Source organism: Scomber scombrus, chromosome 7, assembly GCF_963691925.1.
Source record: "Scomber scombrus chromosome 7, fScoSco1.1, whole genome shotgun sequence".
NCBI classification, from domain to species: domain Eukaryota; kingdom Metazoa; phylum Chordata; class Actinopteri; order Scombriformes; family Scombridae; genus Scomber; species Scomber scombrus.
This window is the reverse complement of record NC_084976.1, coordinates 7,542,577-7,614,197: the sequence shown is the minus strand read 5'-3', so window position 1 is coordinate 7,614,197 and position 71,621 is coordinate 7,542,577. Positions and strand designations below refer to the sequence as shown.

At 40.3% G+C, this 71,621-nt stretch overlaps 4 protein-coding genes and 1 long non-coding RNA gene across 5 annotated transcripts; 3 read left to right on the top strand and 2 right to left on the bottom strand.

Moving 5' to 3' along the window:
• Positions 1-19,483: 19,483 nt before the first annotated feature.
• Positions 19,484-25,505, bottom strand: gdf6a (growth differentiation factor 6a). Its single transcript, XM_062422750.1, has 2 exons — positions 25,145-25,505; positions 19,484-20,487 (listed from the first exon to the last, which is right to left on the bottom strand). The coding sequence occupies exons 1-2, from the start codon at positions 25,503-25,505 to the stop codon at positions 19,484-19,486; spliced, it is 1,365 nt and encodes a 454-aa protein (XP_062278734.1).
• A 1,684-nt stretch (positions 25,506-27,189) lies between these two features.
• On the top strand, positions 27,190-28,385 carry LOC133983866 (uncharacterized). The gene is made up of 3 exons (XR_009925387.1): positions 27,190-27,276; positions 27,685-27,813; positions 28,038-28,385. It is a non-coding gene; the product is annotated as an uncharacterized LOC133983866 (long non-coding RNA).
• A 10,033-nt stretch (positions 28,386-38,418) lies between these two features.
• On the top strand, positions 38,419-45,846 carry sybu (syntabulin (syntaxin-interacting)). Its single transcript, XM_062423308.1, has 7 exons — positions 38,419-38,509; positions 38,697-38,883; positions 39,491-39,637; positions 41,038-41,137; positions 41,253-41,408; positions 42,850-43,005; positions 44,012-45,846. The coding sequence occupies exons 1-7, from the start codon at positions 38,486-38,488 to the stop codon at positions 45,216-45,218; spliced, it is 1,977 nt and encodes a 658-aa protein (XP_062279292.1). The 5' UTR covers positions 38,419-38,485; the 3' UTR covers positions 45,219-45,846.
• A 2,562-nt stretch (positions 45,847-48,408) lies between these two features.
• ebag9 (estrogen receptor binding site associated antigen 9) lies at positions 48,409-55,887 on the bottom strand. Its single transcript, XM_062423249.1, has 7 exons — positions 55,602-55,887; positions 54,967-55,061; positions 54,501-54,582; positions 54,141-54,296; positions 53,200-53,310; positions 50,909-51,000; positions 48,409-50,708 (listed from the first exon to the last, which is right to left on the bottom strand). Exons 2-7 carry the CDS (start codon positions 55,047-55,049, stop codon positions 50,591-50,593), a joined length of 642 nt encoding a protein of 213 aa, XP_062279233.1. The 5' UTR covers positions 55,050-55,061; positions 55,602-55,887; the 3' UTR covers positions 48,409-50,590.
• A 1,787-nt stretch (positions 55,888-57,674) lies between these two features.
• ttk (ttk protein kinase) lies at positions 57,675-71,376 on the top strand. Its single transcript, XM_062422606.1, has 25 exons — positions 57,675-57,737; positions 61,229-61,322; positions 61,403-61,625; positions 62,057-62,163; positions 62,250-62,393; positions 62,530-62,644; positions 62,736-62,817; positions 62,957-63,072; positions 63,668-63,749; positions 63,899-64,004; positions 64,110-64,332; positions 65,114-65,220; positions 66,457-66,600; positions 66,697-66,851; positions 67,177-67,322; positions 67,839-67,965; positions 68,102-68,194; positions 68,308-68,465; positions 68,722-68,873; positions 68,992-69,116; positions 69,525-69,599; positions 69,700-69,876; positions 70,564-70,660; positions 70,754-70,833; positions 70,912-71,376. Exons 2-25 carry the CDS (start codon positions 61,229-61,231, stop codon positions 70,987-70,989), a joined length of 3,006 nt encoding a protein of 1,001 aa, XP_062278590.1. The 5' UTR covers positions 57,675-57,737; the 3' UTR covers positions 70,990-71,376.
• The last annotated feature ends 245 nt before the right edge of the window (positions 71,377-71,621 follow it).

Sequence of the window (71,621 nt, the reverse complement as noted above, 5' to 3'; positions counted from 1 at the left end):
GTATGACCTGGAAAGAAAAGAGGATAAAGGAGGATATTCAGGGTCTCTGCCTCACATCACTTGCCCAGACATCTGGGGACAAACTGGTAAAAGCAGCAGCCAGCTTGGCAGCAGCGGTTATTGTTTGGCTCATGTTACTTTTGTAGAATGACATCGGCATGTAAAGACCGCTCTGTTTTTGTATGGAAATAACAGGCACACATTGAAAATTGCCGTCATCTCTTCATTTCTCTGGTGATATTTTGGTTTCTTCAGACTTTGGTCATTTTTGGGTCATGGGTAAAAAATCTTGAAAACTTGTGCCAAAAATACATTTAAAGAGGGAAACATCACTCATAGAAGAAAACTAGTAGATTTTTTTTTTTTTAAACCACCAACTCTAGATTTGAACTTTGCTTTTAGCTGACCGAGGTGTCAAAAACAAACAACTCCACGGTGAAAACAACTTTATTGGGTGCATCTCCACCTTTTCCTCTCATTCAGTCAAGCGGCTGTTTCCTCATGTCCCCTGACCCCACAACTCCTTCACCCACCACCCAGCAGTTTGCTTATCAATCCTCCCTCAGCTCCTCGTCATCAATCTCTCAGCGAAAATCTCCTTGTTTCTGCCAGTTGTTTCCTCGACTGCCAGCATGTTTGCTAAGACCCTGCAACAGCTCCCCCTTTTTCCTGCCGGGTTGGTCGTAGGCTAATAAAACTGTCCTGGTCAGTCATAAGACACCCTGAGAGAGAGAGAAAGGGAGGGTGGGTTTGGTGGTAAGGGGGCGTGGCGGAGGGTTGCGGGGTCACGACTCAGAACAGGCTCAGTTGGACCTGACTGGCTTAGCCGAGGGGAGGGTCTCGCTTTTCGGACCTCCAAAACCGGAGGATGATAAATGGCATTTAAAGGAGACAGTAAAACACAACTATTGCATAAAGTCATCAGTTAAAGTTAATTACAAAATATATGGGGGTTTGATTGAATGGGTCTCCGGGGAGTGATCAGGGAGAGAAGCTGCAGGCGAGCCGTAGACAGTCGTCCGATGAGCGCCAGTGACTCACACACATTCCTTGAAATGGGACCTGGTCTGTGTAAAGGACTTCAGTGAGCGGGGATGAATAAAATTCAAAAGCAATGAGCGAATGAATGTTGGTCACTAACATACCCAGAACCTTGATGAGGAACCTGGAAATATGCAGGCAATGCATCAAAAGTAAGGTTGTTTTATATTCAAAACTGCACCAGGAAGGATTTTTATGTGAATTACAAGAGAAATATTTTACACTTGTTCCTAAGCAGCAGTGAGTAAAAATGTGCCTACTTTATCACCAGCCCAACCAGGAACATAGAATAGGAAACTGACTCTACACTTTACAGGCGTAAAACATTCTATGAGATTCCCAGCATGAGCAAGTTAGCCTTTACTTCCTTTTATGCCTCATTCGTAGATAAGAGGCATAAGAGGTTATTGCCTCTCACAAGCCTGAATCTCACAGGCATGTTTGTGTTGAGCATGTAATTTACATACTGAGCCTCAGTTCGGCAGTTATTTGCATTGTTTGCCGCTATATTCAGTTTCTGAATATGTTTCCATGCATCGTTTTCAATAATCAATAGCTTAATCATCAGTTATATCGCAAACAGTTAGGAAACCAATTACCATGACAACCAGCTTTTCTAAATACCAAGTCAAGTTGAGAACAACTTACTTCTGTTTCCACATGAGAATCAAAATGAGGTTGATTGTTTGTCATCAGGCTGTCACTCCCCAATCCCATTGGGACAAAGAACGTCAGGATTGGTCAATTCTAAGGTCAGGGAAATTTAATGGTCGTAGCTAAAAAGAATGTGGACGTTAACTACAGGTCTTTTACTTGAACTCCAGTCTTCTGCTTCAAAGTCAGACGTGCTACAGACCCATCCAACCCTCAATGTCTCTCCGCATAAAGGACGCTTTACTTCCAGCTGCCAGTATTGGCATTGGACGTAAATTGTGTTACATGGAATTGTCCAAATGGGTTACACTCTACACGTCACAAGTATGACCTTTCTCAACATCCCCACAGGGCACCATTGAGCACCTTTTGAAACTTTGTGTGGTGGCAGCAGGTTTGTTGAGGTTCAGTTTACAATAAATAGCATGCTGTCACATTTCCAGTGTTTGACTACAACGACATATGAAATCATATGAATGGTCAAACAGGTTTTGCCTTACAGCAGCAAATTATCCTCACAATGCATTCATGGCCAGCATAAGAAGAACTTAATTAATTAATTAATTAATTGAAATTCTAGCGATGATTGACCCAAAAAAGGTACAATTCTCATGTGAAAGGGTCATCGATTTATTGCGATGAGTCAAATAGCAGTAGGCTAAACCTAAAATATTATCCGTTGGAAGTCATACAACAGAAACATACTGAAAACATGGTAACAATGGTATAGCGGTTTGTATGCATGCATGTCTGTGTTTGCGTGTAAATGTGTGTGTGTGTGTGTGTGTGTGTGTGTGTGTGTGTGTGTGTGTGTGTGTGTGTGTGTGTGTGTGTGTGTGTGTGTGTGTGTGTGTGTGTTCAGGGGGATCTGTTACGTTTCAGACAGAGGGCTTTGTTACTGCCTCTGAGTGTTGGGGTGCAGCCGTGCATGCAATCAGTCTGTGTTTCTTTATAATTTTCAATAAGTCTGTTTTTGGGCCTCTTATAACTCAGCGCCAACTCACCAACACAATCACACATTCACAAATACACACTCACATAGATACAAAGACAAACACAAAAAAAACTTTTGTACTCCTTTCCAAGCCAAATGATTTAAACCAGTTCCTCATTCAACCAGCAGACAGCATGTGTTTCTCATGTTGCCCTTACAGTCCCTTTTCATGAGATCTTCATGTTTTATATCAGAGTAAAAAGGACAGAAAGTCTAATCTTTGTGTATCATGTTATAAAGTACAAATCACAATGAGGGAAAAAGTTAGAAAGGAGAAGAATGAAAGGTGGGGGGAGCAGGCTTGGTGGTGGTGCTGGTGTATAAATCTTCATGGGGTTTGCAGGGAAGGAAACTCTTATGCTGAGGAACAAGAAGCACATGTAGCGAGCAAGCTACCAGGAAATTGGTATAGTCTTGTATGATTTTATAGGGATCTTGGGCATGCCCTTCACATTAATTAGGATGTGGAGTGCGGAGGTATTTTTTACAGGAAACTAAGTATGGAACCCCTGCTGTCTGCCTCAGGGCTCCAGCTCCTGAGTCAAAAAACCTAGAGGACTCTGTAACCAAAGTAAAGCAGGATAATGCAGGTCATATGCACACAAACACGCTGACACACACCAACAGGCACGAACACACACATACACAGAAACATACTGTACACACGCATGAGGGAAACATTATTTGTTTGGGGACAGCTGAATGAGAAAATGAGTTTTGGGAGGTTTAAGCAGCCGGTGCAGGTTTTTTGTTTTTTTTTATGTGGAATTTTTTTGGTCAGCAAATGACTTATATGTCTTATATTTTTTGTGGTTGACTCTGACAGTCTATTCCTCTGTGGCAGATATTTGGGTTTACTCTGTGTGTCAGTGTGTAAAGTTGTTTTTTGTTTCATTTTTACATTGTAGTAATGAAAATAGGTTTGCATGGTTACGCTATGGGGACTCATCTAACTTTGGAGGACAAAAATCAGGTCCCCAAGGTAAACCATAACATTTTTATTGTTAAGACTTGGTTATTGGTTAAGATTAGGCATAGGTTTAGCTTAAGGTTAGGGTAAGTCCCCAGGGAATTGATGTAAGATATTTCAATGTCCTCTTAAGTGACACAAACAAGTATGTGTGTTTTATGTGTGTAATGATGCTGGCTTTTAAAGCTGAAACTGTTGCACTCTTAGCTCAAAAATGCTTTCCCACCCAGTTTCCCCCTCTCCTGTTGCGTGTGCGTATGTGTTGACTGCTCACTTGCTAACTTCTCTCCTCTGTTGCCCACCCAGGTAGTTCTTTAAAAGCCCACAATGGTAACTTCATCATGTGCCTAATTAAATATGGTCTGTGTTAAGCCACAACCTAAACAGAGCCCAAATGAAACGTGTTATCCAAAAAATATTTAACATCTTATTTCAGCATGTGAATGTGTATTTCTGTATGTACATGTAAATCTTCATTTGATTACTTTTTTTTTCTTTAGATGACTTCTCTAAGTCATCTTTTCTTTTCAAACTTACTGTGCAGTAAGATTATGTCAACCTGTTTTCAATAAAAAATCAACCTGTTTTAAATATTTCAAGAATTTGAGATTGTAGAACATGGGATATTTGGAAAAAGTTGCTAAATGGTTAACAAAAAATCCCCTCTTTGCTTTGTGGAAGACTTCTTCAAGGCTTTTAAAAACTATTCACAGCAAAGAAAATCCATTTTTGGTTGTAATAGTAAAAAGAAAAAAGCTGGTAGAAATTTGATGGCAAGGGGTTGCAAATAGTCAATGTCTGAACCACTGTGGTGCAAGATGGAGCAGTGATGAGTTGGTTTTCATTTGATGATAAAGCGCAGGGTAAATCCCCTAATATTTATTCCTGACCCTCTGCACTCCCTCACAGAGAAAACCTGAGGGTTGATCTGCAGTTGTAGAGGAGGAAGAACCATCGGTGTGTGTAGCACAGTGTCAGGACAAGCTGTGTCTAACGTCTCGATGTATGTTTACACAATCTAATGCACAAGTTCAAAGGTGAAGGGGAAAAGGGCTTTTAATGTTTCCGGGTTTATTTATTCAGCCTAGTGTCTGGCTAAGAACTAACTCCCACTCCTCGCTACCCCCGCACCCCACCCCACCCACCCACCCTCACTTCAGGCCCTCCTACAAGGGTTCCCACCTCAAATGACATCGCAAAGGCCATAATATGATTGGTGAAGAGCACAATGTGGTCTGTGTAAGAAGAAAAAAAGAAAAAAAAGGAGCTGTAACTTCTATCCACATGTTTTCCGAGGCAAGTTAAGTACACACAGTAGTATATAAGGGCAATAAATCAGCAAAGAGCCGACCACAACAGTCCCGCTCATTTCTACGGAGGGGCGCTGGGGGGAAGGCGGCGGTGGTGGCGGGGGGCTCTGTTATCGATTTCAAATAGCTCATGTAATTTTCTTTACAAGCACAGATCACGGGGTTTAATGATAAGTTGTTTCATTTTGAAAAGAGAAGTGAAATGTGAATTATGTGTGGAAATGTGTGCATCTGTATCGCATATGTGTAAAATGTGTGTGTTGCTCTCATTCCGAGCAGATGTTCAAAATAGTCTTAAATGTGCGCAAACACACGTACACACGCACGCACTATAAAAATTGCTTTAGGTAGGCAGACGCAGTACGCCAAACTTTAACTGTTGTTCCTGTGAGCACAGTCAATCATAAACAGTTGAGCCATTTTATTTGGCCAACTCGCTGTTAGTGGATAGTGTTGGCACTCCGGCCAGAGGCTCATAAAATTGACATGTCTGTAAATTCATGCATTTATTGACACAAATTAATAGATGTAATGCCTTTCTCTGCTATTTCATTCTGCGTCTTTCTCTACATTCTCAACCAGTTGGACAGTTTTTGGATGAGGTTCCAAGTCTAAGGGAAGTGCTTTTTTCTTTCTTTCTTTCTTTTTTTTTTAAAGAGGCAAGTTTCAAAATCTTTTAGTATAATGTTGCAGCCAGACTAAACAGAAAACAGAAAAGTTTACTGTGCACAGATGCACTCAAGTTCAGTTTGAGTCCAGGAACTGAAGCCAAAGAGTCATGGCTGACTGTATATTATGGCTATCAAGGGGCTCTGTTCTTCAGACAAGGACAAACCATTACATTATGCAGTGGAGAGAATATTTTTTGAAGGGACAGTTTGAAACTCAGCGCTGGTGCTTTTATGTGCATGTGTTGTCCGTGTTAGCACTGGTATCCTCTGGGTGATCCCGTTTCTTCCCACAGTCCAGAGACACGCATTCATCAACTTTGCTACATGTAAGCTGCGATTTGCTACATGAGATCATTTCCTCTCGCATCGATTTTGACACATTTCACTAATCCAAACAAACACAATACTTGTGACTGATGCATGAGCATGCGAGAATCCCCCCCCTAGGACTTGCAAGTGCATCTGCAATTTGCAGGTGACAGTCATTTGTTAAATAGGATGCTGCCTCCACCTGCTATCTGGGTGTAATCAGTGCTTGCACATTTGTGAAACAGGCCCTTGTTTCGCTTAATTTTGCACAATGAATCACACACTACTGTTTGACTACTGTATTTACTGTCGTGGGCTGCTTTTTACAACAGTTCAAAAAACATACTTTTTCTTTTATAAACTTTTTTCACCTCCATACTTGACATTTCCTACTTTTATGAGACTTGCTTCTAAACATGATTTTGAACTGATGACATGTTTCAGTCTCGCTCTAAAATGACACATTACTTTTTAGAGACCCTGACTGTAAAACATGTCCTGGTATATAAACAAATATAATGGATTTGTATACGCTGTATATCTGTGATTGGTGTTGACAGGACTTTGAATGCAGCACTACCCCTCTAAAATCCCAAAGTGGTCTATTGGAATTTCTGTTATTGGAGTTCTATAAAAGTTTGTTCACAAGAGATACATGTAGAAAAACATGCTGTACATTTCTTTCTAAATTAATTTTGGCAAACAAATGAAATGCAGTGTATTTGTTTGTTTATGTTCGCGTGTTTTAGATGGTTCCCTCTTCCAACACCCCTGATTCAAATGAATAGAACAGGGAAACACTGTCATAGAACATATGAAATGAAATGAAGATGATGATGTGCTGTAATAATAATGCATCGTGCTGATTTCTGTATTTGGTTACATCATCAAATATGCAAACTGCCAAAAAAAAGATTTTGAAAGAAAAAAATTGCAAAGAATTTTCAATTATCATTTTTTATCTTACACATCCTACAGTGGGGTCTGTGTCACCCCAAACAATGAGGAATTAAAGTCAATGTCAACAAAAAAAAAGAGTTTTTAAAAAGTGGATAAAAGAGTGGTTTACCTATCTACCCATCTTTGATTTATTCAGCCATACGTGAATGCAGATATGAACAATACCTTCCTCACAATCTACTTTCTGATCCACCCTTGATCCCACCCAGCAACAGGAAGTACTGTACATTACGGGTTAAATGTGCCATGAATTATGAGTTAAGGTTTTACCCCGGAAGAAAATCCTTTCATGTCCCAAACTGCTAAGCGGTGAAGGAAGGAATGGCTCTCACGTGGCTTTTGTTGATGAGTTATGGTTGTTTAGTCATTTAGCTGCATTAGATGTGTTGAAGCGATGCATTTCTGCACCATATTCCCTGATTTAAATCAAAGAAAACAGGCCGCAGGCTTGAGAACAAACTAACTTTGCTTTCCCAATCTCATTTTCTCAATTTCACCCTGGCTCGTCCCCTCCTCCCCACGCTAACGAGATGTGCCAGTCACAGGACACCCTGCTGGCTGCAGAGAGCATTGCCTCTGTGGGACAGATGAGGAGCAGGCTATTGCCGATCAGCCTGGCTGGAAATCAGGAATGCCCTCCTTCTCCACCTCCTCATCCTCTGCCACTACCTCCTCCTCCTCCTCCTCCTCCTCCTCCTTCCTTTCCTAATGGCTCATACCAAACTCACCAGGAGATCTGTGACCGCACCATCCTCAGACCATGAGAAGACTGCCACCAACTTCCCCAGAGGTGGAGGATTATGAGCGTAAATGCTTTGCATCTGTGCACTTTCTATCTGTGCATGCCAGAGTGCTATTTGTACATCAGCTAAATGTAATGGGAGGCAGTCTTGTATCCCCAGAGGTTAAAGTTTCACGCAGGAAATACTAAGCAAGAAAAGACAAGATATCAACAAAGTTTATTCATATTTTATATCAGCTCAGGAGTTTGAAGTCATAAACTATTGATTATAGCCTGCAGGGAGGCAGTGGAGCAATTTAAATGCAGTCATAGACAAGTGAATGGCACTCTGTCATGAAACTGTATCCATCAATGCTGACGCTTGTTAAGAGGTTTTATTAAAAAATGCTGAAAAGATGTTTCACTACTGTTCTGGTATTTTTATTATTTTATTTTTATGAGAACATAATTTTTTCCCTCCTTTCCGTTTTTGTTTCTTTGACTCAGTTTACATTCTCTTTACTGCCCCTTCTGCCGAGTTCAGTTGGAAGTGCTCTGTTTTCTCCACAAGAATTGTATTACTCTCTAACAGAGTGTTGAGACACAAAACACGTAAGCACGGCTGGAAAAGACGGCAGGACGGGACTGACAAACAGGGACACAAAGCCTTGGAGGAATACGGAGGAGAGAGATGGAGACAGACAGGAAGAGAGTGTGTGCATGTATGTGTGTGTGTGCACACGGCCAAAATACTTCGGCATGATGACCAAGCATTTCTTTTTCTACTTGTTATTTAAAATCATTTCCAAGTCTCACAGGAAGTGTGTATTTGGCTTCCAGAGGAAATATGGTGTTAAATGTACCTGCTCTGCCCAGTTCTGGGCTCTGCTCCGATTTGACGGTGATGAGCTACATCTCACATGCTTAATGGTTCACAGCAGCCCCGCAGCATCTGTTCAATGTCTGTCTGAGGGTGGATATGCATTTTTAGGGCCAATAAGTGCAGAAGTGACAGGGGTGGATGGAATAGTTTGCCCCAGATTAATCAGATTCAGTGCAATAACCCTGCAATCCTAGAAGTCTGAAGAGCGACCCCGGATCTTAATTCAGACTTGCGTTTCGAACTTCTCTGAAGTAGACAAAGAGGTAATTTGCGAAAGCATCTGGATCCGGTGGCAAAGCAGGCCGAGTGAGTTCCCATCCACAGCCCTCTGCCAAAGCCCCTCCACCCGACCCCCTTTCCCCTCCAACCACCACCCTCGTCTGTTTATCATAGGATCTCCAACACACAATCAAACATGAAAGGATGAGTGCTCGCAAGAGCCTTTTTAGATTTTGTGGAAATGTGACATCTCTGGAAACATTTAGCCTGTCATAGCTGCTGCTGCTCTTCAAAGAGCGCCGAGAGGAATAGATTAATGTTGCTTCTGTAACAAACCTTCTTCCTGTCTGTCCTCCTTTCCTACTAAACACACTGGCTCCCTATATCTACTGTAACCATACACAGAGATTACTGACTGTATAGTAATAAGGCAGCAAATCATTTTAAGATGTGTGCATGTGTATCAACATTGTACTGGCCATGATTTCAAACTGATAAGACATTTGTGTATAATGTTCATATCATCAAATGTTTGCTTCCGACTCCCATCATGTCATTTACATTTAAACTAATATATCTGTCCTTGAGTAATGGCGATTACATAGAAAGGGCATGTGAACACGATAGTGTGTCATGATATAAAGGGACAGATAGGCTTTGCATGTAATACTCTATGCTCTCTGCATCAGTACAGGTCGATAAGAATTGCGGAATTTATGTGAAATCATTATTCATTTCTTGCAGTGTGGGTGACTCTCAAATAAATGACACCAATGACACCAGCCACACAAATATTCTATCACAGTTTAACTTACCTTTAATGGTTAACTTTTCATTAAATCACCTCCATGTCAGTACACTGAAGATTAAAGTGTTACTATTTAAATGGTGTGACAAGCTTTTCCTCATCGTATCCACAATGTGTTCATTCGATTTACGTGCTTTTGAAAGGGATGCACTTCAATTTAGTATTGCACTTCCATGAAGTTGGGGTACTTAGGATAGACAGATTTTTAAAAGACTCGTAAAAATTGATAGAATTGTTTGCCAAAATTGGCCCTGAGGCAGCATGAAGTTTGAAAATGTTTTAACTTGAACAAAAAGTTTATACTTATCCCACTGCTTTATGAATCTAGTGATGAAAAGTCTAGTGTGCAGAGGCAAAGAAAAGGTAGAGCGATTGGAGAGAAAGAACTACAGTTCATGGTGACCTCTGAGTTCCTTATACACACACATGTAACTAGCTACAATTAACCTCTGCACAGTTGGTACAGTAGCTGTTTGAGGCAAAGAGAAACTGCACAAAGGGTCCAGCGGTCAAATTCAGGCAAATAATGCAAAGTGAGAATTTGCTTTGCTTTGTGCCTGAATACACCTTTAGTCCCTAGTATGGGTCAAGCTTCAAAAATGTCCCTTTCTAATGAAATTAAACTCTATTTTGAAACTATTTATGGTTGGCCTTTTTCACCAACAGCCATAAAACCTTTTAAACATTCTCTTATTACCTCTTTATATATATACATGGAAACTGCCCACCTAAGCACGAAGGATAACGATACAGAATAATAACCAGGGTTACAATTTTAAATTTTATGTCAGCCTTACTGTTTACTGTTCACTCTCCAAACGCTGTGTCAGAGTTGTGATAAAATTACTGCTAATGCAAACCAAACATGTCCTACTGCTGCTGTGTGAGAAAATCATATGACTGGTGAAACTGTCCTAGGAAACTAAATGTATTTGTCGCTGAGGTTAGCCTGACTGTGCTGCTTCATAAAAGAAGAGTAGCAGCAGTGAGCTGCAGGCAACAAGCTGCACACCTCCAACTTCACAACGTCCAGGTGGAGCTGCTCGATGAAAGTTTGCCATTACACTTGCTTTTACCACCAGTAACCACGGGTGTGCCAGATCAATCAGGACTGAAATCTTTGAGATTATAATTTATAACTAACCCTAACCCCAACCCCAACCCCAACCCTGGCAGCAAATTCCAAAACTGTATAAACCCAGTTCAGCACCATTCATCTGCAAAATTATAGACCCTTCTAAGATGTGTGACACATGCTGAAGTATCTTCGAGCAAGGCACTTAATCACTACCAGCTCTTAGTCTGCTGTTGTGTAGCTGTTCCTGACCTCTGACCTGTGGTGTGAACTTTACTTACAGTGATGAGTAAATAATAGTAGAGAAGACAAATAAAGTGGATATATGGTGTCAATACTAACTTTTCTCTGTGGCGCCCCACTATTTTTGGACAAGGACATTTGTTACTCAAATAAGTAAAAAATAAGCACAAATAAATCGCTTGCCGAAACTTTGCCACAGATTATTTAAGTCATCACACGTTGTTTTCCCCCTAATATGTACCTATAATAGGAGCCGAGTTGTTAATTTCATAATATGGAAAATGTGGTGAGTTAGCGGTCAGAGGAAAAGTGGCCGAAACTGTGCATAAGATATAAGCGGATAGTGACTGGGAGGTGAGGTGCTTCTGCTAATATAGACAGACAATAATCAAGTAAAGAGAGAGAGAGAGAGAGAGAGAGAGAGAGAGAGAGAGAGAGAGAGAGAGAGAGAGAGAGAGAGAGAGAGAGAGAGAGAGAGAGAGAGAAATAGGAGGCAGACAGGGTCAGACAGAGAGAAAGGAATGCTGTTTACTCATTGCACTCATCCATAAGAGGGCTCCATCTCAACAGTCAGTCAGCTGGACATTGCCTTGAGTTCAGCACTACATCCAGCCAACACCCCCCACCCCCCCCTCCCTCTCTTCTCCTCCCCAAACCCCCCCCCCCCCCCTTAACAACCCTAAACCGCCACCACTTTACCAACACAAAAAGATGCAGCTTTCCTTTTCACCCTAGCATGCAGCCCCCCCTCGACACACACACACACACACACACACACACCCCTGGCCTCCCCCCTTTTCCCACCTTTGTATCAGTTGAAAGGCATATGGTTACTGCCATCCGATTCCCCCCGGCTGAAAGTGCCTTTCACTTTACCGCAGTTCACAAAGAGGTCAGACTACGGCAAACAGAAATATTGTGTGAGAGCTCACTTTTTGTGCCTGAACTAAGAGATGTGAGAGACACAAGAATAGCAGGGGGAGAGAGAGACTCCCTGATAAAGTTACATCTGGTCAAACAAACCTCACTCCATTTCTCATGCCAGAGCGGGAGAATTTATGTTGTAGTGAATAAAGAGCGGTATTTGAGAGAATTGACAGTAACTAAACTGGGACGTGGTCAGTCATACATCATTCATTCAACTCCACATCCATGCACACAAGTTTTCGAGCCAGGTCGGATTTCCTGATCTAGCTCAAACAGCTACCATAGAAATTTTCAGCAAAGGCATTTAAGATATGGGGAAGGGGAGAAGTCAAACAGTGATGGATTCAGGAATGAGAAGGACAAGGGCGTCCTGTCTGAGGTGGCTGTCACAATGAGAAAATCGATCAACGACGGGCAGGTACGCTTGATAGGAGCAAGGTGTCCGAAATATCACAGTGGCTGTTGTGTGTAACACGATGAGGCAGTGTTTCAGTCTCAAACCCCTGGGTCCTCTGGGCTATCTGGTCTCTCTAGCTCTCTTTGTGCTACTCTGGTAAATGATTCATAACAAGTGTTCCTCTGCTGACCTTGTTTGTTAAAAGACTTGTACCTGACAACTTTCCACAGTTTGTGCTCTAAAGGAAAACTATTTCTGACACAGACAGGGACCTACTCCTATTTCAGAACGTCTCCCCGTGCCAGTTAAACGACTCATAAAATAAGTTGAGTTCTTTGAAGCTTTGAGATCTCTACCCCAGTGTCCCTATTGTTAACCTTAATAATTGTAGCCATAAGTTGCAGGGTAAATTTTCAGTACGCAGCCCTATAATTAGACTGCCTATTCAGGCACCAATTTATGACCAATATTTTTCTTGGCATAAAAGCTACTGAACTAAAGATTTGATTTCCAAATGGGAACTCTGGGGAACCACACCAAAACAGCCTCTGGAAAGAAACCACGCAGCCAAAGAGTCTTCAGCACTTCAAACACTACTCTGCAAGCGAGAAGAGATTAATTCTGAAAAGCTAACTGGTGTTTACTTTGCCCTTTATGATGGTTACTTTTAGTAGGATAACATTTGGTGAGAAAGTGTCAGACTTGGTTTTACTCGAGGCCTGCTGCTTCCCCGCAGACCAGGGACTCTTCGAGGAGGTCTCCATCCCCCCCCCCTCACTCTTGGGGAATAGACTGACGACCGGCCTGGAAGTGTGCCTTGTTCCACGAGGCCATCAAACATTTATTCATCTCATAAGCTGCTGCCAACAACCTCACTCACAGCCGTGGGCACTGCAGTGAGCTGGGCGCTGAGAGGGCAAGTCAGGCTCACAGTTATGACAGTCATATAAAAGATAATGCAGTGACTTTATATGAATTTCTGTTGTGTGTGTGTGTGTGTGTGTGTGTGTGTGTGTGTGTGTGTGTGTGTGTGTGTGTGTGTGTGTGTGTGTGTGTGTGTGTGTGTGTGTGTGTGTCTTTGTGTGCATGTGCGTAAACACAGGCGAGTGTGCAAGTGTGTGTGTTTGTGTATTAGGGAATGCAGTGATGGGGTTTTACCCCTGAATGGGGGACTGCCTTGCACCATAAATCTGTCCCTCATTGGGAAGACAAAATGAAAATGGCCCCGTCATAAAACATCTGTAATGGCTCCATCCACCACCAACACATAATGGGGCAATTACCAGGAAGGGGGCTGGGACAGCATGAAGCCTTTAGCTCTCTTTGGTACACCACACAACGCTTTGGTGTATGTGTTCATGTCTTATAGGAACATATCTGCGCGTATGCATATGTTTGTACTTCATTCCAGCTGAGGACGACTATGTGAAGAGACATAGATTGAACGATATTGCAAAAAAAACGTACCTGTTCCCTGACCCTGGATGTCTAACTCTATCAAAAGATCACATTTATTCCCCAAGAAACCATTTGATCCACTCTGCACACTGACAGACAGGTACATCTAATCTGAAATTGCATTATTGATGCCTGATCTTTTGCCGCGGCCAAGCCCGGGCCCTGCATCTTCCACACCTCGTAATCAAGCATAATTGAGGTTAACTGTACGGCACGGCTGAAACGCTAGACAGGTAAGCCGCAGCCTCTCATGATTAATGTAGTGTGTTAGTGTTCTGGGCTCTGACCTTTTGAGATAGGCCAGGCACCATTTTTAAGTGAAAGCTCTGCCTCTGCCGAGTTGCTGAGTTGTCCATCAAGTCCTCCTGCGCCCCCTTCACCACCCGCCACCCTCCACCTTCCACCCCACCTTCATCCCCCCTTTCAAAGTCAGATCCTTGTCTTGCTGCCTCATTGCCCCTGACCCATGTTTGTTTGCCTACATGTCTCGTTTTACAATGCAGAACCGAAACCTTCTTTTTACCACCCAGATCCCCTTTTTTAAAATTAGGGTATGTCTCATGTATAGAAGGTAAAATGTTAATAGACACAGACTGAGCTAAATTTAGATGAGAAAGAGTTGTGTTTGTTTGTTTTTTATCTCTGAGACTCTTTTTCTTATCTAACTCTATTATTTAGTTCTCTCTATCCCTTCAAACATTGCAACTGAAAGCATGCATGGTAGGCCTAATTTGTCCTCCAGTGGGCCGAGCGTCCAGACCAGTGAATGCCATTGTCCGGCCCCTGTTGGTCAAAGACTCTCCCTCCCTCTCTCTCTCCCTCCCTCCCTCCTGTCTCCTTCTCCACAAGCCTCCTCGGATGTGAATTGGCAGCGAGGTCATGTCCTTGCCTTGCTCCCAAACATACGCATTGTCACAGTTAACTGAGTAAATTTACTTTTGACTCAAGCTCATTCAGAGCCTCGCACAAACACACAGAGACACTCCACAAAAAAGAAAAAAAGATGGACTACGAGCACACAAAAAGACACTCTTCCTTTCTGCTGGGAACGGACGGAGAATCTGAAGGTGTGCTTGTTAATCAGGGATGGTGAGGACCCAGGTCACCATCTGTAACATAGAACAGGGGTAGTAAATGGATGAGGGGAGGTGAAAGGGCATCCTGAGACATTCCTTTAGAAAATAAACAGAACGAAAACGGGCTTCTCCGGACAGGTATGCCGAGCAGATCTATCAGCTTGAGACTTTTTTTTGTTTTCAGTTTTTAATTATACTTAATTGCACATCTGTAATATTACCCACATATATAAATAGAAATATGAATGCGAGTTAAAGCAAAGTCTCCTCCACAGATGAATCGAGCGACGCTACCATTCATCCTCACATTTCCAAAAGCCCAGTTGGGAGTGAGTTTAATGCAATTAGCAGGTTATCTGTAGTGAAGTGGAGGTGTCTGCTGTCTTCCTGTTACCATATGGCCTGACAGGAGGGAGGGATGAGTTTCTTGTAGGACCACAGAGGAAGAGGCAGAAGAAGAGACGGGCAGATGCCCTGTTAGAGGTATCTTTTGTTACACTGTGGCTGCTCTGTCTCGGTTTATTATCCGTTTCTACTTTAACCAGCAGCTGCCAAGAGCGACCACCATCACACTCTTTCACCTCAAATTCAGTGATTTCAAAAAATGTTCCTTCCTTGTTTCCTGTTTTCTGACAAAACGTGTTTTTTGTTAAAGGCGACCTTTGGTATTAAAGCACATGCAAGTGTATGTAATGTTTGGGGCCGCCCTTGCCTTTGTGTTGAAGCCAGTAGTTCAATGAAAGGCGGCAGGAGGGGTCACTTCAGGCATCTGCTGCTCTCCTGCACCACTCATCTGTCCATCTGTGTGTGCTGCTACCCTTCTGTCTGCTGACACACACTCACATACACACACAAATATACACAAAAACACACTCCATGGATACTGTTGCGTGTAAATGCACACTTACTGTAGAGCCGTGTGTCTGTAAGAGTTTTATTCTGCATGTGTTTAGCCCAGAGAAGCACCACCTTGCATTGGCCTGTATGTGTTCTTGGCTGGAGAAAGGTGTCAAACTTTATTATAGAGGGAACCACAGTATCTGCAAAGCATAATGGTGGGAACTAGAGGAAACCAGAGAAGGAGGGACCCCTCTAGAGGCAAGGAAAGAATCAGTGAGGAGAGAAACAGTCCCTGAAAAATAAATACGTTTGTGCTGGATTTTATCAGTAGCTGTTTTAAAAGTCAGGCCTTGGCAGCGACCGAGCTCCTCTTTTTTCCTCTTCCCTTCCCACATTTAAATTGTATCCATTCAGCAAATCAAAGCCCGAAATCTGAGTCCTCACAATAAATTTTCTAATGCTCCTTAATGCCCGTTTAACAAATTTCTGCTCGCTTAGAGGTCCTCGCTGTCTGGAAGATCACAGTGATTTATGCCTTTCCTGTCGCTGATGAGGACATCACTGATAACGGAGAGGTTAAGTATGAGGAACATTTACGTCTCCAATACGAGCCAAGACGTTTCTTTTTCTTTTTTTTTCTTTTTTTTTTTTATCTTGGAGAGACTCCCGGGCTTTCAACTCAGAGCAACACCTAGTAGATCTTCACTTTTTCAGCCTACCAGTGCATTACAGATCTCTAAAGAGGAGCCTCCGCGCACAGATGTGGGGTGTCAAGACTATTTGTGTTATACATTCTCCACATTTCTGATGAAAAGGACCCCGTCTCTTTGCCAATTTCAGTTTGCTTAGACTAATATATTCAGACCAAGTTTCAAATAAACACAAGTCTCTTTTGGCTCTCTCAGCCTCAGCGTGGAGTGGAGGGACAATAAGGCGGTTGTGATGAAGAACTTTATAGGAACATTTAACTTAAGAGTGAGGGATTGAAGCGGGTAAACAAAGCATTCCTTTCCCTTTCATCACAATTTAACTGTTCCCTTCACATTCAGTCTCACCTCCAGGCCAGTGCCCACCAGACCGGGGGAACTTGTCAAATAAATATAAATCAAAACGTAAAGGTTTATCCCGAGAGTTAACACACAGCTGCTTTTTGTGTCTTTGCTCATTTTTATACGCTTCTAATCCAGAATCTCATCTCTGAGGCTAAGGAGAGACTCGTGGTCAGGCACGGTATCTCCCCCCAAAGTGCACTTGCGAGCAGGAGAGGATAGCATGACTTGTAGTAGCACCCCGGCGGTGGCGTTCCAGACGTATAGCCTGGAGGGGCCATTTGGTTATACTCAAGGGGATGGTTGTTGTGTCAGTCATTTGCAGCGACTGCTAAAGAGTGCACTTAGCATCCTCTGTTTCCCCCTAGCAAACATGTGGGGAGTGACATGATACTGTACAAGAGCCTGGACAACATATAACATTTCAAAGCAATTTCCTAATTGTTTCCAGGCCAAGGTCGATAGCCTATATGGAAGCAATCCCTTTCTTTCAAACTTTTTTTTTTTTTGTCATCCACAGATTGGGAAACATTAAAGTGTTAAGTAAACTTGACCCAGGCGGGCTAATTCATTTGGAAATAGCCGGGGTGCGTACATTCAGTGCCATATCAGTGACAGTCAGTCAGTGGATTTCCTTCTACTTGAATGGTCACCATATGTTTATATGATTTTTTTTTTGTGTGGTGCAACCCAGAGCCAGCAAGTCACTGAGTAATGACATTTGTTGGCTGTGATGAGGGAGGAAGAATAGATTAGCCAAGATACCTGAAGGCAAAGGTATATGTGCTCTATACACATCTTATAAAGGGATTCATTGATTCTAGTGTTGATTTTGATCAAACCTTAAGCGTAGAAAGTGTCTATAAAACATGGAGTTGTCCAAAATTGTCACAATATGGTGATTTTCTTACATTTTTCTTAAAGTGTGATTCAGTATCAGTTTGTTCTGATGGTAAATAAAGAATATGATCACCGTAAACCAACATGTCATTTACACATATATTTTAATAATGGAGGAAGAAGCAACTATAATGAATTTTGTTAAGTATGCATGGTTGTAAGTTCAAGAACCAAACCATAAAAAGCAATTCAGTTCAGGTCTACATGAAAAATGCAATCGCAATCACTTCTTTCATATAATTCATACATGAAAAGAAAATTCTTGCCTTCCTTTTTAGGTTATTTAAAGAAAAATGGCCCACAATGTTCTTATTGGATTTTGGAGGGGGGGGGGGGGGTTTAAGCAGAGTCAACCCCTCTTAAAGCACTTTGACATAAAATGAAAAGAATAGAGATGAGGGTGGAATTAATCATCAGAGGTACAAATCTGGTGGACTTGGTTTTGAATTTTATTTGTACAGTAATGTTGTGGAATATTATCCAGTAATATATGTATATAAATGATCTTATATATCATTGTAAAAGCTCTTTACACTCTAACTGAATGCACCTCAAAACTCAGATCCTATATGCAATTATGAGGTAGACATTAATAATGGTATTTTCCACCCTCTGCAAAAAAAATATTGAATACACCTTAAATTACTCTTATCAATGTAAGAAATATATGATTATCATGAAACTCTGTACATCACAAATAATAAAATAATTATAGAATAAAAATTATACCGATTTGAGTGCATTTTGTATATTTACAAAGAAATGCAGCATTCTCATTTCTTCATTTGTTGCACTTTGTAAAGTTTTCGACTGTACAAATATTTACAGCTCAAAACAAAAAAAGGAAAAAAAAGAACAGCAGTGCATTCAAAGCTAATGTGCATTTAAATATCGTCTCGTTTGCGAGTCCTTTTTAGATTTTTTTCGTCGTCAGAGAAGACAAACTCTCTCTCTCCGCTGACCGCACGTCCTTGGGCGCAGTCAGTTGTGGAAGTGCATTTCGTAAAGATGCAGACTTTTGAGCAAAAAGTTCGCCTCAGTAATGTGTGCTTTTTTATTTTTTAACAACAACAACAACAACAGAAGGGCCCCAGTCAGGAACAGGCACAAGTCTGGTTTTGTGTCCTTTCTGTCCACAAAAGCGCACGATGCCTCTCCAAGCGCCTCTCAACCAGTCTCCAGTAAGGCAAAAAAAATAAAAAAAAATCTCTTGAAGGCATCACCACCATCATCTTATCTCCTCTCCTCAGACCAGTGTGCGTCTCTCTGTGTGTGTGTGTGTGTGTGTGTGTGTGTGTGTGTGTGTGTGTGTGTGTGTGTGTGTGTGTGTGTGTGTGTGTGTGTGTGTGTGTGTGTGTGTGTGTGTGAGTGAGTGTGTGTGTTTGGTAGATTAGACATTCGCCCCCTTTTTTTCTTTTCTTTTCTTTCTTTTTTTTTGTTGTTGCGGGAAAAAAACAGGCACTTGCTCGGGCCTGTAATGACTCCAGCTGGACAGTGGCATTTACGGCCTGGATGCACATACCCAAAAGAGTCCGCCAGGCTGGCAGGATCACACGGCAGAGCTGCAACAAAGCGCTGACAGGCAAACCCCACTGTCCTCTGGCCTCGGCACGAACAGGTGCACAGTTGGACTCAATAGGCCCCCATCTCGCCTTGGTGATCCGTCAGATCACACATACACACACACCATGTACCCATCACTTGTGCCATATGGAACGATTAATGGGTGGAAGGAGAAAAAAAGCCTGTTTGATGAGTGGTAACTTGGTGCATGGATGGGAAATAAGGCGTAACACTTTAAGGCAGAGAGTGTAAATTATTGTGAGTCTTGAATAAATAGCAGATAACGCCTCTTGTGTGCATCCCTTATGAATAAAGACAAGGCGCCATGCCTATGAGGACTTTCATCAATCTGGGACCCATCATTTTCTCTGTCTTTAAAAAAAAAAAAGTTTAATTATTGAATAGATAAGGGCCGCTACCTGCACCCACACTGCTCCACCACCATGTCCTCGTACTGTTTGTACACTACGTTATTGCCTGAGTCTATATACAGGATGCTGATGGGACTGAGTTTGGTGGGGACGCAGCAGCTGGGCGGGGTGCTGTTGGGGTCCATGGAGTTCATGAGCGTCTGTATGATGGCGTGGTTGGTCGGCTCGAGGTGCGACCTCAGGGGGAAGTCGCACACCCCTTCGCAGTGGTACGCCTCGTAATCCAGGGGCGCAATGATCCAGTCGTCCCATCCCAACTCTTTGAAATTCACATGCAGCGCCTTTTTGCTGCACCTGGATTTCGATTTCTTCCCGTGTCTCTTCCCGTGCCGGTTGCTCAGCGCTGTCCTCCGCCGCCGCCGGGGCCCCTCTCCTTTAACCCCCCGCAGCGACGCCCCCCCGACCCCATCCTCCTCCTCCGCCGCCGCCCTCACCACCGCCTCCTCCACCTCGCCGACGGACCTCCGCGATTTGATCTTCTCCTTCATCTCGTTGAACAGGTTCTCCCTCTTCTTGGAGCGGGTGTAAGCGACCAGGATGGCCTTCTCCTGCTGGGATCGGCTGCTCCTGTCCAACCCCAGCTGACTCAGGTCCACCTCGTTGTCTGATTTGCCCAGAGTGACCCGGAGCTGGAGGCAGAGCTGGTTCCCCTGCTGCTGCTGATGAGGATGGTGATGGTGATGATGGTGATGGTGGGGGTGGTGATAATGATGATGATGTGCTTTAAACATTTCCCACACGTCCAAAACTTCCCAGCCGGCTTTGGTGGAGTCCAGAGGGTCCAGCGACCTGGACTGCAGCAGCCTGTCCGAGTGGCAGGGGTAGAGCTGGATGTCGTAGAGGCCCGTCGTCTGAAGGGAAGTCTGCAAATCCCCTGGCGCTCTCCTAAATATCCTTAATTCCGCCCCGACCAGCTCCTCTTTGTCTGAAAGGGTTGAGACATCAAACAGATACTTTTGTCTTCGCAGAGGAGAGTGCAAAAGATCGTCTGCAAGGATAAAAGAAGAAAATAATTGCAGTCAGATTCACTTAGGGTGTACAGTGTTCAGAGGGGAAGGGGGGGTGGGGGGAGGCAGGGAGAGAGGAAGGGGAGGGGAGGGGGGGGACTCACATTCTCCCACAGAGGCCTTCTCTCTCTCTCTCTCTCTCTCTCTCTCTCTCTCTCTCTCTCTCTCTCTCTCTCTCTCTCTCTCTCTCTCTCTCTCTCTCTCTCTCTCTCTCCTTTCTCTCTTTCTTGTTTTTCAAATGTCCACCCCAAACCTGCCTGAAATAAACTGCAGCTGACATGTCCTCCATTTGAGAATGAAAAAAACAACTTCATGCTTATTGTTGTTGGGGTTTTTTTAAATCAACTTTTATCCAACCTCAATTCTTGATTTTATTATACTTTTTTTAGTCAATCTTGGCTTTGATTTTCCTGTAATTTACTTCGATTTAAATCAATTAACCTCACCAGAATCCTCCTGATAAATAAAAATCTTTTAAAGCTTCCTCTTCTTAAATTGTAGTTCCTCAACTTTCTTAATTTCATTTCCTGCATATTTGTGGCACAGGAACAATTTCAAATGATATCGAGATGCAAAACACACGATGTTCAGACACAGGAAGCATCTGGCTCACTCCAAAAACTGTAGTTTTTTTTCTACATTTGACATTATTTATTCGTTAATCATCGAGTTTTATGAGGTTAAATATCTAGTTTTTTTTAACTTAACAGTAACAATAATCCAATGAAATTTGGTGATATTTTAATTCCACGCCATTTTTAATCAAAGTCAGCATGTTTAAATGAAAATAGTTCTGCTTTCATTTGACTTGATGACAGACTGATTATTAATTTCCACCTCCTTGGCAGAGTGGAAGTCAACTTTTCCGTCATTGCAGCTTCAAAGTCTTAAATCTAAGCAGAAGTCACAGCATTAGAAATGTGGTTAGTTATTTTTTGTGTGTGTTTTTTTTAGAGCTCTTGTAAAGTTGTAAGGCAAAAACACACACATACACACACATACACGCACTCACAAAAACAAGAGGCCTAGTGATGTGAAGGCCCCTGGGTGCTGCCAGACACAACGGACCAAAGGCGACATACTGTACACTCTACTGAACAATACACAATTAATGCATTATTCCCTGCTGGAGACCCAGGAGGCCTGCAAATATTTCATGAAGGCGAACCAAAGGGACTGGAATATAACTGCGGAACAATGCATGAGAAGGCGTCAGCGTTTGCAAAACACATATTAAATATCTGCCTGAGTGTTCTTTTAAATGTGTTTTTAAAAAAATAGATTTAAATAAGGATGATTTATGTTTAGCATGTGTTATCATTTAAGTTAAAGCATGTGAGATAAAAATTAGTTTCTTCTTATAGTTTTATTGCAAAAACTTGCTTTCTATTATTTTACGCATGAAAGCTTATGTTTTTTTTTTACAAAGAGGAAATTCCGGTAACAGGCATGAGATATTGTTTCATTTTCTGCCGTTTTTCCTCTTTCAGATTTTTTTTCTGCCATCGTCAGTCAGTAGTTTGTGTGTCTGTAAAACCCACAGAAGAATGTATCGAGAAAATGGGCGATGAATTCAAGAAAAGCCATAAAACAAGTAGGTCTGCGTTGTAAACACGTGAAATGTTGGCTTGTAACTGTAGAAAAAATTTCCACTTGTTTCAGCAATAATAAGGTTTTCAACTCAATACTGGAATAAAGTCGCTTGTTGAGATGGAAAATGTGAGGCGTGCTTTGTAAAATAAACTCTTGTTGCCTCGGCTGATCACCACAATTTCAGGCTAAAGTTTTTTTGAATAAATTAAAGTGACACACGTCTACACGCTCCTGTGATATAATTTGTAAAAGTTATTCTAAAGAGATATTTGAATCTGGTTGTCAGTTTCACTCTGTGAACCCTGCCGAGTCAAACCGTAAAAGCAGATTGAAACCTGGTGCTCGTTTCAGTGACTTTGCGCGTATGGTCTGCATTAGGTTTCTTCTTCTTTTTTATAAGACCTCAAACAAATCGAATACAAGTTCACCAAATAATTAACAGTTCTGAATTCCCATCTTCCTCATTAAAGGACTTCCCTTCTTATATTTCATCTCATCCTGCCAACGACAACATTCCCCTTAAAATGCGCCTGCACGGACTGACTGAACAGACTGCTGAAGTTACTGAGAGATATTCGTGTTGACAGTCGAAAATGTTCAAAGTTTTCTTAATTTCATTATTATGTTTTTTAAAAAAAAGAAAAAAGAAGACATTTTTTCCCATTACGCGCGAGATGCTTGGTGGTGAATGGGGTAAAACGCGCTGCATGTTACTGCTCGGTTAAAACGGAATCCGTGCACTTTTGTTTGACCTTGTTGGTTGTATTTCAACAAATGCAAAACATGTTTTTGTCATCTATGCCTCTGTTTAGAGAGAGAGTAGAGAGAGAGAGAGAGAGAGAGAGAGAGAGAGAGAGAGAGAGTAGAGAGGAGAGCGAGAGAGGGAGAGAGAGGGAGAGAGCGAGCGAGAGAGAGAGAGACAGAGAGACAGAGAGACACAGAGAGAGAGAGAGAGAGAGAGAGAGAGAGAGAGAGAGAGAGAGAAAGGGGCCGGGCTGCACCATCTGCGCTTTAATGAGTTACCCCAAGTGCCAAAAGTAATTTTCAGATTTGGGTTATTCTTTTCTGATCTTGCTTTTTCTGACCTCCAGGAAACACCCTGTCTGGTTTTATAAGTGAATTTCATTTACCTACAAAAGTGTGAAAGCCAAAGAAGCCGTAGATCATTGGTGCCCTCAGTAAAAAAAAACACAAAAAAACCTGTTGCTGCATGGATGAATAATGCGTAAAAGACGGCAAAATTGTTACTTTACGCGTAAAAAAAAGATGTCCCCGTGCGAATATCTCTCCTGAAGGAGGCGATTTAAATAACGAAAACTCCCAGCTGAGACACAGCCTGCAGGTTAATGCAATGCAACTCTTAAGGGATGCTGGGAGGACTCCAAAAAGAGACCAAGGGAGCTGAGCTGAAAGAACGGGAAGAGAAATAATTTTCCGTAATTAAAGTGGCGGTCGCAAAGGGAGGTTCCGCAGTAAAATACGAACCACTTCACAGCGGAGGAAGTGCTCTTTCATTTTTTTTTCTCCCTCGTCGTTTTTTGGTGATGTGCCATCGTGGCCGAGCTGGGTCATTATGGGAGAATAGACAGTGTTTGATATGTTATGACATGAACACTCAATTAGATCACCGAGTTCAAATACTCCAATCAGCCGTTCGATGCCAAGCAGCTCTCAGAGGGTCCAGCTCGGGGTCAGAGCCAGTGACACATCACATCAAAATCACAGGAGAAAGTGAGGCGTTTTTCCTATCAAATCAGTTCACACTGCAAGAAATGGCCACACAGAAGAGCCCTTTACACTCATATTCACTCTTTAAACCTCTCTTTTTTGTCTCAAACAAAAAGTGTGGAGTGAGAGTTATTTTCAATGTCGTTTTTTCTATTTCAAGGAAAATGTGTCAAATCTTCTAAAACAAGTTGTTTGCGCTTCACTAAGCATAAATCTTGAAACAATTTATTTGAATTGGAAATAACTGAAGCTGCACCTCACTCCGCTTTGCTAGAGAAAAAAAAACAAGACTTAACCAGCCGATTCTGAGCTTGAATAACTCGTCAGGATGGATATTTTTTGCAGCGCGCGGTCTGCGTCGCAGAGCTGAGGCTCGGAGTGTTTGAGACAGGAGGGGACGCAAACAAAGATAGCTTTTATTTCTCCTGCAAAGATTAACTCGGCTTATGCCCCCTTGTGTGCGTTGGATGTGTTTGTGTTTATCAGATAAGTGTTTGTCCTCGCAGACCGGTCAAATCACTTGGTTACACATGTTAACTGACCCAAACACCTGCTTCTCACACCGACCGGCTCTGCCCTGGCCCCCTCCTCCCCCCCAGCTGCCTTTGTCAGCACAAGTTGGCTAGACTAGACTGGGCACCATGATGGCAGCACATTTCACTTTAAAAAAAAAAAATATGTGTGGTGTTTGGGGTTTCAGTTTACTTAGCTTTTTTAATACTCGCGCTTGTTTTATGGTGTTTGCATTTGGAGAGCAGTGAAAAATCGAAAATGAAACAACCACTAAGGGCTGTAATATCCAAAAGTGAAAAAAAGAAAAAGTTTCCTCTCTATTCACGTGGAGCTTGGGAGCGGAATAGTTTTTGCTGCAGCCTGCACTGACACTGATTTACAGCCTTCATTTAGAGAGCGCCTCAATTAGTGTTTTACTGTCGTGTTGCCCGGAGGTTAATTTAAGTGTAATATAACTTAATACTTTGAAAAAAACTACACCTTCTGCAGCTGTGCTACAAACAGACCTGAAACGTGAGGCATTACTCATGACTAACAAATAATCCTGCAGCTTTCAAGACTTTGCTTTTGTGTAACAGCTACTTTTTATGATTTATTGATGTATTTTGCGCGTAAAAGTTATTTTCTGGATTAAAACGTGCGTAAAAGTTGCCGATGTGAGCCTATTGCGCCTTACTTATTCATGCATAACTGTAGTTTGAAGCCACTTTTAATCACAAGAGGAGAATATTAGTCCGTTGAGGGAAACGGTGTCAGAATTATGAGAGACTGAGCTGATGGAGCTGGCAGCCGACTGAAACCAACCTGTTCCTCTGTCCACAAAACTTGTTATGGTGTTGGCAGATTTAGACGACCGGAAAAAGCTTGCATTTAGTCCGAGCTTCTCTGCAGCCGAGTATGTCCTGTATATAGAGAGCATGTATTCATGCGGCACAATATCGTCCTTTAGGTCTTCTTTGTGGAGGCTCACGATAGGATGCGAGGACGCGAAGATGTCTTTTAGGAATTTGGTTGACCTTTGTCCGTTCTGATGATGGATCCTGGCTCCCCTGTTCCTCCTCGGCGCAGAGGGAGAGATGATAGCAGCTGACTGGAAACACGGTATATTCCCAAGGAAAACAAGGAGCAGGCCCAGATAAAGCGTTATGACTCGAGATGCGTCCATGGCTGGAGAGTCACCGGGAGATGTTGAGAAACTCTTTCTTTTTTTTCTTTTTTTCCCACCCCGCACGCACAGAGAAGTTGGATTCGGGGGCCTGCCAGAGCCGGAGATGGTGTGCGCGTCAGGGTTGGAGAGCTGCTACTTTTGCGCTCTCCGGTCGCACCAGAAGAAGTGCGTTTTGCGCTCTGGACTCCACACAAGAGCGGAGACTGTTGGGCCGAGAGAAACACGCCCACATGGTCGCTCAGTGCAGGGCTTCCCAAACAATTTCATGTCACAGAGCTCCAAACAGACGCACACAGAGCCTACTGACCGCCACAAGATACAGACGCAGGAGTCCATGTGGGAACTTTTTGTTGTGGGTTTAGCAGCAAACTGTCTACACTATACACCATTAAAACTTGACTAATGTGGTCGACAATAACATAAAAGTTGATTGAATTATAATATAAGGGTAAAAACAAATTACAGTGAATATAAACAGTTTTATACCCTCAAGAATTAATTTAAACCAGCGATTTAAACTACAAAATGACCAGTTAATCCATGTTTCCCTCACTGCCAAGTTTAAAATGTGGAACAGAAGTCCGCACAACACTCTGAGAAACCCCAACAGAGTTATAATGCTTCTTATCACAGTCTTTGAGATACTGAAGCTGCCAAGGACACATCAGCTCAGATTAGATTAGATTTTACACACAGATAATCTGAAGACAATACGTGATCGTAAAATTGTGCCATTTCTTTTAAAGAGTGGATTTTGCAACTGAATTTTACACTTTATTTACAGGAAGAGTTTTTGAAATGACATGGAATGAATAATAAAATAAAATAAAAGGGTAGATGATATTTTAATGGTTGACTCTGTGTTCAATTCATGGAAATTGAGTGTTTGAACTCTTCAGTAATAGAAACATGGTTAAATGAAATGAGTGAAGTTTTGTGCGTTTAAATTTAACAAAGGCTTGAACGTAATAAACCCAAATACATAAAGACTTGATGTGGAGTCATGCAACTGCATCAACACATTAAAAATGACTCCAGTGACCTCTAGTGGCCTTTTTCGTCTATTGCAAGACAAGTGTAAAGGAACGAGGACGAATATTCAGGTTAAATATATGACTCAGATGTTTTTAAGCCAAATGTCCAGATGCTACAAATGAATTTTAGCTGTATTGGTTCTGATCCTGATGATAACAAATATGTACCCCTTTCTACTGTCTATATCCCCATTACTCAATTACTTTAGTTTTTCTATGTGCTTTATCTTTCCATGTGCTGGATGTATACACACATATTTGGGTACATAGAACATCTTGGGGACAGAAATTGTTCTTTGGGATTAATAACATTATCTTATCCTGTCTTTTTATATCAGCTCTGCACTTCAATACCTGTATTTGTTTTACATCAATAACATTTAAGTAAAAACTGCAAAATCTAACAATTACAAATATGTGATAAATGAAGAAATGAATTATTTTTACTTGAAGTTGAAAGTGTGTATTCCCAACACTGCACACATTTCCTTATAGGTAGCATTTACAGTTCAGGAGGCATCTGGGTTCAATGTACACTCAAAAAAGCGGGTTGTTTCTGTGCATGCATTGTTGGGTCGATTATGCTGGGTCAAAGGGCTTGTAAGAGGTTTATTTATAGCTGAACAGCTAGTTGGGTTACTTTGACCCAGCAGTTGGTTCATTAATGTTCCTACTCCTCTTTTGTGGAACTTTCTAGATCCTTCTCTTTCAGAGGTTGGCACACAGATTTTAAGGTAGGTTGTAAGGAATACTCTACCAATAATTTGAATAAGTTGTGGTAAAAGGATGATCTTAAAGTAATTTCACTGTTTAAAAAATAAATAAAAAATACAATCTGGGATCACAGGGGTCCCAGATAGTATATGGGGTTTTTATTATTGGAAATTTATTACAAGAAACGTTAAGTTATGTTGGCTAACTAGCTTGCATTTTTTACTGGGTGTTAGCAACCCTACCACTAAAAGCACCAGGCAACCGTTAACTCCAAAAAACTTCAGACATTAAAAGGTATGGTATTCTTGGTAGCAGTAGCCATGTGGTTTTTGTGGGATACCAAAGACTGGTTTACTGTTACTATATTAAGATTTTCTTAGTTCTTGCATGACAGAAGTGTCACTGCTTATCTGTACATTTCATTTCAGTCTTCTCAAGGAGTGGCTGAAGAAGGAAAAAAACTGGAGGACACAAAATTTCACTTCAGACTAGGGAAGGCTGGACGACATCTTACTATCATGGACATAAACAAACAAACAAAATAAGCCTCTTAAAGAGTGAGCATTATATTCGACTGTTTCATTGAATTTACTTTTTTAGGCTAAATGTAGTAAAGTTGTTAATTGTGTATTGTAGTTTGCTTGTAGCTCTTTGTTTAATCATATTGTAACTGTTATTTTACCGTTATTTGTTATGCTTACTTATTAAATGATCTGTTGTGAAAATCTTAACTTGTCTTTATTTTGGTAGTTATACAAAAGTTACATGTGTGGTTCTCCAGCTGCACAGCTGCAGACAGGATAGCACTCCAGAGGGTCGTCACCACAGTCCAAAAGATTATCGGCTGCCCTCTCCCTTCCCTGGAAGATCTGTACAGGACATCTGTTCAGGAAAAGCTCTCCATATTCTCAGGGACCCATGTCACCCAGGACATTCGCTCTTTGAACTGCTGCCCTCGGGCAAACGCTTCAGGACATTGAGAGCACACACAAATACAGAAAACAGTTTTTATGCTAAAGTCATAACTGCACTAAACTGCACCAAATAATGGCTTTTTTTTCTTAGAAGCAGTTATTTATTTATTATTGTTGTCTGCACTTTTAAGGACTGCATTTCAGTTTCATTATGCTTTGTACAATGACAATAAAGACATATTACTCTTCTAATAAAAGGAAGCATTGTAATATTTCATGTGCTCTGGCTTCTTAACATCGTACTAACATTTAGTGTAGTTGTCAAGTATACCAGCATCCCACCCTTTTGAATTTTGAATTTTTTTTTGTGGGATTCAGGGATCCTGATCTTGGCATTTGGAGCCCTGGCTTCAAAATTGTAGTTTTTAAACTTTCCACAAGATGGCGCCATTTTGCTGTATTTTGCCTATAGGAGAATACAATGAAGTGTTCCTCTGATTCCTGTGGTATTTGAGATACAGAGAATAAAACATGAGATTGACTTTGATCTAGAATTAACACAGCCCCTCAAGAAATTATCCTTATAAGTGCACTTGCACATGCACTACAGAGGCCCATACACTCTTACACATGCGCTTCCTCAGGAAATAAAAACAAAGGACCATTTCGTAGCGCTGCAAAAATGCCACTGCAGGGAAAACCAAAACAAAGTCAGGCTGAGTTTTTGTAGCTGCTGCCACAGCCAAATCCGTAAGTACATGCAGCCAGAGTTGCTGGTCATTTCCCACCTGGCAAGATGAAGAGACATGTGTCTGTGGAAGAAGCTCTGGATCATGTCCTACAGCCTGCTGACAGCAACCATGAGCTGGATGTCTCTGAAACTGAGGAGAACACAACCTCAGAAGATGGAGGCAAGTAGGAAGTGGAGTCAGATTCAGCTCAAGAGTGGGGAGGCCACTGAGAAGACAGCCGATCCAGACTGGAAATCAAAGAATGGGAAAATTTCCTGGTCTCCCACCCACGCTGAGATGCTGCACTACCCCCCACTGCCTGTGTGACCCCGGGACCCACATGCTATGCCATCTCCAAGATCAGCACCGTGAAGTCATCCTTCAATCTTTTCGTTGCCAGCGACATCGTAAAGCTCTTTGTGGACATGACGAACCTGCAGGGGAAGCGTTCTGTTTCAGATTGGAGAGGTGTTGATGCCACTGACCTCCAAGCCTGCATCTGGGTGCTGCTTCTGGCCAGTGTCTACAAGTCCTAAAACATATCAACTCGCAGCCTGTGGGATGAGCACACCAGTCGGGCCAAATTTAGGACCACGATGTCCCACTGCAGATTTTCACTGATGAGCTCCAACCTGTGTTTTGATGACTGACTGACAAGACCCAGGCTTGGACAAGTTGGCTTCTGGGAAAAGTTGACCAATCGGCTCCCCCTGCTTTTCAAACCTGGCTGGGGCGTATGTGTTGAGGAGCAGTTGGTACCATTTAGAGGCAGCTGTGGATTCCACAGGTATATCTCTAGCAAGCCAGCTAAATATGAAGTGAAAATATGGGTGGCCTGTGATGTCACAAACAAGAATAAACCTGCAGATAAGACAGACTGCAGATAAGGAGAGAGGAATCTTATCCTCCTTGTTTGTGTTCACCAAAACTCACACCGCAGTTTCTTTCTTTCTTGAACACTACTTTAACTACAGAGGAGAGGAAACGGACAATGGCACTTTTTTGGTGTCAGGTGAGTTTTGAAAGAACCAACTATATGTATTTCAATTAGTGGTTCCCCCAACGAAATTGATAACACCACCATCTATGCATTGCCCCAGTTCTTACACACATCCTTAAAAATGGGTGTGTCAAGGTTTTTCAAAGTTTCTAGTCATGTCAAAACCAGCCTCATCTTTACCCAATGTTTTTTGAAAGATTCACTTAATAATGGCCTCTGTCTTCGAAGTGTTGCCCTTTTGATTTTATCACGAGCGAAGGGCAACAGATCCTCAACAACTTTTCTAACATGCATTTTCTTGTTCTTTTTCTTCAAGGTGTGTTGCTCCTCACACATAGTTGCAGCCTCCTCTGTTATAACCTCTGGTAGCGGCCTTTGTGAAAATAACTCACTGTTCATAAAAGTGAGTACCACCCTATCCCAAAGTCTGACAGCCTCCATTTTACACCATTAGTTCATCAGTGTGAGGAAATCCCTCACTCTCTTGACTATATCAGTGTCTCAGTCATCTCATCTCTAATGTGTGTGTAGATGAGATAACTCAGTTGTTTGTGGAACTCCAGAGTTGTCCTGCTGGAAAATGTGTCTAAGTTCTTAAACACAACCTCATCTCCACCAATAAGGACATTGGTCTGCTGTACTCCCTAAACATTGAAATGAAGGTACACATTTGAGGCAACCCTGCCTCAACAAGGTTTAGTTGACCTGTTGCTGCACTGGCCACCACTGTTCCATATGCTGTTTTGACTGTACTCATCTACTGTAATAGTTTGTGCTGTCTATTATGGCAAATGTTTATTAGCTTGTTTTTCTGGGTTGATTATTCATGCTATCAGAGGGTTGGATTTTTTTCTTAAAGATTTGCTCAAACTGATAAATCAAAATAGTGGGTGATTAAATAGTTGATAACTATTTGATTAATTGCTGTATTTCTAATCAGACTACTAAATCCAAGTATTATATAACCTTTAAGCCAACAACCCAATCCACATACTGTTGTTTTATTGAAATAGCTGCTGTAATTATAAACAGATTTGGAAAAATAAATGTTTTAAAAAGAGATTTTTGTGTATTTAATTGTTTTGGTGACAACTGTGTACTAGGCCAAGGCCAACTTGGTTTCAAAGAAAAACAATGACTAGGACCAACAACTGCTAAGGGTTAAGCCAACCTAATATTGTGACTAGAAGAAAAGTTGGGCCAACTTGATTTGAGAGAGAAACAATTACTTGACCTGCATCCCAGTCTCATGGCAGTTCATGAAATAGTCATGAAATTTAATCTATTGACTCATGTCCATGGACACAAATTTTCCATTTTTTTCGTGTCACTCAGCACGACTTTCAAACTAATGTATTTCAGTAGGAAGTACATTTCCTGCCTGCAGCCCGTTATTCAGGACCAGGAGTACATAAGTTGTATTGTTTTTTATTGCATTTCATTTTCATTTTAAAAATATCACCACTACATTACTAAATATTAATCCTTTTGGATATTTATCCTCCTTGTGTCTTAATCAGTCCCATGGACAGGCCAGATGAGATTTTATTTGTATATTTTCTATAATTTCAACACAAAAACACGAAAGTGTTCTGGATAACGCAAAAAAATAATTGTTGAATGTTAGGGCCAATAGCTTTAATTCTTTCACCTTCGATTCTGAGAAATCCTTTTTTTTTTTGCAGTTTTGGACGATAGCAGAAGTGGCTACATTAGCCTATCCATGATCCTCAGTTTCCATTACTGTGATGAAGACGTCAGCAAAAGACATTTCATATTATATAGTACTTTTTCTCTCTGTCAATTTTAATGATATCCTCAACATTTGTCAACACAAAACCACAAAAGTGTTCATGATAACTCAACAATGGGTAAGTGGTATGGCTTTGATTATTTAACTTTTGTTTGAGAAATTTTGGTCATTATGGACGATGGCAGAAGCGGCTACATTAGCCTTGTAAGGTTGGCTGAGTGGTTATGGCAAAAAAACTGTGACAAAAGTCCAGTATGCAGTCCAGGTTTATTTATTTATCAGTGGAAACCAGTAATCCCATGCAGTGACATGTACAGTGCAGGCCTGGCAAAAAGCAAAAAGCAAAAAGCAAAAAGCAAAAAGCAAAAAGCAAAAAGCAAAAAGCAAAAAGCAAAAAGCAAAAAGCAAAAAGCAAAAAAGCAAAAAGCTAAAAAGTAAATAACAATACTGACAAACAGAGGAATTAACTAAATACAAAAAGGGTGAAAAAAACAAAACAAAGAAAACTCAGCTCTGAACTAGGACATGCCCCTTTAACTCTGGGGCCCTGGCAGCTCTCCACACCTGCTTCATACAACTGGCAAAAGACTCCCCAAAACACCGGCCTCCTCCTTTAAACATCAGCTGAATCCTACTAAGAGACAGAAATTAGTATTTGATATTCAATTATCTCACAGGAGATTAACACCTGGTGCACACATACTCAGATATTTACAATAAACAACAACCATTCCAACCAAGAGAGACATGAAAAAGTAAGGACTAATTAAAAAATGATACTTGAGCCAAGTCAAAAATGACATGCTGTTGAAGGGTCAGAATATGAACAGTAGTTTTTTGAGTTATCAAGGACACTTTTGTGTTTTTGTGTTGAGAAATGTTGAGGACATAAATAAGAAAAAGTACTATGTAATGTTATACTGAGCACATGTTTTGGCTTTTGCTAGCATTTTCACCATAGTAACAGTTGCTGCTGTCGTCCGAAACGGACAATTTTTTTAGATTTGAATATGAAATAAAGCCAATGGCCATACCATTTACCCATTGTTTTGTTGAATTATCAAGGAAATGTTGAGGATATAATTTAATCGACAGCGAGTTATCCAGTCTGCCCATGGCCAGAAACTTTGAAAAAGGCAATTTTTAAGGATGTGTGTAAGAACTGGGGCAATGCAAAGATGGTGGTGTTATCAATTTCATTGGAGGAACCACTACTTGAAAAACATATAGCTGCTTCTTTCTTTATTGTGTATTTCCAGTAAATTTCTGGAAAACTAACTCTATTAGTAGATTTCTTGTCACAAAAATCTATTACGTTGATTCAAAGCTGCCTGAGCCCCGCAGAGATCTTATGTACATAATGTCTTCTTTAACCATTGACCTCACAGAGACTGGTATGGCTTTTATTATTCTATTATAGTTATTCATTCAAATGTTCAAATGTAGGCAATGAAAGAGAAAATGATCATCATATTGTGTTTGTATTAATTTGTCTGCTGGGGTGTGTTTTGCTTTATTTTTTGAAGTAAAAAAATCATACAACATCAATTCTTTTGATATATTTTCAGTGTATTAACTTAAATTAAAACTATTCAATTTTGGATTATTGGTTGAAGATTGTATTACATTCAGGAACATTGAAACAGCGTCATTCACCACAGTAAAATAAATCAGTGTCACCCATTACAGATGGGCATCTTTATGACAATGGCTCAATGGCTGTTATTGAACTGCCGCCCATTGTATGACATTATCTTGTTGTTCCAGCAGAGGGCCTCAGTGATAAGAATTCAAACTGCTCCTCATAGGTCACATGCTAATATTTCATTCAGTGCCACCCAGTATCAAGAGCTTCCTCAGAAACCAGTTTGACGCACTTAGAAATGATTAACACAAATAAAACATCACTGTGTAGGGCTATAACTTAGAGATATGTGGGGGGTTTTTTTACTCCTATTTAGCTATAATGATGGTCAATCTATCTTCTAGTTTGCAATTATAATTTATGGCGCAGTTGCTTTGGCAAACATTATATTTTCATATTGCAGAATCTGTATGTGTCTGCCTGACAAATTAACACGCAGACACTTCATTTTGAATATAATTGAATAGGAGGCAGATACTTGAGCCAAGTCTTTAAATTTAAATTAGGAAGAGCGCAGCATCAATTCCTCCTTAATTTTAGCACTATGGAACCAACACGCTGATCTGAGAGCAGTTCAACAGACTATATTTGTCTTCATGTATATTACTATACACACACACACTTTCTGTGGGATGTGTTGAACATATACAGGGCCTATAGCCGATGTCGTGCTGTGCCTTTCAGCTATTATAATGTGAATCAAGGAGATATTATATTCCACAAATAAAGGCTAAATCTGTTGTTCATTGCTGGGTGAATATTCTAAGAAAATGAAAAATAAAATGTATTTGTATCGTGTATCAAGGGGCATGTCATGTGTTAAATACATGACAGCATACATTTAAATGTATAGCATATGCTACTGACAGGGATTTAATTTAGCTACATTTTTATATCTGGGGATTTTCAATCACGTCAATACCAGAGGCTTTATATATGGGCCTGTCTGCAGCTTATGTTTCTATATGATGGAAGGGAGTCGCTGCCTCACGCATTATGTAACACACTTGGGATGGCGGTCATAAGTGCGTGCACCGTCAGTGGTCTCGCTTCTTGTCCAATCATGCGTGTCCTCAGTCTGCACGCAGCTCTCCTCCACCCTACATCCAAACAGCAGAGCAGAGCGGAGACTGCCACCAGCGGAGCACCAGCGGCGGCGGAACGACCCTTTGTGCTTCACCGCGACGCGCATCCTTCTGAGAAGAACCATCACAAAACACCCAGGCAAGCGTTTCTTTTATGTGACTTTCATGATAAATATCATCACAGCAATCCATTATGACTATAAGGTTAGAAAATGAAATGAAAGTGAGGAGAGGATGGGAGCAGGTGGGCAGAGGAGGAGCTGTTTACAAGTTCAGGAACGAGTCATTTTTAAATAATCCGGACGATATTTCAAATTATACATATTTCTGGTTAAATCTGGGCATATTAGGTTTGAAGTTGGATGTTTACATCACCATTGCTTGTATCCTAGCCTACTTCGCATGTTTTTATTCTAGAGGCATTTGAGGAAAAAAACATACCTAACTGTGGGGGCGCCACATGGAACAAAACAAAAACACAGCTGCTTCAAACAACATGATAAAAATGTTAAATAAATATCTGAAGGCAAAGTGTGGAGATATACTATCATTGTCAGGTGAAATCTGGACATGACAATCTCATAAGCTTTTGTGATATTCACTGAAAATGGCTCAACAGGAAGATGTGGAAAACAAAGGGAGGCATGTAAACAATGTAAACAAACACAGAGAAACCAATCAAGGCTTTTTTGGTCATACAGTGGATTCAATTTCTTAAAAGAAATTATTTTTATTTTGCTCATTAGTAGAATCATGGATATTTTTTTAAACATTTTTAACAGCACCATAAATGTGCTATGGGAAACTATTCGCTCTAATAATAGCAGTGTTTGTATGGTACAAGCTTAATAAACATCTACTGTACTATCAGGAAACCATTTCAAGCACGTAGATATTGTTTCTATTATAATTTATGCCCTCAAAAGTGATACTGAAAGTCAAAGTGATTAAGACTGTTATGACATCATGCAATGATGATGCAGTTTATTTAGCTCTGTGCTTTCTGAACAAGTGTGACCAATGATGTGATACTCAAGAAAAAATACATTATTATTATTTCCTCCATGAGAGAAAATGGAAGATAAAGTATTGACATTAGTGGTCAGTTACAGTAACACCCTCCAGGATGGGATAACTACATGAGATTGACTACAGAAGTTCATCATCTTTCATTAAATGTCATCATCAGTGAAAAGATACAACGTTGCATCTCATTAACAATCACATAAGCACAACAAATGGACTGAGTGCATCGAGGTATTATATTAAAAATGGAGTAAACAGCTCCACATTAGTCCATGTGCAAGATCAACATCAGAAAACACATAGACCGGAGTGGATTAAAGGGAATTATTATTCACGCCCACGCCATGCTGTTTTAGACCATCTGGATGAGGGGAAATAGCTTGAGTGAAGGCTTAAAGACTTGTTTATCAGTCATGAACACATTCTATCAGTGGTTTGCTTCCCTCCAGCATCCATGCTAAGATGCAATGTTAAGATAAACCACATCTCCTTTTCCCAGTTCATCTACTTTCTAAACCAGTTTGCCTGTTTGTTACGCTACAAGAACTGAAAATCCTTTGTTTGAAACTGAGATAATGCTTAGCCTGTCTCTCAGTAGGTAGCCAATCAAGGCTGTCTGGAGTCAAGCAGATGATCCAGGTCGGGGACCGAACTGATTGTATAATCCTACTTTAGGCAGGAAGTGGAGACAGTTGAGAGAGGGGAAAAAAACTAATTACAGGTAGCAAAGGGTGCCAGTGTCCAAAACACCTCACAGGCTTCAGGTTACTCTAGCTGATACTATAGAGTGAAAATAAGCAAAGGAAGACAGGCAGGAGCTGGAACAAATCATATAAAAAAATAAATAAATAAACAGACCTTGGTTTAAGAAAATAACAGTGGAGCTGATCTCTGTTTCTTCATTCTTCATGTTTTGATGACACCGCCCTCTTTTTTCCCCTCACATGGCTGCTTGTTGCTGCATGGATTCATAACCCTGCTGATGAAGGACAAGGCTGCCAGTGGAGAGTCACTTCTAAATCATATTAGCTAAAAAAAAACCACACCCTGATTTTAGAACGAGTGCTCCTCTCATCCTCTCTCCTCACCTCTAATTTCTTTTCCTTTTCAACATCCATCATCATGACTTCCAAGCTTCCACCCTCATTCTTTTACCATTAGTTGCTTTTCTTTTCTTTTGGATAAAGAAACTGTGATATATTGCACGTCTTGCAAGAGAATCAGTTTACAAAGAAGCGTATGTCACAATGGTATGTTGGAATAAATTAAACTGTTGAAGTCAGTAGCTCTTGGTTAAGTACATAAAGATGCTCCCTGTGCTCTCTCTCACACACACACTCTCACAGGCTCAAGGCCAGAATGTTTATTCAGAATGAGAAAAACAGTCTTTACAGCTGAATGGCAACACCCCCGCATCACCTCGGCACACTCTAGATATTTTCACAATGAAAGATGAGCGACAGAAGCCTTCACGTTGTGCGGATTTACACATAATTGGTCCCTTCGTTCTTGCAGTGCTTTCCCCTCGGTTGCTAAGACTGTTGCTAGGGCACGGCCGTGGTGGTTGCTCTGCCCCGCTCGGTGCCTAATCTGATTTGGCCGTGCCAGTTTGCCATGCAGGCATCTGTGCGTCGCTACGGCACGCTGTTTGGATGCTGTGGATGTCTGCGGGAATGCAGGAAACTGAAAAGTGAAACTGTGGGTAAAGAAGACGCAGGCCACCCAGAACTCTAATCTATTTTTGTGTCTGACAATGTGAGGCGGCGTTTGATTCCCGCAGCTCTCTGCTCTATTTTTGCAATCCTCTCTGGTCCTCAGCGGATTGAAGAAAATAGGATTTTTTTTTTTTTGCACAAGTCTGAGCCGCTCACACCGGGTTCGGGCTTATTTTAGATCAAGCGGTGATATCATAAGGAGTGTTGTTATTGATAGAGAGTTGCTTGGGAGATGGAGGCCTTGGCTGACAACTATCTCATGGTGCCAGGCAAAATTTGAAAAAAAAAGTAGCATCTGGATGAGGGAAGAGGAAGACGGGTTGAGATTCATTGATGCGACAGCAGCGCACAGGCCTTGGGGTCAATTACATCATTCTTAATGCAAAAAAAAAGAGAAAAGGAAACGCGTATTCGCTTACGTAACTGACCCCCTTAGGCGTCGCCGTTGTGAGGCAGAGTAATCAACAGGGAAGAGGAAGTGAAGTGATTCTATGAAGTTTATTCAAGCATGAGGGAAATTCTGCATTATTCAGCTCTGAAGCATCAATAAAAAATGTTTCCTCTTAGTTTAAATGTTGGATGTACAAAATAAAAAAAATAAAAGACTATTTGGTCTCTATTTGAAACCATTTTTAGAGGATGTATAATCACTCCATCATCTATCAAAGAATAACTTTGCAGCTTTTGGCACACAGCCACACAGTTTTGGCAACATAAGGATAATAAGGAGTGTAGTTTTGCTTAGCAGGATAACATAATAAAGTTGGACAGCTCTCATCTATTTATCAGATCATCTTAATCTGGGATAAAAATGAAAAGAATATTACCCATCTTTCTTTATTATAGATGTATCTGCACAGACTGTAAATCTCTTTAGAAAAAATGTGTCATCTATTCTTTTTATAAAGGTGCTCCTGACTCAACTTTTCAACTATTTTATCTCATTTGTATATCTCTATTCATTGTGTGGCAGCTTTTGCTGTTATACCTTTACTTTCATTTGATTGTTAACATTTTATATAGAGGGTTTTCTTTCACAATAAAGGCACCTGCTGCACATTTATAGGGGTTATACACAAAGATTGTTTTCATAAGGTCATAAATTTAGTGTGTTTGGGTCATGGCTGGCTCTGTGCTCGTTGTGCCATCTGTACCAGGCAGGGTGTGTGTGTGTGTGTGTGTATGGGGAGGGGGGGGGGATTTACTGGCGTAACTGAGTTTAGACAGAGGGCCCTTGTTTGTGAAGGGTTTGAGTGCCACGTCAAATGCTGTTACATGCACGGTCCGCAGGAAAAATGACTCACCTGATCTTTCTTCTCCTCTTTTCCGTCCGTCAGGGGAAACCGCTACGTGAAGCACAATGGGACCGTTCCAGGAATATGAGGTTAGTCGCTTTTTTTTTATGCACGTTGAAAGCTTTACCAATATGAATATTTTCCACATATGACCTGACTGACTGCGACCTTACAGTTATCATCACAAGTCAAACATCAAACAATATTAATTTAAAAACTAAGCTTCCATAGCACTGCATCCCTGCCTGCGGCTCTGACACATATTGCTTTGAACAGGAAAAGAAATCACCGGAGAAAGGAAGCCCCCGCAGCCGCATCCCACGCTTGGTCCTCCATCCATTCCGACCGAAAGACAAAGGATCGCCACTGTCTGACTCCCCGTTTTCAGAGGAGGAGGGCAAAGAGTGTGACATGAGCTCAGACCACTCCAAAAGGACCATCAGCACCAACAGCTTTTGCTCTGGTAAGAAGTTCAGCTCCAGTTCAAAGACAGCAGAGTTCATGTAAGAATATTAAAAGCACCACTTACATGCGGTCAGATGCAAGATCGCATTGCGATGCCCCATTAAGTTTTATAAAAGCAATTAAACATTTCAATTCCAGTAGTAGTTCATGTTCTATTTTAGCACAGCATGCAGGCTACAACGTCAAACACAATTAATATTTTATGTTCATCCAATTTGGCTCCTTAACAAACAGAGTGAATGAAAAGCACAAATTACACTGTAAAAAGTGCCTGTGTATGTGTGTGTGTGTGTGTGTGTGTGTGTGTGTGTGTGTGTGTGTGTGTGTGTGTGTGTGTGTGTGTGTGTGTGTGTGTATGTAAACTGCAACCACTTGTCAACAACTGTATGAACGTGACGAGCTCTTGTGAAAGCCATGGTGCTATCAGTCAGATAACACCCCGGCTGGACCTTGAGCTCTGGTTGACTGACTTGTGTTCGCTGCCCTGCCTGCCCTGCCTGCCCTGCCCCCCCGTTCTTGGCTATTACTGTCTGTGTGCCTGTCTACAATAGATGACACCGGCTGCCCCACTAGTCAGTCTGTGTCCCCCTCCAAAACCCCGTCAGGCTCAGAGCAGAGTGCCCACGGCTCGCCAGTACTCCCCGAGCGCAAGACCAAAGTGAAGAGGGTGAGGGTGATGGCCGAGTGGAGCGGCGAACCTCGGAGCGCGCAGAGGCACAAGAGGGAGCTGAGGTCGGCCATGAAAGCCAGAGGTGAGCGAGAAGGCAGATATAAGATGAAAAAGATGTGTTTTTTCAGAATGTGGAGCAAGGATCGGGCACAATTGGAAATCTTTTAGTCCCACATATTTATAACCTCATCTGTATGATTGTGTCTTGATTTGTGTGTCTAGATTCTATGAGCACTTGTACATGCACAGACTTTCTTTAAAAACATGCCGCACATAAACACTACTGCATGCCACTGTTTCCCTAAAGACCAAAGTACAGTATCTGTGTATTTTTCACGTCAGCAGCTAGCAGATTCCCTGGCATGTTGATTTGAACAAACACTGGCTGGGAAGCAGCTGCTTTCTTAATGAAAAAAAGTAATCACTGGAGTGAGTTTTCTCTCTGTGCTCCTTTAAAACATATCACATACACAGAGCTTCAGTCTAGATTTCCTTTCTTTTAATCTATTTGAATCTGCCAGCATGCAAAAACTGCTTGATCACGAGTCAAAATGAGGAAGTAAGCTGATTGGTTGAGGAAAAAAAGGTTCAGGAGCTTAGCCAATTAGGCTGATTAACAAGAGGTTACTACACCGGATTGTATGTGCACAGACAAACACTTGACTCACCGTATCACTCAGTTTTAACCAGTTTTGTTTGTCACAGTTGTCACCGGACACAGTAATATGGTTTTGTTTGGCAAGAGATGCTACTCAGGTACGGCTTTGAATATGATCTTGAATAATCACAACACAATACTGCTGTCTGCTGAAGGCGATGAAAGCATCCCAGGCATCAATATTGTGCTGAGGCTTCTAGTTTTAAGTGGCTATGCTGCAATATTTGAGAATATTGAGTTACATGTTTGGATTTAACTGGCTCATTTTGGAGTTTTTGTGTTATTTGTAATGACTTAAATAGATCTATCTGTTCAACTAGAGTGAGTTTGAAGAGAAAAAGACACACGAAGTGCTCAAACTGCTGTTGTATGTTTGTTTGAGGTTGTGCTGTCTGCTTGGTCCCCAGTTTACAGAGACTGAAACATGATACTCTGGCTTGATACTCTACTTGATCCTAACAGGACAAGATGAGGCTGTTAGAGTGCGTTTATTAAAGGAGATGCTAAGATGAACAGACACAGGAAAATTGGATACAAAGGCTAAATCTATTTCCAGAATAAGAGTGTTTTTGTATAGGTTTTAAAGCGAGACTACGCAACTTTTTCTTTGGGGGAAAAAACAATGAAATGTTTAGCTGTGCCATGCTTCAATGTGAGGATTACAGTAGCACAAGTAGAGAAGAACTATTAGGTTATGGAGTGAGTGATTTCTTATCAACTCAGCTTTTCATTAAAATGGTTAGATTGTGTTATATCATCTTTCATAACAAACATAATCTCTGCTTTAAGCCACGATGTTTACACACTGGTTCTCCTCTGTGCAGGTAGTGAAGCAGACTTCAGCTCCTCCAGCAGCACAGGCAGCCTAAAGATCAGGGAGAGCCTCAATTGCAATTCAGCTGGAAAGAAAGCACCTTCACGCAGGTATGAGGTTTATATTTGTATCGTCAGAATTCTCTAGTCTCTTAGTCCCCTAAAAGAGTTTTTAAAAAAACATAACTATAAGCCTATTTTTCTATTTATGCTTTGTTCTATCAAGTCGCAGCAGCCACATCAGATCGCACCCAGTCTTCAAACCAGCCGGAAGCCCAACAGCAAACCACGATGCAGAACTCTACGCTCCCTACAGGACCCCCCCCAGAACTGCATACTCAACCACCAACAGCAGCAGCTGCAACTCCAGCCCCACCTCCAGGTACCATACATGCCCTTTTTTTAATATTATGTATTATTGAAAAACCACAGAAGGATTAAAGGTTTTAAAGTTTAATACAGTTTTTTGCAACATCCTGATCACGTCTAGCATGGCCATACTTCTGCACTTGGATTCATTACAAATCCAACCTTCTCTGCTTGAGGGCATATGGATTTTGGAGACTGAGTGATTTAGATTTTGGCTTAGGCAATGTGCATCACATCCTTTTGCATGTGGGAGAGCTGGATTAAGCTCAGACTTTTTTCTATCTTCTGTTCTCTTGAAGGCGGCTGGGATTATATCGGTCATGATTTAGCTGCGGTTGAAATTAATGAGGACTCGGTAATGAAAATGTCTGAATATGGCACGCAGGCGGTGACCCTGATGGCTGCAGTTGACTTGTAACTGGATTAGAGTGAATGCACCTTGGTTTGGAGGGGGAGAACAGAGTCATAAATATTTCAGAGAAGCTGATGTGTGAGCAGAGTAGCCTGAAGCTTAAAAAAAAAAGTGTTGGGAACACCATGTATTTCTGGCTCCATATAACTTGGAAGGTTTACTTGGTCTTTATGTATATTGGCAGCTCAGTGCCGCATAAGGTTTAACCAAAAAATTCTCTCAGCAGTTAAAAAAATAGAATAAAATATATTCAACTCAGCTATTTTTGAGTTTTTATGCAGTATCAGAATCTGCCCTCTTTTTTTATGTTGTTTACAGCTTCCACAGATTCACTATAACCCTCCACTCTTGTCATTTGAAGGCTTTCTCATCCTTCTGTCAGCTTTTCCTCTGCCTGGCTAAGTGTCATGTGACATCTTTTGGCTCTCGCATGCTACTTTCTCCTGGGCTGTTTCTATTTCTGGCAGGGATGCAGAGCGCTCGCATCAAAGCCTCAAGTATCCCAGGTTGCTAGGATATTGTGCGAGTTGGAAGAGGGAGAGAGAGGTTTGCATGCTGCTTTGCATACTGTCCAAATCCGCCCACTCATGCTCAGCTGAGGGGAAAAAAAACAAAACATGAATTCTTTTTATCAGCTCTTTTTTCTTTTTTTTTGAGCATGATGATAAAACGCTGATCACAGGACATGCAGAGGGCATCTGAATGCTAATGCAATTAGGTACTAGATTAGGGTTTTTACCAGTAAGGTGATTTGTTTCCTTGCTGACTGCTTGTATTTAGATAAACCAGCATTTTAAGGGGTTTTTTAGCCTCTAGTCGGCACACCAGTAATCCTGTGTCAGACACTAATTCCTGGCTTCACAGAGCATCTGTCCTGACACTGCTCTCTCAGCCAACCTAATTACCTTGTGCAGGATTTTTACTCTTAAACATCAAAATTGTTTACTGCTGCCACTTCAAAATGTCTAGTCGGGGAATGATAGATAACGTTGCTTCTCGAGGGGTAAACTTTCACCAATGTGATCGTCTTTCTGCCCAACAGAAGAGCGAACCTAGGCCGCTACCACTCTTGTGGAGACAACCATGGAATCAGACCCCCCAACCCCGAGGAGTACCTCACACCTCTGCAGCAGAAAGAAGTGGCTATCAGACACCTGAAGACCAAACTGCTAGAATCTGATACCAGAGTCCGTGACAGGTTAGTGAAGGTTCAGCAGCACAGTAACAATAGCTCCTGATTTTTGTATCTGTAGCTTTTTATGGTTTTTAAGGCAGGATGGTTGTGGGCCAATCAGGAGAAAAAGTGATACTGAAGTCATGACGTTATTCCTATTTTCAGAGGCTCTTCTCTGCTGTTAAAATCTCCTTAAGTGTGAATCCACAGGGTAATGACAATTACATGAGGTTAAAAAAAACCCTCTGCATTATGCTGTTATATCTTGAGAGATATTTTCACTGTATAAGGCAACTTATTTGAATCCTATGCTTGCTGATTCATCTGCTCTACATTATATTTAGAGGAATGTTAGACTTATGCTTATTCGTTTTCTTTTCTGAGGTCTAGAGGAGAAGATTTACACCACTTTCATGTGTCCTTTTTATATGATGCTACTGCCATTTAGTTAAATTTAGCCAACGATTGTAAATGGGGCCTGGCTGTATTCAAAAGTAGCTAAATCTGCCTACCAGCACCTTTTTTAGAGCTCAATAAATAACACATTATATATTGTTTGCTACATCCAGACAAAAGAAAACCATATAAAATGACAGTTTTACACAAGGTCTATGTGCCAAACAATTTCTGGACCAGGTGTAGTGACTTCCTAGAGTGTTGTCCACAAACTGCAGGAGTGAGCAAGGCACCAACAGCAATTTGTAAGATAAATTGCTTCTTTTCACTTCTTGTCATAACTTTGATGGCTTTGCTCTCAGTGCAGCCAAGCAGTTTCCTTCCTGTCATTCTACTTGTATCATTTTGATGGGTCAATTCACAGCTGGAAGCAAATATGTCTAACCTTGTTCTCGTAGTCATTAATAGGGAGAAAATCTGGTCTCACCGCACCTTCTAGAAGTAGCAGTAGGCTAACTGGATGTTGGTTATAGCTATATTTAGCACAGAAAGCGAATAAGCTTGCTCCACAAAATGTCAAAGTATTTCTTTTTAGTAACCTGTGGGCATCTTATTCCCTCCTTTTTTTTATCAGAGAGACTGAGATTGAGGAGCTTAAGAGCCAGCTGAGCAGGATGAGGGAGGACTGGATCGAAGAGGAGTGTCACCGGGTGGAGGCTCAGCTGTCCCTCAAAGAGGCTCGCAAGGAGATCAAACAGCTGCGCCAGGTGGTGGAAACCATGAAGAGCAGCCTGATGGAGAAGGATAAAGGAATACAGAAATATTTCATTGACATAAACATCCAAAACAGGAAGTTGGAGTCCCTGCTGCAAAGCATGGAGCTCGCCCAGAGTGGTGCCAACCTCCAAGACGAAAACACCTTGGATTTCATCTGTGACAGCCCCGATAGCGGCGGGAAAAAGGAGGTCGGGGAAGAAGAGGGTGGGATTGAGTTAGAAGACCAAGGGGCGGAGGCGATGGCGGACAGCGGGCTTCTGGTGAACGATGAGATGGCTAACAGAGCTGACATTTTGGAGCAGGTCTTTATGTCCACAGCAATGGATTTCAGTCAGGACTCTAGTGCCAAGCTGAGGGTCGGGGTAGATCCTGGTCCTGGGGTGTCAACACTGTTAGAAGAAGGACAGTTACTTGATAATTCTATTGCACCTCCACTAGCCCTACCAGAAACGGGTTCCACCACCTTCTCCTCAAGCACCCCCTCCCAGCAGATCACAGAAGAAAAAGAGGTCCAGACCGACCTGACGCCCATGTCTCCAGATCTGCAGGCTCTGCTTCTCCAGTTGCTAAAGTTCCACGGTGCAACAACGGGGGAACCAGCTCTATCAGCCTCCAGCACTCTCCTGGGCCTCCCAAACCTGCCCATCTCCACTTCCACCACTGCCAATATGCACGATTCGACACCTACCATACCACTTACCTTACCAAGCATGCCCAGCCCCGCTCCCGCCGAGAGCCCAGACACCTCTACCGAATCTGGCACGTTCTGCTCGGAGCCCGGAGAGCCACGACGGTTCATGGAGGAGCTGGACTTCAGCGTCGCAGAGGAGGAACCCTCTCTGTCACCGGGGTTGGGCGTGGTCGGCAAGCGTTACTGGAGCAACAGCTTCCTGGTGGATCTGGTCGCGGTGGCAGCTCCTGTGTTGCCCACGGTGGCCTGGCTGTACTCGCAGCACGGCGTGGATGGCAGCCCCCCGGTGTACAACATCGCTGCACTCATCAGGGGTTGTTGCATCATGGGTTTGCACTCTCTTCGTCACGTCACTCACAGGCCAGATGCGTAATGGCATCCAACCCGCATGCGCAGGCCTAACCTTGAACTTATAGCACTTAAGCATTTGTTTCTCTTTTTTTCCAAGAGTATTTGTGAGTTTTTGTTTAACACTTGATGATATCAATGCAGTATTTTTGTTGGTTCTGACACTTTCTTTGCACTTGTACAGTTACCATGAGTTGAAGCGAAATGGTGACATGAAAGGGATTATTTATAATGGGGGTTATTTATGTATTTATTTATCATTTATATGTCTAAGCTGATCATCTGGGTAGATGGTTATATGTTATCATTGTCCTGTGCTATCCCTAGTTGTCCTTGTGTTTAGTAGGGGACAAAAACAAGTTCTTCATGTTAGAATGAGATTTTTAACGAGATGAAAGATTGAATGTTGGTTCAGATTGACAGGTTCTGAAATTTCAACTGTTTTTGAGTTATTGTTCAAAAAGAAACCTTAAACCTTCAGCCAAAGTTTAATGTGAATTCACTTAAGTTTTTGCGAAAAAGTACATATATTTTTTTTCCTCCCCGGGAGTAGAGCTTTATTAAGTACAGCCTGTGTATTGTTCATAGAAATAAGTTGACGCTTCGAAGCAACTGACACTTGTAATGTGCCTGAGCTATGTGCAATACTGGTGGTTTACATCAAATGTCCTTGTATCTTTATTATTAAAGCATGATAAATTCTGACCACGTCTTTGGACTCCTGACTTTTAAAAAAATCTGACAAGCTTATTACGTCGTCACAATCCTTAAAAGTTCGACTTACGTAAGAAGCCTGCTCACACTGTTTGGGGGGGAGGGGGAAGATCTGAAAGTGCAAGATGTTCACATAAATAAATAAAAAGCACAAATATAAAGTCTGGACCAGCGCAACTAACCAGTGTTCTCATGGCAGCTCATCTTACGTAAAAGCTTTCTCAGCCTGTGTTTTCACATGTCTCTTGGGTTATGGAGCTAACAATGTAAAAGTGCATTAGATCCACTTTACTGGGATATCTCTGAAGCTGTAAAATGCTGTCTGCCCTCGCAACAATAAAAACTGGGTCAATGCCAGAGCAGTTGTACGTCTGTCCACCCTCACAATGTTTTATTTTAAAGTTGTGATATAACACTTAACCATTATCTACTGAAGACTAGAGGAAAAAGCTGATTAGGGTTTTAAAAAATGTATAACATTTGTGTTCACTATAATTGCTCCATTTCCACTCAGCCATATGGTGATTTATCTTAAATTGCATAAGCATGACCTCTTGGTTCATAAAGCATCAACAGACTGAGTCATCAGATGCCGTAATCCCCCCCCTCCCCACACTAGGTCTGTGGAAGCTAGATTAAAATCAGCGGGAAGCAGCGGTTGTAAAGCTGGATTTACTGTAAATAAATCAGTACATAGCAGTCTTGTAAAAAACGTGTGTAAAATGTGATTCTCAAACCTTTCAGGAGAATTGTTCACTTAAAACGTGTTCACTTTCTGAACAGTGATGGTGTGCCTTTTCCATTTTTTTTAAAGTAGGTCAATCTCTGAGAGGGTTTTGGCAGGCAGGCAGTGTCCTCTGATAGATGGGATAGCATCATTACAGCGAGGGTGGGACGAGTGATGACAAATGTCTGTCAATCTAGGTTAAGCAGCACTGCGGCAATTTAGTAGTGCGCTTCCATAAAGGTAGGGGACTTATCCGATGCTTTTGCTTTGGGGTATGTCTAGCCCAATTAAGACTCTCCTCATCACCTGCTAAAGGATCAGACACCACACTCCCACTTTCTAACATTTTTAGCCATGCCATGAAATTGTGTGCAGGTGTTATTTGTCCCCAGAGGATGAGTCACACTGACACTGGTAATCCTCTGGCTTTTCCATCATACCACGGTGATAATTGACAATTATGTTTTTTAGTTAAACGTCTCAACTATTGGATGGACATTTGGTGCCAACGCTGCAGAGGATAAGTCCTAAAGCACCTTTTCTTTTCACTTTCATCATGTCAAAATTGTGACTTGTCCAATAGTTTATAACCAAATACCTTCAAAAAACAGTAACATTCCCATCAGCCTCAGCTGTACTTGCACTCTTCCTAAACGAGTATGCCTCACAGAGCAGCTGGCATGGCTGGAGACTATTGTTGTATCTTTCTGTTCATAATATATAATCTCCAAGACCAACATGACCCTGATGATATCATCTAGGTTATTTTCTCCTCCACAGAAGACGTTACACAACTGTTTTCATAGGATGAGTAGTATTCTACATGACTAGTTAAATTTGTGTATTAAATCTGGCCCTTCAAAAGGTCAACTTTTAGTAGGCATTCTATGTAATGCTGTGATATTAAAAATGACAAATCTATATGTTCCACACACAGCAGATCTGGGTCAATGTAATAATACTAATTTGACAGAAGCCGATCATGACAAGAACAGATGTGGGTCTCATCTATTTGATTTGAATATGGAACTTTGAGAATTACTAATACTGGATCCTTTGAGTGCTGTTTCACATAGTTGTAAGGTTTCTGTAATAATTACACATAGGTCTGTCAAACCAATCAGGCACATCTAACACAGCAATATGAATAATTTAATAAAGAACAAAATCTCAGCTCCAGTTTTAACTCAGCAGTTTTTAAGATGGCTCTTCTCAATGCGAGATCCCTCTCTAATAAGACACTTATTTTAAATGATTTTATCTCTTCTGCTGATTTAGATTTGATGTTTTTAATGGTTACAATAGTGATCACCCTCCACATTATGAATATTATAGGCAACCTAGGCATTGTGGACATAGTGGTGACCTTGTTACTGTCTACAGGAAGCATTTCAAATGTAACCTAATAGCTTGTAATGATTTCTCTACCTTTGAAGGGCTCATGTTTGAACTTCACACCCGCTCCTTTTGGTTGTAATTTATCGCCCCCCTGCTGCTGGCGTTTTTTTATCCACATTTTTATGCAGTCTTGATTAAAATGATGGTAGACTTGTTCTTTGTGATGATTTTAATATTCACACTGACAAGTCTTTTTCTATTGTCCTTCCTACTGAGTTTTTAAATATCACAAAAAAAGCCTTTTATCATCTTAGATCTATTTTAAATGTTAGAGATGCAGAACCTGTAGTTCTTTCATTTATCTCCTCACACTTTAATTACCACAACAGCCATTTCTCATCTTAATCACAAAACTTAGAAACAACTAAAACAGAACACAACTGCCAAACTTTTAATCAGAACTAAGAGGCACAATCACATCACATCTGTTTTAGCCTCTTTACATTGGCTCACTCTTTGTTTTATGATTACCTTTAAAGACCTTCATGATCTGGCTCCTGATTATATTTTAGACTTTTTAATCCCTGATGAAACTTTATGTAGTTCGGGATCTTTTGTACAAAGGTCTTGTTTCTGTCTCTTCCAGTCTAGTCAGAAAATTGGTCTGAACAAGGGGACAAAGCCTTTGCTATCAGTGCCCTGAACAACCCACCTGAGGAAATCAAGCTGAGTCAGTTTCTAATTCTAGTTTTTTTAACGACTGTTAGTTTGTTTTAATCTGTTTTGAATGTGTTCTTTTTATTGTAAATCACTCTGTAACAGTGTTTTGAAATGTGCTACATAAATCAACTTCATTATCATTATTAAAAGTTGTCGGCCTCTAGCGGTATGAATCAAATCATTTTATTAAAAACCTGTGTGGGACTACAGCAGGTACACAGTCTGCCATCTCTCTAGATTGAGCTTGTGAACTCCTTATTTCAATGCAAGTCCTCATTTGTGCTCAACCACGACAATTACAACAAGTCTTACTGTACATATCAATGACAAAACAAACAGGGGGTCCTCCGTGATTCATTTTTGGTTAAATTAAATGTGCAAAATGAAAACAGACTTTAATGACATTAAATAATGACATGCAGCCTTTCTCAATCAAAGGAGTTGGATGAAGAGCAAATCCTCAAAGACAGTTTGCTGAATTCCCTTAAGATAAGCTTTCAATTTAACTTTTTAAACCTGATCAGTGTCAATAAATCATTTGATCGATAACATTAAATCCAGTATTTCATTTTAAGCATAACACTGCTGTTCAAGTTTGTCTAATGGCAACATTCAGTATAGAAATCTGCTAACCTCAACCTCCTTTCAATCCATTTATCTTAAGTCCAAAGACATCTAACTACAGATACACTGCATCATGTCTGCACATTTCAGTTGATCAAGGCTTACTCCACCTGCAAATGTTGCCATGACAACAGCTTGCCGTCTGACATTAGTACCAATTCTTCCAACGCTGACCAGTTATTCCTTTACAATGAAGCCTAACAGGATACTCAATCAAAACCATTGCCTTTAAAAAAATTACCCTTACGTTTTCAGATGCGAAAGGAAGAAAAATATTTGTTTTCTTATCAGCTAAGATAACTGCTCTGAGATTATGCTGTCATAGTAATGCATGTTTTATGAAGATGGCATCCCCGCAGTTACTGTATCAACTATTCAAGAGCAAAGAAACATTCCCTCCCGCTGAAAAACAAAAATAAAAATAAATGCAGTGTTCACTGGATATTTTCCCTCAATATAACGAGCTGACAAAGGAGGAGAATGAATGACAGATCAGTAGCCATGAGATTACCATAGGAACCCACAGCTAGCATTTATAGTTGGGCTAGATCCTAGTCTATGGTCCTTTGGGCCATTTATCCATACTTAATTTGAATGCAGATTTCCAGTGTAAAAGGGCTGCACAGTACAAATAGATGACATGAAATATCAAGCAACATTCATTAGAAAAAAAAGCTGTTTTCAGACAATGAAAGACATAAATATAAAAACACAATAATCAAGCAAACCAAGGGATATCACTGGTAAACAGCGATGCTTTAAATTAATTACACTCCTTTGTCCTTCAAGGTTATAAATAAGACAAAGAAAAGGACTCTCTGTTTGAGTTTCAAAAGGTAGTACAGGTACCAGTTTGTGTTCCTGGGAAAAACTGAAAGAGATCATTTTCCTGTGCTACCAAACAGAATGAATCAGAGTCTAAATGGTTCTGTCTAATGTTGCATCTCATCTTTAGTCTAACCTAAGATAAAATGGATGGTAGAAATGCTACTGTCTCTTGAAGACCGAAATGACCTTGCCACATGAACAGTGAGAACACACAGGTGTGTTATCTGCCCCCAAGAATGATGCATTTTACACTGCAGCTGGAAAACGGACTAAAATGGCTGCTGGTGGAAACAGGGTGGAGGAGGAGGGGGACTGTTTGCTAACACATAAGTAGTGTAGGGTGATAATAATCCTGGTCGGTTTGAGGACTTTAAATATAGACTAATGATTGATTCAGTGTCTTTCAGCCCCATCCCTCCGGCTCAAAACTGAGCATTTCTGAAACGTTACGAGAGCTTGACTGCAATCTTTTGCTCCTTCTTCATCATCCTCTGAACGTCTTTCTCGATCTTCCTCCTCTGCTGCTCCATGGATCGCTTTTCTCTCTCAGCCATCTTCTGTTGTCTGTTGAACAACAACAAGACAAACATGCAGTTGAGCACTGTGTCATTACAATGCACATCAACAGAAGCTGGGTCAGCTGGGAGCTTCTTCCTTGTTCCTGTGTTGTAATAATGGCATACACTGCCATCTGCTGGCCACTGAGTGAACCTACAATTCTCTATCTACTGCATATATGCTCACATGCATTCCTAACATATTACCTGAGCACCTCCTCTGCCTCCCAGGCAGCATCAGACTCATCTTCCCAGGCATTTGTGTCCCCCTGCCAGGTGTCCATTTCTCCCAGTTCAGCCTGTGCAAATGAATAAAACGGAATCCATGAACATACAAAAGGATATCATTCCTGAATCTCTCTATATAAAGCAAGAAATCTGTACACATGTATGTTTGTCCTTTGTGTATCTCTTGATCTGATCGACTCCACACTTGGCGGGTACATTGTTGGGAAAAAGGGGAGTGTTGTGTCGAACTTGGTGCAATTTGGACACGCAATACGTTTAATATTAATAAACTTTGAATACACCAGCAGTTAGTGAGCCGCTCTGCTCTGTGCAAGGGCAGGGCAGAGCTTCGGGGCTCTGTCAACGTGACGCGTGTCAGAAAAACGTGCTCTAAAGAGAGAAAGTAGAGAGTGAACAGAGCTTTTAAATAAGAATGGACACTCTGAGTCTTTGTCTTGTGGTGTAAGCAGCACATTTAACACATCAGCAGTGAGAGATGCACAGGTGGCGTTCAGGTACATGGTTGAACGTAGGTCACACGTTTTCTCAAAGCTCTCAGAGCAGAATACACAATAAATGTAGTTAACTGTCTAAAATGAAAGAAATCCTTCCATGGGCAGTTCACAATCAGTTCTCAGATGCTCTGAGACTGTGGTGATTGTGAAGCACCACTAATATGGAGTTTATTCCCTATCTTAATTCAAGAGCATATTAAATGGACTTAAGAGCAGTATTTATTGATTTCATGATGTTGTGATATTTACTCTCAGAACTCTGCTCTCGCGCTCAAATTTGCTGTGCGCATGCTCGCACTGTGTCCTTGTATTATAATAATAATATTTATTAAATGATATCTTATTCCAACAGTGTTCAAAAAAATGAAAGAAACCACATTTATTACAGCACCGGAGGTCAGGAGTGGATAAACCCGGTTGAAAGAGTGCCCGCCCGTATGCGACGCTCCTCGAAGAGCAGCGAACGCACCCGTTTACAGTTTTGATTCGAGAGCAGGGCAGAGATCCGCAAGCACAAACTCCCTGAGCGCGAGAGGAAGAACTCGAGCAGCGTTGTAACCGAGTGCGAGGACACAGTGCGAGCATGCGCACAGCAAACATATCACAACATCTGAGCATGAAATCAATAAATACTGCTCTCAAATCCATTTAATATGCTCTTGAATTAAGATAGGGAATAAACTCCATACACTAAAGGCAAAGCACAAATCTTGGGCACAAACACAGTGTGTTTAGCACATCAGCAACAGCAGCAACAGAACCATTGTGTCTAAAAAGCATTATTTAGCGTAAGCCACCTGCATTTTGGAAGCACTCAGAGCTCAATACACAATGGGACTCATGCAAGAAGCCATATGCGAACTAATTCCTTCTCATTTTTGATATTTCAGTATGTTCTTATTTTGTTAGTCCCCGTTGATTTCTGGGATTCACCAGTGTTTTTTTATTTTTGCTCTTCTCTTAGGTAAGACAAGATTTTACAAATGGTTGGGAAGCACTCATACCAAGAACAAAAACATCTTGCACTCACAGTTTGCAAATTGTTCGCCCCACACAAGGATACGTGAGATTTATTTTGAAAAACATAAAAAACGCATCAATATCATATTATCAAAGTTACATTATGTTTCAGAGCAACTATAATAAATGGATTATTAAATCTGTGGGCTCAAGAAATACTATTGGTTGATTGATCCAATTAGGACTATAATAAATGTTTTATTATTATTGTTTATAGTTTATTTAACAGTATGTCAGTGTGTGGCTCACACACACACACAAACACATGGAGCGCTCAGCTCTGACTTGACAGAAATTTGAGAGTAAGTATAAGAGAAACTGAATAGAATGTTGCTGCATAAGGCCCAATGACTGTAGTTAAGCATGTAAAATGATACTTCCACAGGCAGTAAAACAGTTTGTTCTGAGACTGTGTTGATTATTAAGGACCATTACAGACAAAGCACAAATCTTTGGAGCAAACATATCCACTCAAATCCTAACTGAAGGCACAGGAGTGTGTAAATTGCACACTGGACCACTGTTTGCCACCAAATTAGCTGACACTGAAGCCATACTCTTACAAGCTAACAGAGCAAAGATGACATCCAACTGATGAGATAATAAATAAATGTGATTTCTGGGCTCAATATGCAATCTGATACTTTTGTTGTTTTTTTATACATTCACACTTAGCTGCAATTTAGTTTATACGCCTCTACGATAAGCTTCAGATAATATGAAACTGTAACTCACTGAGGGAGCCGTGAAGGTCATCATATCCTGAGAGGCCGCCAGTCTGCTGGAGAAACCTGATGAGCCATCCGGCACCAGGTAGTTCAAAGGCTCCCTTTTCTTCAGTACTATCTGTAACATGGAAACCAGAGAGAGACGAGGTGTGACTTCAACTGATACACTTAATGAGGCATTACTAACAGATTACAATCCAACTACAGGCACAGATTTAGTCATTTTTATATTCTAATTAGACTACATTCAAGCAAATTACAACATAATAATTAGATATGCTCAATCTTTTATGCATTATATCATGCTCACATGCATTCACATTGCACATTCAGCAACTTATACGCCTTCAATGTAAACTATTACCAGGAAAGACCAACTAATAGTACAGACAGGAGCATTCCAATCAGTCAGCTGATAATTCCACTAGCCTTTTATTTATTGCTCTAACCTGATATTTCAACCAAGGTTTTATAAACAGAAAATACAAGTACATTAAAATTGGCTCCAACCATCAAACTGTATCATCTATAATTGCAGGAAAACTGCAATTTACCATCACTAGTTTGATACTTTTTAAAGGAATGCTCCAACATTTTTATTTATCCACTTTTTTTTTGTCTGTTCAATACGGTTACAGATTTGAGATGTGTACTAATATAAGACGCCTTCCAGCAACTCCAAAACTTATTTACACACCATTAATATGCATCTATTTGCTCTTAAGTGTTGAAATTAAAATCGAACACCAAAATGTACTGTCATGAATTTGGCACTTGCTTAATAAAACAAGTGCAGCTGCAACTAACAATTATTTTCATTATCGATTAACCTGCTCAATATTTTCTCAACTTAAAATGTATTTTAATATCTGACCGACAAAGATAGTGAATTTCTTATAATGTTAGGCAAGTAAAGGCAGCAAATTGTTGCGATGTGTATTGACAAACCTTCTGTGTTTTCCTGATAGTTGGAGTCATGTCTTTGAAGTAATCCGGTTCTTCGTCATCATTGTTAGGATCAGGGGAAACGTTTCCATTGCCACCTTCAATCTTAATACTAGTAGGAGCTTCTTCATCCCAAGAGCTCCATTCTTCAATCTCTGGCTGTGCGGAATAACATTAAAAAATTATTTTAAAATCTATCACAAGACAAATATGATTTATCTCTCTGAGCGAGAACATTCAAATTTAGAAATGTTGGAAAGCGGACAGCCCTAGACTTTGAATATTTCTACCAAAGCAGCTACTACACTAGAATACACAGAGAGAAGACTTTGGACAGGTGCTGTCAAATGACTAAACACTGACCTGTTTTGGTACAGATGATGAAAAATCCACTGTGGTCGGGAGAGTTATTTGATCACCACTGAGCTTGCGGCCCCTTCCACTCCTGTGATATAATACAATAGAAAGGAGAAAAGGGTTAATTAATGTTATAAATAGCAAAAAACAAGGAAATGATGGTCGGATCTCTGTAGTTTAAAGAGATTCCTCCACCAACCAAGTTTAAAAACGGCCTATTTTATGTTGTTTTTGCTTTACAGATGCACACTTATTAAAAAGGGCCTATAACTACATTCAGTAGTGAATCAACCTGCATGTGATCCACCATGCAATGCTCTCTTTGATAATACATTTAGGTTTTTTTTACATATTTAAATGTAGCAATAAGCAAAGTAGTGTTGCACTAACGTTTGTGTCAACTTCACACAACAGAGCAGCATTTATCAGAGCTACTGTACATTACATTAGTTACATTTTCACTTGTGCTTACCTGCATATCAACCTTTTAAAGAAAGCAAGCAAGTTGGCTAGACATGTGCAAATCTTGAAAAGACGGAACTGAGTGATTGCCATGATGAAACTGAGCTGGAAAAAGGGAAGAAAAGACAAAATATTAGCGTTAGAGTTATGTTTTCTTTGCTCCAAACCACCAGGGTGTGCGGTGAAGACTATCTCCAACTCTCTAATATGCCAATATTTACGCAGGGTGGCATGAAAACAAGGAATAGTAGGCCTGAAGTCACAACACATGAAAAGTAAATGTGTGACATGTATGAACAGTAAGCATTAACAACCAGTCAGTCATGTTCTTCCGCATCTTTTCAACGGAGAGCAATGACAACAAACCCTTTTTAAAAATGCTAGCATGCTAATGGATGAAATTGTGCAACTACCAAGTACACTACATGAAAAAATAACCAATTAAAACAAAGAAAAACACCATTAAATGCAATAATGCTATCAAATTGTCTTTGTGTAGCATACTATTCTCTGCATACAACAAACTACCGTGCTAGGGCTGACGGTCGTTGTTGTCCTGTCAACATATTAGCACAGATAGCAACACTCTATTGACTTTACATTAGGTTTTTATACACTCTAGCTACTATACAAATACACACTCACCTTGCTAGATGTCAGTACACTGTTCGCAGAGCAGCTGCTTTCCTCTCGTGTGGCAAAAGAGACAAGTTCATTTATTTGCTAACCGCTGCTTGCTAGCTTAGCCACCAGAAAAACATGATATTCCTCAATCCTTCAATTGTCTAACCAAGACGACACATTGGCGTTAGCAAATAATATCACTGTCATGTCATAACCGTGTGTGTCGCAGCTGCACAGCCCGGTGTGTGTTTCATGACCAAACTCTTAATATTGTGTCGTCGCTCTTCTCTGTCCCACGGCTGCCATCTTTGAGCTGGGAGGAACAGCGTGGTCCTGCCGCATTCAAGGGTTCACAGAGTGTGGGAGATATGGGCATCAGAATAATTATTATTGGCCAAAGATTTTTAATCATGTGTCAATGTACTTACACAGAAATACAACACAACAATCTTCAGAATACACACACACACACACACACACACACACACACACACACACACACACACACACACACACACACACACACACACACACACACACACACACACACAAAAGACTATATACAGGTGAAGCCGTTTCTGGGAACTATAAAAAGGATATAAACAGTGCAGAGAAGTGAAGAGATCTGAGATAAATATTAGTAGGTAGTATAAGGTAGTAGGTGGTAGGTAGTTATGTGCAGTATATACAATGTAATTCATTTCAATATAATATATAATATATTGTATTGACTGAAATGTATTTGTATCTTGGACTAAAATAAATATGTAAAATTTTTAGATGATGTGTGTATGTTGGTGGTACAAGGTCATAAAATAAGATTAGATGTATCTTTATTGATTCCTCGTGGGAGAAATTCAAATTGGCACAGCAGTTCAGTGGAAACAAAAGTAGCAGCGTAAGGCTGAAAGTGTACTAAAAATAAAATCAACAACAAATAAGACAAAAATAGGATAAAATAAAATAGAACAGTAAACTGGAAATAAATAAATGTGCAATGTGTTCTCCAGCATCATTTACATTACTTTCTATAGACACTGGTCACCCTCATAAACATGGGTAAATTTCCCGTATGTTGTTATACAGTAGCCTTTTCAGTTTGCATGTTGTGGGGGTTTAAAGAAAAATGTCATGTGTTGTCCAAAAAACACACAGCAACGCTCCCTGCTATCATATTTCAGTTACAAAACTAATTATTTTGATGAAAATATAAATCCTTTTAGCATGTAAATAAACCACTAAGTTAACCATGAATATACTGAATGCATAGAGAACAGAATCCCACAAGGGTACTGTATGCAGTCCACTGTTGTTCAATATCATGATTTATAACATGTTTGAACAGGGAGAGCAATGGCGTAGGCAGAAACTGTATTTTCGGTGGGATTAGTTAGAAAACCTGACTGAAGAAAAGTTAGAAGAATATAGAACAAATAGACAAACTGGAAAAACTGTCCCGTCTAAAGGATCAGGCAAACGGGACCCAAACAAACACACACATACTTGGCAAGAATTTGAGAATTTGACTGTGGTTTAGTGGCTCTCAATGTATTTACACAGAATAACAATACACCAATCTTCAAAAAATATACACAAGGAATGACTATATACAGGTGAAGCTGCTTGTGCGGACTGTAAACAGAAACCAAAAAGTGCAAAGAAGTGACGAGTGCAAGGCATGATGAAATAAATATTACATGGTTTTTAAAAAAGTGACTTTATTTACATATAATAGGGGGTTATGTACAGTATAGATATCCTGTTCAGACATGCAGTAGTGAAATGTATTGCACGTTTTGTATTTTAGACTAAAATAAATATATGTAAGAAGCAAAACATGCAAACACATAACATGTCAAATATCTACTCACCTAATTAAATATCCTAAGTAAACAGATTTAGCCTTTTTCAATTAAAAAAAAAAAATGTTGGTTGCCGATCTACTGTTCCACACTAGTCCAGTAGGTGGCGGTACTGCATCTTTAGGTCGGTTTGCAACCACCAAAAAACTCAAAAGAAGAAGAAGAGGACCTCAGCAGAAACTATCCAATCAGCGTACGACTGGGACGGAAGTGGCACATTTGAAAACTGGCAGTTGAAGTAGAGGATTTTTCGTGCCCCAATAAGTGAAAAAGGACTAATTACAACGTAGATACGGTGAGTTATATTATTATTACTATTATAATCTATTTCATTGTTTTGGGGAAAAAAGGCTTTACACTTGTCTTTTACCGCAATTAGCTGTAAACCAACTCGCAGACCTCGTTGACGTTAACAACATCGCTACATGTCAGCTGGCTAGCTAACCCAGCTAACTCAGGTTGTAAACACGAAAGAGTTCAACAATATGTAAAGAAACGGTAGCACTGCCCAATAATCTACTTTGAATAAGTCATTGAAACTCTTATTTCCTTCGCAGTATACCCACAATAACTCATAAAGACATGTATATTAATACTGAACGAGGTGAAAGCCGAACAAACGACCCATAATTAAGCAGCGCGTCGTTGTGGCACCTTAAATTAGTTAGTTAACTTTATGATGTTGTCTAAACTTTATGTTAAATGTCGCTTGAAAGATACTGTTTTAGTTTATTTTTTTGAAGTGGGGTTGTATGAGATACTTATCTTAGTGTATAACCTGCAGTAGATGGGGGTCGGTGTTATATCTGACCCTGTTTTAAATGTGTTTTAGACAACTAAATACAAGTATAAACAACCACCAAGATGTTTTGTCAGTCAAACCACTTACCGAGGTGGTCTGGGACCCATTTGCCCACACTTTTTTTGGAAATGTAAACGCTAATGGGTAACGTTAATGATTCCGTTACCTCGAGCCCCGCCCCTATCCAGACTCCACAGGAAGCAAAAAGCTCGCCCCCTAGATGCTTTATTAATGAATCCTTCCGTCAGAGGGGAAAACCACAGCTTGGAGGGAAATAATCAAACAACGGCAGCAGCATTGGCATAGTGTAACAAAAGGAAGACACGTGAAATATAAAGTTGGAGTGGGAAGAAATTGTTTAATCAAAGAGCAAATAATTATACGTAGATTAAGAATTAGCAAGCAACTACTATTATATAATATAGGGGAGACCGGGGCTTGTTTTCACACTTTTTACTAGGGCTGAACGATTTTAAGAAAAGATCTAATTGCGATTTTTCTGGCAGATATTGCGATTTCGATTTGATTCAGGATTTCCTTCAAATCAAGCTTCAGTGCAATATTCACAATGTACAGTAACATTAAATGCTATTACTCTAATGCAAGGATGAAAACTAAAGTTAAAAATTGCTTCCAAATGTATTTATTAAGAAACATGCATGTACATTCTTTAAAGTCCTTGACCAACGGCAGTTATTACAAATAAAGAACTAAAAGAGCCAACTTTGACTAATTAACTTTAAAAAGTAGTGCAACAAATCCTTAACTGTGTTAAGTTAAATAAAATACAAAACAATTTAAAAAAAACAACAATGTTAAATAAGTAATAAGAAAAACAAAATTCAACAATTCCAATAAAGGAAAAAAGGATCTTGCCCAACAGTCTCAAGAGAGCTAGCTTATCAACATCTATAGCAGCAGTTAAAGTACTTTCTTCAACCCTATATTAAGAAACCTGGACTATTTTTACGTGAAATTGAAAAGTAATGGTAATAAAATAAAACTCTTATTAAAATAAAATGACCCTTCAGACATTAAAATAGGTGGGTCATTCATTTATGGCTCAGCAGCACCCAAATATTGTCTATTCTGTAAACAGAGCATTTTTCCTGAAAAAACAAAGGCTGACACCACAAGTCAGGGTGAAATGCTCCACATTTTTCAACTCTGTTACCACTTTTTCTTTACACTCCGCATATAGCTGTGGGCAACCTGGTTGAAGTAGGTGCGGGAGGGAATCATATATCTTATGTTCAGCGTGCAAAGGATGTTTTTAAATCCGTCTTTGGTGACCGTGTTAACAGACACCATGTCCTTGGCAATGTAGTGTGTTTTGGCCGTCGTTATCTCCCGGTGTCTTCGGATGCTCTTATCATATGGAGTTACACTGGCAAAAGATGCTGTAATTGTAGTCTGTTTGCTACAGTGGGCCTGAGTATCATTTTCACTGGACTTTTCACCAGACTTTTTCGTCATGCAAATGCCTGTGGTGATTTTTCAAGTGCCTGTATTTATTGGTTGTGTTTCCCCTGGATTTTGCCGCTTCTGATTGGTGAGCTTGGCAGGATAGTAGGAAGATGGCATGTATGTGTAAAATACTTGACACAACAGATCCTGGGTCAGTCAGGAGTGCTGCAAAAACCGCAGCTTTGGCGATCACATGATCGCATTGTCTGAAATCGCAATTTCGATCAGAAAACGATAGAACGCTCAGCCTTACTTTTTACACTCTTATATATTTCTTCGAATCAATACATCATATTAAAAACAAAAGTGTACCAGATGAAAGACCAAAGTCTCAGGTATATATTTTGTATTCATGTCATTTGGTATGTAGGCTATGGCTCTCAGCCTCAAATTCCATTTTTACCTTTCTTAAACTCAAAATTCCAGATTGAATTGAACTACAAATATTATTAAATTTAAACCAGTCCTGAAATGTGGCCATAGTTCCAACAACAACTGGAAAATCCATTCATAAAAACTAAAACAAAACCTGACAAACGAATTTCCTCACTAAGTCACATGTGACAACTAACCCCAAAATGACTGAGACATGTTGCCCCAAACTACCATGTTTGCTAAAGCTAGCTCTAGTTTAAAGTTAGCTTAAAACAGAACAATGATTGAGGTATGACAGGATGCCTTAATCTCTCCTCTAACAAGTCCACATTGTTAGGATTTTTACCTGAAAGCAGCTAATTTTGAAATATATCAAGTTGATATTTTTTACTTTGGGTTGTGCAAAATCGTTAATTGGTGCTCATCTCAGCTCACAATGTGCTATTCTCTTCTCAGACAGGACATGACACCTGACCATGTAAAGGAAGAAAACTAGTATTCCACTTTTTAGTTGCGCCCTCTGGTGGAGGGGATAGTTGCAATCTGACAACGTACCCGTGTGACAACAAGCCCCAGTCTCCCCTATTTGTGAGCGAGACAGTTTTCATTTTGGATATTGTAGACTTTTGTAAGAAGTGTTTGCTCATTCACATTACTGTGGTTTTATAAGCTGTGTTGTCCACTTTATTTCAGCCTTTTAGAGTAAACTATATCTGATGGTTTTCTGTCCCAACAATTACACTTTGATCACGTTTTACCAAAAAGAAATTGAGGATTAAAATAAAATAAAATAAAAACCATCACAATTTTTTAAGGTTTTATCTTTGTCTTAATACCATGTCCATTATAGCTGTCCCCGTCCACAGCAGTACATTGCTTAGCTTCTGTCCTGGTACATGTGCCTGTTTCTCCAAACTGGGGGCGTGCCGCCCATCATCTGCTGCAGGTGATACACTGACTTTGGATCAGCACCTCATACAACCCCACTTCAACAAATCTGAACTATCCATTTAAGGCCTTTTCAAAGGTCAGAGGGGCATGTGTTCCACTAATGCACACTTCATACCAAGTGAGAAATCAGTAAATAAAATTGAATTGTCATAAATATGTCTAGTCTAATGTATGTTGTATGTCAATTTCAGATGGAGGAAGAGGAGCATACAGACAGAAAGCAGCAGCTTGCCATGCTTTATCAAAAGCTCAACAAAATAAAAAAGTCTCTCAATGAAGAAAACGGTATGTAGTCCCGTCATGGTAAGAGCAAAACTAATATATCCCAAACTTCATCAAGTCATAACACTTTGCACATGTTGCAGATGATGCCGACAATATTGGCAAGATCATCAGCTCAAACTCTCCTGAAGAGTGCCTCTCATATTTGATGGACCTGGAGAAGAAAGGGGACCCTCACTTGGACCGTGACCACCTCACCAGACTCACTGATTTCTGTAGCAGAGTATTCTCCAGTATGCCACTTGGAAAACACAGTCAAAATGAGAGCTACGCCAGGATGTTGGTCAGATTTGCAGAGCTGAAAGCGTGAGTAACCAAGTGATTACTAATGTCTTAAGACCTTTGTCCACTTATAAGTTGTCATTCCAACTACATCAGGGAAACTGAAGTGGTGAAGAGTATCAGACATCTGTTTAAATAGTCATATAATAGCCTATATTTAAACAGCAATAAAACATAAATACTATGATCTAACTAATATATCATAGTCAGCAGAATGAACTCATCACAAACTCAAGCCAAAGTGTAGGGATGTTGCTGGAATGTGCGGGTTTTGAATCTCATGCCACGTTAAGTGACATGACCGAACTCTCAGGGAATCTCTGTGTCTTAACAGCAGAGGCAATACCAAACCATTGCATAATATAAGCTATATTTAAATTATCTCCCTGACCAGCCTTTTTCAGAAGACATGAGGTGGTTGTACCATTTTTTTTATGCTGTTCTTCTCTTTTTAGAATTCAAGATGTTAATGAAGCAGAAACCAACTTCATTGTGGCAACATCTCACAGCCAGAACTTTGCATTTGTCCACGTCGCGCATGCACAGTTTGAAAATTCTCAAGGTATAGATATGCACTTTTTTTTTGTTCCAACATCCTATTGATATGTGATCTGGGGTATTTCAGTGTCTGCTATATCACTTTACCAGGCAACACCAAGAGAGCCCTTTATATATTGAATAATGCCATCGAACTGGATGCCAAACCAAAGGAACTGCTGGAGTCCGCCTTGCAGAGCATGCAGATAGGGAAAACACAACCTCCCTGTTCAGAGGACAAGGAAAATTTACCACGTTAGTATTTTTCCATGTTTTATTTCATGTTTTACTTCACAGATATACAACATTTACATAGTCAGTTTACTGTTATGTTATATTATAACCATATCATTATTTGATTTTCATAGTTGTCATCTTTTCTCTCTGACAGTATTGTCCAACAATGTCGTGCACGATTCTGTGAAAAAAGGCTCTGAGTTCAAGAAAGTAAGCAGGATATCAGACGGGACCGGTGACTTGCAGCTCTTCACCATTTTTGGTTCAGGGTAAGAATGAAACTGCAGCTTTGGACACTTAATAAGGCTTAAGTTTAGTCAGAAAATGCCTCATGTGTTGTGTCTCCTCTCTGGCTCTCAGGACTGAGCCTCTAGGGGCATCATCAGACGACCAGCTACCAGGATGGAGATCTGCATCTCAATGCAAGAGAGCAGTCGGCTTGGTGAGAGCTGAATTACTTCCTGCTTGTCTCTTTATACAATACTTTAATCTTGTACTTTTTCAAAGAGTTCATGAAACTAATTAACCAAACTGTCCCTGATGGTTTTTTAAAATTTGTATTGTGAACTTTTGCGTTCCAGCCAGGGAGAGTCCCCATAGCTTCTTTATCTATCCCAGAAAAGGATGATGATGATGACTACAATAATGGGAGGCCCTCCAAGAGAAAGGATTCATCAATCCCCTTCAGTTTGTCGAGGTAATTTTGTAAACTGAAATTTATTTCCCAACCTTTCTCATGTAAAGGGTTTCCAGCCAAATGCCATATGAAAACAGTTTGTCGCTAGATTAAATCTACATTATGCATAATACTTTGAAAATAGCTGCTTTTACTAACTATAGGGTAACATTGGTGTGATAAATATATTCGTCCAGCTGGGAAGAGCAGCTGTAGTTCACCAAATGCCACGTAAGACAACAGTAATGGTGGAAACACTTTTGTTTCCCAGATGCCTTTCTTGATTTAACAATTGAAAGCACATTTTGTTAAACATCTGTAGAAAATTCACAGCTGTGGTCGTCAGGATGTGGTAATAGCTTGTATTTGTATATTGTAAAGCATCGCTTTTAAGTTATTGTGCTGTGCTGCTGAGAAACCACATGGTCCTGCATAAAAATTAATTGAATAATGACACTGCTGTAATGTGTTAAGCTGAATTTTGTGATTTGTCATCCCCCCTGTTGACTTATAATTCTTTTCAAATGTTGTAATGTTTTTATGGCATCTATTGATCTCTACAAAATGGGAGTTTTAATATATTGCAAAGACTTAATTGGTTCAATTGTGTTTTTAGGCAAACATCTGGTTCTAGCGTGAGCAAGATGTTTGGGTCCTCAAAGAAAATTGCTGCCGATGGACATTTATTCAGTCTTCAGGTTGGTGTAATCAATCTTGTTTTGGACAATAGCGCCAGAATCCTAAAAGGGTTTTTTCTCTCAATGGTTTTCATTATCTCTGCTCAGCACAGATGTTCAACATGAAGAATGAAGTGTAATGACTGTCTCTCATATTGTTGTCCTTGTAGCCGCCGACCCTCAGTCCAGAGCATTGTCCATGGGAAGACCAGGCCGCTGTGGACTCAACCACTACTTTCCTTCACACACACACAAAAGACACCTTGAGGATGGAAGGTACTAGATCATCAAGAAAATATGCCACACCATAATACTCTAGATCTGTTTGAACATTGGGCAAGTCTCGTCATTCGCTGATGACATGTTGCTTTTCCTTTGCAGATGTCACTTACACTTTCGACCAGATCGTCAATTCAAATTCCCCCGAGTCATGTTGGACTTACCTGAAGAAACTGGAGAAAAGAGGCAACCCTCACACAGACATCAGCCTCTTTAATAAGCTCAAGGATTGTTACTCCAAAGTGTTCTCCAGGCTGCCAATAAGACAATACAGCAAAAACGCCAGCTATGCCAGAATCCTGGTCAGATATGCACAACTCAAAGGGTGAGTATGTATGAAAAGGATGGAAAGAGAGATGCCAAATAATATAATGGAATTATTGCCCAGCCCCTGATGTGGTGTGTTTGTTACTGAGGCAGTTGCCCCTTTCACACATGCAGTCTGCTCCTGAAATATTCAGCAACATTTCTACCTCCAATTTCCCAACCCAAGACCTAGTAACATTTCAGTGGAAATGCTGGTTGTTAATGAAAGCAATAATATTGCAGAGACAAGCATGTAAAGGGTTATGTCCATCTGACAAAAACAATTTTATGTGGAGTGAACCAATCACATGACTGATTACGTATCTGAATCAGCAGCCTGTTTAAATTCGTCATGCTAACCATTTTGCAGTTGAATGCTTTTTTTAAAGAATGGCTGGAAATGTGACAGATTCAGAAATGAGGGATCCTCGCATCTGCTGGACTGTCCCTTCACTCATCTATTCCGGCATTGGCATGGCATGAGTGAAAAGGCGCAATGCGGCAATGTTGTTGAATGCAGCTGCATGTGTGAATAATGAAATCTGTAGCTGTGTCTGGAAGATTATCCCGTTAATTTACTGGGAACTATGTGTAAAAGCCTTTAATGACTGAACTGTTGGAATTCCTGCGTGTCTATTCTTGCTCTTTGTTAAAATCAGTGCATGCTTTCCATCAATCACTTTTTTAAAAAGACTATTGTCACCAAAATGTTCACTTTAATCTTTGAATTTTAACATCAAATGATTGTCGGGTGCTTTTTAATGGTAACCATATTACTTTCCTTATTTTTTCTTTTAAAGCATTGAAGACCCAGATGAAGCCAATGACCACTTCATAGTCGCAAAATCCAACTGCAAAGGCTTTGCCTTTATCTACGTAGCACATGCCCAGTTTGAGGTTTCTCAAGGTAGAATGTCTCATTTATTTTCATTTTCCAGAAATTTGATATATTGAATACACAAATAAAATGCACATATCTGCACTGTACACTACTGATTTACTCTTACTAACAATATAAGAATGAGACTTTATAACTGATTATCTGTTAGTCATAAGATCTACCAGTATCCTAATTATAAAACTTACAACTGTGCAGTGCTTCTAAAACAACATTCCCAGTATCACAGCTTTTGCATGTGATACTGTGTCTATTATTGGGTATGCAGTGTGTTGTGACAGTCCTACACTGACATACAAACTGCAGGAATTAATGCTGCATGAAAGTTAAAATGAGCTAAGCTTTGACCCAAGCTTCGACTGTGCCTTTGTGAGCTCAGACAGTGACTGGAGGCAACTGATAGTGATGTGAATAAAGGGAGGATGAAATGATAGTTATATAATAGTTATATAAAAAAGTAGTTTTCTTAAAACAAAACAAAACAAAACTGTACAATAACAAATCATCATCATACTGACCCAAAAGGGAAAACATCTGCTGGAGAGATATGAGCCTTCAGGTTCAACTAGCAGGTTTGTTACAAAAACACTGTGAGTCTCCAGTGATCAGACTGCTGTTCATATTCAAATTTTAGAAACGCTTGTTTCAGCTGATGATCAGAACAGATAAAAAAGCAAATAGTAACTATAATTTAAGTCTTTACAAATTCACATTGCCACTCGTTTCACCTCACCCAAGACTCCTGCGTGGAGCAAAGCAGAACTCACAACCATACAGCCCTGTTTTTCATGTAAAATGTGAAAATACAGCATGACTGAGGCTGCAACTAACAGTCAATTTTATTATTAAAAGTTAATCTTATTATTTTCGTGATTAGTGTTTTTGTCTATAAAATGTCAGAAAATGGTGAAAAAATGTTTGCCAAAGCCCAAGGTGACATCCTCCAGTGTTAATGCTTTTTCTACACCAACAGCCCATAACCCAAAGATATTCAGTTTATTGACACAGAAGACTAAAGAAACCAGAAAACATTAACATTAGAAAAGCTGGAATTACTGGACTTTGGACGAGTAATCAGTAATTGAAATTGTTGATTCATAATTTAATAGTTGACAACTAATCAACTAATCGTTTTGGCTATAAATATGACTGTTGATAGACAAACATCTACTTTACTGACTAATAATCAGCTTTTTTGTAAAATATAAAGTACATTTTTTCTTCTTCTCTTTTTTTTTTTTTAAGGTAATGTGGTCAAAGCAACTTCAATCCTGCGCAAAGCCCAGACACTAAACGCCAAACCAGCTGAGCTCCTGGAGGTGGCCATACGTAACCTTAAAGCTGGAGAAAAACAGCTGGTACCCACCGGGGAGGAGGAACAACCTACAGGTAGAGACTCACTGAGGGTCGATCTTTGTCGATTTCAAATCACTGGGATGGACGTAGTGTAAAATTTACATTTGTTCGAATTCATCTTTCTTTTAGATTTGCAAACAGTCATGGCATCTGGAAACCAGGAATTGCCGCTTCCTGCTCGGGTACCTTTGAACCGCTCAGTGGAACAGCCTAAACCTGCCAACAAGGAGACCCTGTCAGAGTGGAAGATGCCAACTCTGGTTAACCGCCATGTTTCTCCAGAGGTCTGATAAAATTATATATAGTTATATACTACGATGTTATATACCACTATTTCGCACACAAATTAGTGTTAATACTATACAGTTACTATTAAATGTCAGCTACTCTGAAATGTTAGAAGTCTCACAGGACTGTTTACAATGTATCAATCTCCACACATCTGACAACATGATATATTTGTTGATTTTCTTCCGCCTCCATTTTTACATGATTTATGAATCTAAATAGTTAAACCTGTCTGTTGTCATTTCTCTTTGTTTGTTTTGAATCATTTACACGCTGAACCAGATTTCGTTTTCAATCTCAAATCATTCCTTTTCCTTACAGGATAAATTGATAACACCACCTGACCTCAGACTTGTTCCTCGTGCGAAGGAGTCCATCCCTACTCCATCTCTCAATCTTCCTTCCAGACTGAACCCACAAACAGTCTGTCAGACACCAAACAGCTACAGAAACCCCTCTGCCAACAGGTAACATCTTGATCTGGAAGTCCCCAGGTTCTATAAAATAATCAGTATTCTTTAAAGGTGCAGTGTGTAAAATTTAGTGGCATCTTGCGGTACTGACTGGCAGAAATGGAATATAATATTCATAAGTATGTTTTTAATTAGTGTGTAATCACATTAAAATAAGAATCGTTGTGTTTTTGTTACCTTTTGAATGAGACCTTTTTAAAAAACTTACTTTATGAAAACACTTCAAATGCTCCTTTGGAATTTAATTTTCATATGAATTAACATTTTACTCACTCTTACAAACCCATTTGACTAGACCTGAGGGTTCAGTCCTGTAACGTGAGTGATGAAGTTACACTATTGGTTGGCCAATGATGTAACGTCAGCCCTCGTCTCGGCCTGGTGTCACCTCCTGTCAACACTTCCTGTACCTGTCATTTCAAAGCCCTCCAGCATTTCATGCACAGTTCACCCTTAAACAAGGTTTTGACCTTTTTTATGTTGTTTTATTTCTGTCTATCTCCCCTTCAGCTTTGTTACTCCTGTTGTAAAGAGAGACCATGTAGTGTATTCCTCTGCAGTAGCAGCACACAGAGCTGGACTTGTTCAGCAGCCCTGCACACCTCTAAACCAAGCATCATGTTTCCAAACTCCTAAGGTACAACATGATCACACTGATACTTTCATCTATCCCTCCAGGAATTGAGCCTTAGAAATGTCTTTCTGTTTCTAAGGTTCCTACACAAAAAGAAATTTGAGCTGTAATGCAAGTTATATTTTTAATCTCATTTCAGGCTTCCCTCAGCACATTGTCAAATGAATCTCTAACCATTAAAGACAAGCAGTTCTTCATTCTCAAGGTGATTGGACGAGGTGGTTCTAGCAAGGTAAAACATGCAAACAGTGTTCATTTTTTTGCCAGTGTTCGAACACTACTTTTGTTGTTGTTTTTACCATTAGAGTCTTTTGATTATTGATTGATTGAGTTTTGCTTTTACAGGTCTACCAGGTCCTTGATCACAAAAAACAGCTGTTTGCTGTGAAATATGTTGACCTGGAGGGGGCTGATGATCAGACTAGAGAAAGCTACAAAAATGAGATAGAACATCTGAACCACTTGCAGCAGTTCAGCGATCAAATTGTAAAGCTCTATGACTAGTAAGTACACAGCCTATCCAAAAGAATATCAACATATAATGCTTTGGAATAATTTTAAAATGAAACCAATGCCAGTAGTAAATGTAAATAGTTTGACAACATCATGATTTATTTATTAATCATAGAATAATTGAGGAAAATAGGTGGATTTGTTGTATTTACACAGGACAGGATGTGAAAAATTGCCATGTGGCAGTTCTTTGATTTCTGTTAATGGTCCTGATAGTTGTGTGTGTGTCTGTGTGTGTGTTTGCAGTGAAATAACCAACAGCTACATCTACATGCTGATGGAGTGTGGAAACTTGGACCTGAACACTTGGTTGCGAAACCGAAAGACTGTGAATCCGCTGGAGAGGAAGTTCTACTGGAAAAACATGCTGGAGGCCGTCCATACCATTCACACACATGGTTCTTTCTCTCTATGTCCCTCACTATTATTCTCTTATTGACTCTGTGCTCTTTACTGGCACTAAAACTATCCTAATTTCTAACCACTGTACATATGTGTTTTGTTTCTTCCACACAGGAATTGTCCACAGTGACTTGAAGCCAGCGAATTTTGTCATAGTGAACGCGACGCTGAAGTTGATTGACTTCGGCATCGCAAACCGAATCCAACCAGATGTAACGAGCATCATGAAGGATTCACTGGTAAGATTCCTAACACATTAAGCCTCTGACATCCTGCCCAAGTGATTGGATTGTAATTAGGTTGCTTAAAATAAGAATAAAATGAAAGTGTAAATGCACACAGGTTGCTTTGTGTACTGTTGTTACATTCTTGGCAACGAAACTTGACTGAGCAGACACAACCAGGAAATACTGGAAAGGTTTAGATCCTTCAATTGTAATATGTTTTTTTAAACTGGATAATATGAAATGACACAATAAGGACACAAAAAGAAATGTTATGAAGTTTGGTACACTAGAGGCTGTTATTAATGCCAAGTTTAAACATATTGCATCATTTTATATTAACACTCAGTCCAGATATTGGAGGTAGGTTATTCCATGTGGAAAGAGCTGTGTGTGTAATACACAGTTGTTTGTCAAACACAGGTAGGAACTTTGAACTATATGCCCCCTGAAGCCATCAAAGACACTTCATCCCAGCCAGGAAAAGCACGCTCAAAGGTACTCATACTCCTTTAATTCGACAGTCCAAGCAGTAATTTGTGATTATATAAATGGTGGTTCATTTTTCTTTCTTTTTCCCCCCGATTTTGTTCTTAAGATCAGTCCCAAAGGTGACGTGTGGTCTCTTGGATGTATCCTGTACTGCATGACTTATGGGAAGACTCCATTCCAAAGCATCACCAATCAGATAACCAAGCTGCAAGCCATCACCGATCCCTCACACAAGATCGAGTTTCCTGACATTTCAGAGAAGGATTTGCTGGATGTGTTGAAGGTGAGAGAATGTGAATAAACTCTTAAACTCTATCAACATGGTCAAATTTATTGTGTTCATATCACAGAGTTACACCTGTGGATATCCAGTATAGTATTCGAAAAATATGTTTATAAATGATGGTAAACTAATACATACTGTGCATTAGAAGCTCCTTGAAATGATAAATACATTTCCCCAGTTTTAATCCTGTGTCCCTGTACATTTATGTCAAATATATGTCACAAAAAATGTCCTTTTAATTTAGCCACACCGGTCATATACCATGCTTTACTGTTTGTGTGTCGTAGTAGCTAACAGATCAATAGGAAGAGATGTGTGTTTGCATATCAATGGGCAAAAACTATTTTCATTTTGAAAACAATGTGGCTGCTGAGGTTTAATTCATCCATCTTTCCTTCATCCAATAGTCCTCTTTACCTCCACCATACTCTAAGGCCCACCCACCTTTTAGCGGTCCAATCAAATGCGAAGGATTTAATTTATCTCCTTCTTGTAAGTTTACAGGACTCAAATATGTTATTTCACTGGGAAATACGTTACAGTACAGTAACTGCAGGTTTGGGGCTGACAAAACAAGGCACTTGAAGAAAATAATGAACAGATTAATTATTAATGAAAATAATTGTGTAATAATAATTGTTAAAATAATTTTGATGCTCATTAATTATTGTCTGGTTGTAACAGAGATGCTTGGTACGAAACCCCAGAGAGCGAGTCTCTATTACAGAGCTGCTGGAGCATCCATACTTGCAGCTGAAGCCACAAGCGTCACCTAAGCCAGGTACACACACACACACACAATCACACAATCAACGAAAACTCTGTGTATTTATGAGTCAGTTTTCACCACCTGTACTCCACTCACCTATTTCAGAACGCAACGCTGATCTCCAGAGAATCCTAACGGACCTTGCAGCCCTCCAGTCTCCAAACAGCATCATCCGAGCTGCTAATGTAAGATTGACTTTGGGAAACCTTTTTTCTCCATCCTGTATTTGATGAGATACTAATTCAGCTTTCTGCTCTTCACAGAACCTGGCAAAAATGTGCAGCAGCGGCAGGAAGTTGGATGTTGCAGAGTGTGCAAAGTCATCCTCCGAACTATCCTGAAAATGTGATGTAAATAGTGTCTGTTTTTTATTTTCTTTTTATTGATGCTCGAGGCTGTGTGATATGATCAAAATCTCATATCCAGATATAGTTCATTTCATATCCAGAAAACAACACATATCACGATACAGCACGTTTTCTGTCAATTCAATGAAACTGTACCAAATGACAGACTAATACTGTCAAGATAGAGCAATAATAGAGCATAATAAGATATAGATGTTTTTCTACTGTCAAACAATATATATTGTCTTATCACACAACCCTTGTTGTGGTATTTGAAAGTCCTCACAGAAGAAGTTTCAAAAGAGATTCTGTAAATTCAAGGGTGAATAAAATAAAATGATTTGCCAGTAATATTATGTTTCTGTATCAAACATTAGTGACAATAACAAGAAAGTAAAAACAAAACTGCTTTCGTTGATTCCTTCTGTTACAAAATGATAAACTGCACCATCATTTGGAGAATTAGCGTTACTATAACTCATCTGAATCCATTTATCACTAAACACAAGTCTACTGATAAAATCCATTTTTCCAGGTTTACCAGTGCTATGATGTGCATTAAACCTACTTACAGTTCCCCAAACTATGATCACATCTGCAACTGCAATGTTATGTAGTATAAACTC

Coding starts and splice junctions, on each gene's coding strand:
- sybu (XM_062423308.1), top strand. CDS start 38,486: ATGGGACCGTTCCAGGAATATGAG. Junction 39,638..41,037: donor GTCGGCCATGAAAGCCAGAG/GTGAGCGAGAAG, acceptor TCCTCTGTGCAG/GTAGTGAAGCAGACTTCAGC. Junction 41,138..41,252: donor AAGAAAGCACCTTCACGCAG/GTATGAGGTTTA, acceptor TGTTCTATCAAG/TCGCAGCAGCCACATCAGAT.
- ttk (XM_062422606.1), top strand. CDS start 61,229: ATGGAGGAAGAGGAGCATACAGACAGAAAGCAGCAGCTTGCCATGCTT. Junction 62,818..62,956: donor GCAAGAGAGCAGTCGGCTTG/GTGAGAGCTGAA, acceptor TTTGCGTTCCAG/CCAGGGAGAGTCCCCATAGC. Junction 68,195..68,307: donor GACGAGGTGGTTCTAGCAAG/GTAAAACATGCA, acceptor TTGCTTTTACAG/GTCTACCAGGTCCTTGATCA.
- gdf6a (XM_062422750.1), bottom strand. CDS start 25,505: ATGGACGCATCTCGAGTCATAACGCTTTATCTGGGCCTGCTCCTTGTT. Junction 20,488..25,144: donor TTTTGTGGACAGAGGAACAG/GTTGGTTTCAGT, acceptor TTATCCTTGCAG/ACGATCTTTTGCACTCTCCT.
- ebag9 (XM_062423249.1), bottom strand. CDS start 55,049: ATGGCAATCACTCAGTTCCGTCTTTTCAAGATTTGCACATGTCTAGCC. Junction 54,583..54,966: donor TTTAAAAGGTTGATATGCAG/GTAAGCACAAGT, acceptor ATTATATCACAG/GAGTGGAAGGGGCCGCAAGC. Junction 50,709..50,908: donor GAGGCAGAGGAGGTGCTCAG/GTAATATGTTAG, acceptor GTTGTTCAACAG/ACAACAGAAGATGGCTGAGA.